Below are 72,089 nucleotides of genomic sequence, written 5' to 3'. Positions count from 1 at the left end.
CAGTGTCTGTGCTGTTGGTGTTATATTTAGGAAGTGGTCTCCAGTGCCAATGCGTTCAAAAGTACATCCTACCTTCTTTTGTATTAAGTTTAGTGTAACTGGATTTATGTTGAGGTCTTTGATCCACTTGGACTTGACTTTTGTGCATGGTGACAGATACGGATCTATTTGTAATCTTTTACATATTGAAATCCAGTTATGCCAGCACTATTTGTTGAAGATACTTTCTTTTTTCCATTGTATAGTTTTGGCTTCTTTGTCAAAAATTGGGTGTTCATATGTGCATGGATTTATGTCCGGGTCTTCAATTCGATTCCATTGGCCCTATGTCGGTTTTTATACCAGTACCAGGTTGTTTTTATTACTATAGCTCTATAATAGAGCTTGAGGTCAGGGATGATGATGCTTCCAGAGGTTGCTTTATTCTACCTGTATTTAAGACTTCCTCCCTCCTTCAATAAACGGCATTTAGCATTTAAAAAAAGTTTAGTAACAGAGAAATGGCACTATTGTTAATGCAATTGAATCCTGGGTGGTGTGGAGTTCACTGGGTTGTCTTTCGGGAGGTGCTCAGGCCTGAGACAAAGGAATCAATACAGTAGAAGTTGGGGCAGCAGAATTTGCTTAATGAAGTGAATTTTTTTCATTCCCTGTGTTTTGTTTCTCTCTTGGGATCTGAACCAGGTGTTCAGTTGACTTCTTCCCTTACTCAGTCCTGGTCCCTGCAGTCTTCTCCGTCTTTGTCTCCATCTCCTCCTCACAACCTCATTCCCCTCATCACAGCCCCTCTTCTCGTGTCCCTTGTTCAGTCTCACTGTGTTTCCATCAGAATGCCATCAGCTGCTCCAGTAGGTTCCTCTTCAGAAGATGTCCCAAACACTGCATTTGATTTAGGCTGGCATGAATCGTCTTATGCATTTTTCCCCATTATCATAACTTGTGTGATGAGAAAACAGCTTTTTCTGGAGATTGAAAAATGCCTGAGTACTCTATTAACTGGTACAGGTAGGACATGTTGTCAAGCCACACTGATTACTGAGGTGTAAGATGTATGGAGATTTAGCATATGTGCTCCTCCATGCCCAAAGAGTGAATTTGATCTTGTGTTTGCAAATCAACGGAACAGCATTAGAGGATGGTGTCCTTGTTTACACTCATCCCCAGTCAGAAGTGAATTATATCCCACTTAAAAACACTGCCACACAATTTCTTCCTAGTTCTGCACTGAAGAACTGTGTATCAGTGTAAGGAATGGCTGCCTCTTCCTGTTTTTCCCTATTCACTTCTAGATGTTTCTCAAAGATGATCTCTTCAATCCTTAATTTTCTCTGCTCAGTGCACAAGAGTTTTTTGTTAAGAGTTTGTTACCCATATTCTCAAGTCTTTTATTTTCCACACATCCCCACTTCCAGTTTTTCAGCAGTTAAAAATGTCTCAGAGTGTCGAAGAGCCTGTTCAACAGTGGGCTAAAATCAGTGGCCACACACAGTTAGTCAATAGATGTTTAGTTTGAGTAAAAAGCTTTGATGGAGTCTGAATTGAATTTTTTTTTTTTGCCTTTCCCACATGCTGATACTTGATTAGTGCAGTCTGAAGTACTTTCAAGGTTTCTATTTAATATGTTCAAAAGATAAACTTGGTATTCAACTAGAAAGACCAAATGATAGGACCCCTTGTTTTTAATTTTCAGATAAAATAGGGTCAGTCCACACAAGTTCATCTCTAACTATAAAAGATATCATAGTATTCTTTTTACTATTGTCCATCAATGGTCTCTAAAAAGAAACCAGCCAGATACTGTTTGTCAAGAGGCAAGTCTGGAGTCTCACAAGTGAAATAGCACAGCTCTCATTTGAACTTCTTATACTGGTGTTCTTAGATGATGAACAGGTATCATGTGTCCTAAGCAGCATCTAGTCTCCTGCACCTGTAGACCCTTAGCTCTCTTGTCTGGTTTGCTGGAATCTCATCTTTTATCTGGTCCAGCACTGGCGGACTGGTGCTCTTTGCATCTTATTCACTTACCCAATTCTTATAAAATACATTCTTTTTTTCAGTGTTTTCCTTTTGTATAATTCATATTAGCAATTATATAATTATAATGGCAAGTTGCCACACTATGTGTCTATAAAATAGATTAATTATGATATCATCCTTTTTTTTTGATGCAGCCAGAAAAATGTTTCCAAGAATGCCAATATACCATTTCCTTTGCTGTCAGTTTGAATGGATTCTCATTGTGTTTAAAGAAGGTAAGAACATCACTGACCTGTGTGGCTATTGTAGTAAGTGCACAAAGATCTGCAAAGTACCCAAAGACATTACAGGAGAAGAAAAAACATGTTAGGGAAAATAGCAGAAATAACATGCTGTCACAAGAAACCATGTGGAAGTCCATGCTCCACGTTCCTACTGACCATAAAGGACAAGAAAGCTACTTTCACAGTAGTATCTATAACTGCAGACTCACAGTAGAGAAAGAGGGACATAGAAGGCTTCTCAGACAACCCCCTTCCTCCACCCCACTCTACTCTATCTCCCAAGACAGGAAACCACCAGAGAGAATTCTTAAAAGTTGTGAAGAGTATGCTGAAGTGTAGCTCTCTACAACCGAGGGGTTCTGGCATGGGTGCAGGTGGGAGAGGACTCAGTTTTCTTTAAGGGGCTGGCCACTGGGAATTTGACCATGCTCCAGTGAGAATATGGGCAGCACAAATTGGACTGTTTTTTTCTGTGTGTGTATTTTTTTTCTTCTCTTTTTGGTGGAGGAAGGTCACAATGTTATGGGTAGGTGGACCTTGAAGACTTGGAAAGTGAGTGTGATCAGGGGTGCGTGTTATGTTAGGGGAAGAAAAAGAAAGAAAATGCATTTTCAATAGTAACAGTCCAAAAGGAAAATGATCTTTTCTGAAAAACACTAAGGAAATTGATACAACCACAGAAAAACAAGAGGAAAAAGCTGAGCAGAAACAAATTAGGTGTGAGTTGCCCACAGACCACTCCTAGAAATTTTAAAACAGGCAACTCAGGTCTGTAAGGAGGCTCAGTGTGTAAATGTAATTACCACCAAACCTATATAGGACCCTCTCTGCCTCTCCCAACTGTTAGCAGAACTTGGTGTTGAGGTCAGCAGAGCCTGGTTTTGAAGTTGGCAGAGCCTTGTGGTGAGGTTGGGTGGCTTTGGGATAATAGGGTATTCTTCCATTCACAGGGATGTCTTTCCACCTGAGTGTCCACATGGCCACTTACTCTGTGTATATCCACATCTCAGTTTCCTCAGAAGGACACCAGTGATGCTGAATGGAGATCTACCCAGTGAAGCCTCTATTTCCAAATGAGGCCATGTTCATAGGTCTTGGGGAAGAGGATCTCAACATATGTTGTAGGAGACTCAAGCCAACTTGAAAAAGTAGCCATCTTTGGATTCCGGTTATGTCCTGTGACTCAGCGTCACCCTTCCCCAGCAAAGCAAAATTTTGGAGCAAGTCTGTTGCAGTCCTCAACCTCCTCAGGTACAGGAGGCATCATGTTTGTACCGCCTCAGAGCATTCCTGTGAGATGTGCATTTCAGAGGATGGAAACTATTTAGACATACTCTCAGACATGTAGCATTATTGCTTGCTATTCTTTGAGTTGCTGTCATCGTCACGAACATCATCTACTTCATTGACATAGGAGTGCACCAGGGCAGACCCAAAGCCAGAGGACTCTCTGTATAGGAAGAGAAGGAAAGAGTCATAACTAGGAATTTCATCCATAAAGTGAAATTTCCATCCTAGGAAGGTGTATTTGGCAACCATGCTACATTTCAGGACAGGTTTCTGTTCTCCAATATGAAACTAGACTATAGCATCTTCAGTATTCAGTTTTGTCTTAAAAGCATGTTAGGAGGTCTTTGATTCAGCCAAGCTCTTTGCAGTCCAGTGTCTTTGAAGAGCGTTTTCCAGGCCCAGCACTAAAGCCCTTGCATCCGATTCGACTGTTGTAAGAGCTCCCATGCTCTTGTTGTCTTCTTACATTCACTCTCCTCAGCTCTCTTCCTTTCTAGTGCCCACTTGCCTTAAACTGAAGTAATACAGATGTGAGATATTTTTCATTCCTTAGGGCAGACATACAAATTTCTGTGATGTTTGTGATTTAAATAACAAATGGCTATTTGTTCTTGATTTGGAGGCCAAAAATCTCCAAAGAAGGTGCCAATGAGTTCCCTTCAAAAGCTCTCTGGAGGATAGGGGTATGGCTCGGGGGCAGAGCATTTGGCCTGTCCACCCAAGGCCTTTAAATATCTGGTTCCCACCACACAAAAATAACACAATCAAAACAAACAAAAGCAATCCCCTCTCCCAAAGCAAAACAACCAACTAATCAATGAGAAGTCTCCTATATACACCAACTATAAAATAGAACAAATACATTCCTGGGAGTTTAAAAGGGCTCTTGGGAAGAGAACTTTTTGGCTTCATCAGCCTCGGTAGCACTTGGCATCACTGTTGAAATGGCTGCATGAGAAAAGTTTGTGTGGGTGATTTCTGACTTTTGGGGTACAGGAGAAAGCTACACAGCTCAGTCTGGTTTGATGGATATGTCCTTTATTGAAAGCAGGTGGAATAGGAATAATCAAAGTCTAACACAGAGACTGATACAGGGGCACTTGCATGCAATCCAACCTCCACTGCATACAATCTAACCTCTACTGCATGCAGTCCAACCTCTACTGCATGTAATCTAACCTCTACTGCATGCAATCTAACCTCTGCTGCATGCAGTCCAACCTCTACCACATGTAATACAACCTCTGCTGCATGCACTCTAACTCCCACTTGCTCTATTGAATTGGACAAAGGAACTAAGCATTTGGGGTGCATTGTTTAGTTTTTTTGTAGTTTTTTAAAAAATTTTTCTTCTCATATGTTAAATCCTTTTTCTTAGTTCTTGTTTTTCATTAATCTCAGAATCCTGTGTCAACATATAGGATTACCAAAGAAGCAATAAGGTGACATCAGCTGTGGGCTCCCCAGCGTATTCTTCTCTACAGTTATTGGCATGGGAGCATGGCCAGGTGTTTTTCACATGTAAGATGGTTCTGGTTGACACTAGAACCTACAGGGAGCTGTGTAGAATAGTGGTGGACAACAGTGGGGCACCAGGAGCCAGGAGCACCTTGGAAGCACATTGGCTGGTCTTCAAAGTTGGGCAGGACTGTCCACACATCTACAAATGTACTGCCTACTTTTTGTTATTCAGCGTGGTTGACCACAGGCTGCATCATGCATAAGTTATGAACTTCTAAGAAGGTGGAAGGAGTCCAATAAAAGCCAAACATCACCAGGAATTCTCTGGTCATTTACTGGTGACAAGGATGATGAATACTCTCAATGTTTGGACCAGAGTAAGAATAGACATGGCTGCTGTATGGAATGTGGGAGTGTGAGTCTCTGCTATGGCCATTAACTTATTTACTATGGAGTCCTATAATGCCTTCAAGTGTAACTTAGAAATCTGAAGTTGGTGTCAGTTGCTCATTTAACAGAATAAAAGCCAAAAACCTGATGGCCTTTGTTATGCAACATTATTCCTAGGGAGAGGCGAATGAATGTCTACTAGCCCCAGAGAGGGAATTGATAACAAATCAAAGTAAAGATGCTACCAGTGTCCAACTGGCTAACCAATGAGTTTACTGGGATTATTTTTAGGAGCTTGAATGAGCAGTTCTTGAAGGAGCAGGAATGACTCAAAGCTGCATCATCAAAAGCCAATGGCAACGTGGCTGAAAAAAAAATTCAAGTAACCACACAGGTCACCTGGGTAGTTTGTTTGGTCTCTGCTTCCTCCAAGCAGCTTGACTGATCTGACAGTGTCTCTCAGCTGTACTCACTGCTTATATTAGCTTGGGGGCAGAATCTAGTACATCTGGTCAGTTTCAGGGACTTCTGAGACTGTTATGTTGTTTACTTCCTCAGTCTTTGAGAACCTTCTTTTAGAATCTTCTAAGTTATTTTTGTTTTTATATACAAGTTTTTTTATTATAAGTTTTTTCATATACATTTTGACCACGCTAATTCTTCTCAGATTCTTCTTACCTCTCTACTTACCCAATTTATGTTCTCTTTCTCTTTCAAAATAGCCCCCACTACCACCCGAAAACAACAAAAATCAAAACAAACATTTCCCCCAATAAGACAAAAATCTTTTGAAAAATCATATGGAAACCTACTGCTGTAGGAGCTTCTAGAAACTTCTAAATCTTGAATTTCCTGCATGATGGATGTTTTCTCCTTCCATTAGCACATCCTGAGTCTCAAGGAGCTCCCTAACTTGACAGAATGTGTTTTAAATTTGAGAAAGTCATTCCAAAGCTGCCTCAATCCAACTTTACCTCGAGATTTCCAGGTCTGTGGTTCCTTGCAGGACTCCCTCTGTTTCCCGTGAGGACCACTGGGGGTCCTTCAAGCTCCTCCTCAGCCCACGGTGTTGCCTGACTGTCCTGTTCAGGGATTTGGAGGACAAGGGGAACATGCCACCTTCAGTTCTGCTCCCCAGAAGAGCCCTGTGGTGGGAGGCCCGACTGCCCGACCCAGCCTCTACCGTGCCCCACTTAGCTTCCAGTACAACCCAGTCAGCATCTGCTGGGTTATAAATACACAACCGAGCAGCACTGTGGAGCCAGACTGGCCTTTTCTACAAAAGTAATGACTTAGGCCTGCTGGGAAATATCCCAAAGGTTACTGCCCAAGAATGCAAGGAGAAAATGAACAAAGAATTGCTTCCAGTCAGCTCAAATACATAATGATTTTGTGATGTTTCCTAATTGCATTTTTTTTTTTTATTGAAAAACTGTATCTAGATGTTCACATCTCCAGGGGCACAGGAACAAAGAACCACATGATTTGGAATCTTCTAGACTGAAGATTTTTATATAAAAAAATGAACTTCTTTCTCCAATTCTTTTTAGATAATTACACGATTTGTTAAAACAATGAGACGATCAAGTCATATCTTTTCTTCAATTTGTTGATGAAATAATTCTTATCAATTTACTCTAATCAGCAGGGGTTCACATTAATAAAAGCTACGCTTAGATATTTGCTCACTAATAAAGTGACCATTCGAACACAGATGAATAAACAGAAGCACTATGAAGAGGGCAGTGGGGAGCCTCCTCCTCATGGGCTTAGTGTGGAGAAATAAAGACTGCACAAACTGAGACTTCAGACAATTGCAGTATTACACAACTGTTATTTTTGCTCTTTATGGACAGCAGAGAATTCACTTCCAACAAATTTCTCACTAAGTGGCTAAAATGATTTTTTTTTTAACTGTCTTGACCTAGTTGGGCTTAGATGCTTTTTCCAGAAAAGAAAAAAGAAAAGGAAGGAAAAGAAAAAGAGGAATAAAATCGAAAATAGCCACAGAACCCTTAGGAAAACAATGACATAAAAGCACCGCGCCATGAACTCATCTCTCTCCTGTTGCCTGAGAGTCACAGCCCTTCCACATTAGTACAATTCATGACTACATCAGAAGACCTGTTAATTGAACTCCTGAAATAATAATTATTTTATTAAATTATGGTTATTTAGTTATTATTCAAATTATCTCTATGATTCCTTCCGATTTTGAAAATGGAGATGTGCAAAATTATTTTCTCAAAGAAGGACATACTGCACAATGATGGGGACTGTGTGTTCAAATAGGATGGCGATGCCAGCTGGGCTGATCTGCCTCTGTTTTAACGCTAGTATTGAATATTCAGCAAGAGTCTGCCATGTGGTAGGTGTTCATCAACTGCAGGGTTTTTGTTTGTGGAGAACACAGAGTGAAATAGATGAAACAGGCCCTCATCAATGAGTGGACATTGGTAGTTCTCTCCATTCAGTAAGAGATTCTTGAGGAACAGGCTGGGGTGAACGGAGGACAGTCACATTCTCAGTTCTGAGATAGGTTTCATGGGCAATTATGGATTTGGGTTGAGTCTACTGATTTCCTTGTTAGAGAAAATACCCACCTGACAAACTGTATATCCTCAGGGCCATTGCCATTGCAGCCAATTTTAATGTATTATGTGCTCATGTGTAATTAGAGCAAAGCCTACCAATATACATTGAAACAATGGAGAACAACCAGCCTCCCTCATCCATTAAGTAACAACATGATGTTGCACTTGATAAACAGAGTTTGCCTAGCCAGTTATGTGTTAATAGACATTAGATGACTTTTTTATTATTCATTTCCCATTGTGGACAATTAGAAACACAAGTCCATGCTAAATTTTCTTTAAAAAAAAAATCACAAGTCAAAGTATATGTGCTTGAGGAAGGATTTACTGGAGCTCAAGGTTTCGAGATCCTTGCTCCATTGACTCTGGACCCACAGAAGGAAAGAGCAACCTAGCAAGAAAAGATGGAGGAAGATGATGTTCACCTCATGGTGGACAGGCTGCAGAGTCTCAAAGGGGACAAGAAGCCACTGTAACCTTCAAATCATCCTCCCAGTGACCCAATTCCTTGAGTTAGGAGAGAAGTTTCCAGACTATCTCAAATAGCACTATCAGCTATGGACCAAGCATTCAGCATGTAAGGTACAGGGGAAATTTCACATTTAAACCACAGCGTTGCTTTCCAGAGACACTATAGCAAGGAAGGCTTCCACAGCAACTTAAGCTTGAGGTTCTTAGGCTAGAGGGATGGCTTAGCAGGTAAGAGCATCCATGTCAGGGGCCTTACAACTGTCCATAGCTCCATCCCCAGACAATCTGATGTTCTTTTCTGGCCTCCACTGGTAACCCACAAATATGATATACACACATAAACAAATAAGAATTTTTCATACTTTAAAATTTTTTAATTCTTTGAATATTTCATACAATTTACTTCAAGTATGTTCACACCCCCTCTTCCTTTTGAGTGCATTTACTCCTTCAAGATCTTCCCTTGCTTTCCAACTGATTAAAATTAGTGTCACCATTTTTTAAAAAAAAATCCATAAAATCCCATTGGTGTTGCTCACGGACTCTGGATGTGTGATCATTCACTAGAGCATAGTTGACGACTAGGGAATGCCCCATAAAGAAAACTGACTCCTTCTCTTCCAGCAGCGATGGATTGCCAATAGCTGCTAACGTACGGGTGGGACTTAGTGCCCACTCTCCCCCACCTTGATGGGATTTTGTCTGGCTTGGGTTTGCACAGGCCTTAGGCACAAGGTCAAAACCACCATGAGTTCTTACATAAATCTTCCCTGTTGTGTCTGAAAACACTGTTTTTCTGTAGTCATTGACTACCTCCAGTTCTTATAATTACTCTGCCCTCTCTTCAAGGATGGTCTCTGAGCTTTGGGAGGAGGTAAGCACTGTAGATGTCCCATTTAGGGATGGACATTCCAGCCTTTCATTTGCTGTAATCAGAACAGCTGTGGAGCTTTATCTTAATTGCCATCTACTGCCAAAGAATCTACTCCAATGAGGCTTGAGAGATGCATTGGTGAAGTGTAAATCTAATTAATCTTACCAATAAAAACCAGGAGTCAGATATTGGGGTAAAAACCTGAAAGATCAGAAAAGCAGGGGAGCAGCTACCAGGGACTTCCTACCTCTTCCATTTCCTCTGATCAAAAGGCCACGATCCTTTTTCTGCTCCACCTTATCACTTCCTGTCTCCTCTCTGTGCAGACCTCCAGACCTCTATGATTAACTAGTAGCTAGCTCTGCCTTCTGACTACAGGCAAGCTTTATTCATCAGTACACAGAATATCACATAACACATTGGTCTATGGGTATAACAATAAGTCACCAGGAGTTGGTTTGGTACCAAGTTCATTTATCAGAGTAACACTAGTAGGTACACTTCCTAGAGACTATGATTTATCTAGACACAGGTTTGGGCCCTGGTAATAGTAGTAGGTATGGGTTTTACCTTGTGAAGCAGGCCTTAAATCCAATCTGAAAGTGGTTGGTTATGCCTAAGACATGTCTTACCCGGCTCGTCGTTCTGTAGCTCACAGGGTTCATACTACTTATGAGACCTTAAAAATTTGATGATATTATTCAAAATAGTTTCACTTAGTTTTTATTATTTTTTTGAAATAAGTAATTCTGAGTGTAATTGTATGTATTTATAATGTTTCTTTATATGTTTTGCTGAAATCAATTGCTTTGATTTTACTTATTTAGAGATTCTTCATGTTTTAATGACATTAACCTTTTGCCCATGTTACATTATAGGTATCTTCCAACTTTGTCATTTGTCATTCTGGGCTTGATAGTAGCAATATCTGTGCTTGTTAACACTAGACTCTCACTCAGGCACTGAGACTGGGTGGCAAGCAATGATGCTTCAGTGGGCTCTCTCTCTCTCTCTCTCTCTCTCTCTCTCTCTCTCTCTCTCTCTCATTCTTGACAAAGACAGAAGTGGACAGTAGAATTCTGACAAGGAGCTGGGAGCCCTGAGGGGAACATAAGGGATTTACAGTCACAAGTTTTCTAAAGTAACTCTTTTTAGCACAAGAAGAATAGACATGTGATGTCAGAGCATACAAAGGCCATCTTAGCCCCTGTCCTCCATTTTCTCAGGGAACAATTGGCCTCTCTTTATTGCCTCCACAGCTTCTGCTCACTAGTTATGGACTCAGCTGAGCTGAGGCAAACTCTGCATGCTAGAGTTTCCCAGGCCAAAAGTCACAGGGTCCCAGGTCCTTATTTTTTTTTTCATTAACTTCAATCCCACTATCCGTGCAAATTTCTCTGTCTCTCATATTCCCTATCTCTTTGAAGATTTTTTTAAATCAATGTTCATTAATTACAAGTCAGGCTACCAGGCACCTCTTTATTTTTGTGCCGTTACAAATCAGTATCTGCGTATTGATAAGCATATTTGCTTGAATAATAACTTCCTATTCAACCAAAAAAGGATGAACAAGAGTGACAACCTTTTATTCAAATTAACCAAAATAGAGAGGATACAAATTAATAAAATTGGAGATGAAAGGAACATGTTACAACAGAAGTTAAAGTAGTTCAGAGACTTATGAAACAAAATTAAAATATTATATCCTGACAGGCGTTGTTGGCACACGCCTTTAATCCCAGCACTCAGAAGGCAGAGGCAGGTGGATCTCTGTGCGCTTGAAGTCTAAAGAGTGAGTTCCAGGACAGCCAAGGCTGTTACACAAAGAAATCTTGTCTTGAAAAAGCAAAACACCAACAAAAAATTATCCTACCAAAGTGGAAAACTAAAAGAAATGAATGTATTTCTAGATATCCAGACCACCAACGTTAAATCAAGATGAAGTAGACATAAACCTATAACATCCTAAGATAGAAAGCAGTAATTTAAAATCTTGAAACTAAAACAAGCCCAGGGTGAGAAGTACTCAGTGCAAAATCTTGCCAGACCACCAAGAAAAACCCAACACCAGCACAACTCACATTGTTCTGCAAAATACAAAGGAAGGAGCATATCCAAATTTCTTCCACAAAGCCAGTCTCACCCAAATGCCAAAGCTAGAAAAATATCCAACAAAAAAGAATTTTTTCCCTCACCATTTTCTCCCTATAAAATGTACTCCCCTTACAGTTACAATTTAAAGCCAGTATCCATTCACTTAAAGAATGACCAATACAATAAAAATATGCAAATGTTGTTTCCATTCAATTCTGTAAGTTGTCAGGAATCAAATCCATGCATGTGAGTTGATTATTGGTCATATGATTGAAGGAAGATATATATAAAATTGTGTGTGTATTCATAGCTGTCGGTTAAAATTACTTTACAAAGGCTTGTGAGGACAGAGATTCAGGAAGTTTACTTCAGCAAGGAGAAAGTTAAATCTTTATTACATTTATACAAAGACCATGTTTTCTGGGAGGAATAGTTTTAGATACAAATATTTTTAAGTGAAATAAAAAATAAACATAAAACTGTGGCTTTTACAAGATATTTAAGCAATATAGTTATCCACAAACTAATAGGAATCTCAACAGTGATCGAAGACCTTATGCTCTGTACAAGGCTCCTTCAGTAGGAAAGAGAAAGGGGTAAAAGGGAGTCCCACATACAGCACAACATATGCACACATAAAAACATGGCATAAAACATGCTTGATTTTCTATAAGAAGCTGTTAATATAATTACAGTTGATAGTTGGCCTTTGATGCAAGGAACTAGTGGTGGTGTTTCACAAAGAGAGCTGAAGATGGCATCTCTAAAGAAAGTTTGGTGATGGAAGAAGGAAAGGAAGGGCAGGTCTATGATGGACCAAGCAGGTACCTATGCTTTAGCAGGGTCCATAAGGATATGACCCTTCTTCCCCTCTTCTATGGCCATGAGGCAGCTGCCACTGACCATCACTCTTGTCTCCACCCCTCCTCCCATTGTTTTTGCTCAAAAGGAAAAGCTGGTGTGGAGTCAACTCAACTTAGTAGAGAATTAGATTCTTTCCTAAGATTAGCTACTTAAAAAACTGCAAAGCTTTGGCAGGGTTGATTTTAAAAGGTGAACTCTGGGATGAGGCCCAGAAATTAGCTCACCAAAATTGAGTTCATGTGCTTCCAGCAATGAATGGGGATGTGGGCCAGAAGCCCAAGCTTGAACCTACTAAGAATGCACAGGGCCTGGGATGTACAGCCAGGCATCATTTATAGCAAGGAAATCCTGGCTCAGGCACTGGGTTCTAGGTCTGTTACCCTTGTGGGGTGTGATGTATGCTAACTAACTAGCATGGCCAGCATCACTGGTTATGCTGACTTCAGTGTGTTCTACATTGTGCACGCAGCAAAGCAAGACATAGGGTTGTTCAGTAAGACCAGAGGCTGTGTGTTAAGAGTTGGGACTGCATGTCAAGACTCTATGAACTCAAAGTTTAGAATAAAAACTAGCTCATTCCAGTGTTGAGCCTGTATCTATATATTATTTTGAAGAAAGAATAATTATGATATAAAGTCCTTCCTTGGAGAATCCTTCTTGCTGTCCTGACCAATAATGACCCAAGAAGGAATATATCCTGATGCTTCATTGCTCAAACATCTAAGCCTCATGCAGTTAGCAAGCCCCTTCCATGCCATCCTTTACTCGACACCATCTGCCACCCCACACCATCCTGCACCCCTCACCATCCTCCACAGCACAGCATACCACATCTACCTCATACCACTCAGAGTGACCAAATGAATGAAGGAGAGAGAGTCAAAGGGAGGCTTTCTCTAGATTTCTGAATATTAAAGGGAAAATAGCTTTTAAGTCTATGGTTGAAAGCACTTGTGCAGTGCTGTAAAAAAAACCAGGCAGGCTGCTTTTTTTTTTGTTGTTGTTTGTTTTTGTTTTTTTTTGTTTTGAGACAGAATTTCTTTGTGTAGCTTTGTGCCTTTCCTGGAACTTGCTTTGGAGACCAGGCTGGCCTTGAACTCACAGAGATACACCTGCCTCTGCCTCCCGAGTGCTGGGATTAAAGGCATGCGCCACCATCGCCTGGCAGGCAGGCTGCTTTCTAAGAAACTTCCAATCAATGAGAGATAAACCCACCTGCCATGTTTGTTTCAATAGGCCAGCCATCTGCTCCCTTTCAAATCATTTAAATGGGCACAGAAGCAGAAATGACTTCACAACTGCCACAGAAGTTTGCCTATGAATGTATTTAAAAGATGCATCTATACACAGAAAGTATATGTACTGTCTCTGCCTATATTTGTTTCTGTGTGTATATGCATGTGTGTCTCTCCTCCAGTAGATGTGCTTTTACCCATGGAGCCATTTCCTAGCCCAGCCTTGTGGATTCTTATTGGTTTATCGTTAAGTATTGAACCTGGCAGAGAGGACCCACATGTTTGCCCAGCTAAGGGAAAGGCCTGGGTCTCCTGAATGTTTCCCTTTATAAATCCTCATGTCCTTCCTATCACCATCTCATAAGATAAGAAATGGGCCCAGGGTGCATCCTTAGCCCACCTGTGCTTGACAGTAAGCGTGAAAGGAAGTGGGGCAGAGGACAGCATGGGGTAAGAAAGGGGCCCAAGCTTGGAGTCTGTGGCTGCCTTTCTGAAAGGCTGGCAGAGTGGCTGACTTTCTGTGTCGGCCCACAGCAGTGTCCGATATTTGGCATGTTCTTATGTTAAGAAGATTTTCAACTGCAAGGTCATATTTTTGAGAAGAATGAAATAGATGATTGATGACTGACTACCAAAAAATGAGCAGGAAAACCTGTTGTTACAGAAGAGGTCAATAGTTTCCCTTGAAAGTTGAAGAAATGGTGGATGGTTGTCATGACACAGGCACCATGACTCTGATGTCTACGTCTGTGATTCATGGAAGAGGTCTGGTCATGAAAAGAGTTACAGGAGGAAAGACCATGTGTACTCAGGAGTAAAGTGTCTCCACCTGGATTGCTTGTTCCTCTCACAAGGGGAGAAACGGTCTCTCTTCAGTGGAGAGACACAGTGCAAGTCTCTTGAATTAAGGTGTCTAGGTGAATGTCCCTATCGCCAGCAACCTTTCAGCCTCCTGATGAATACGGAAAACCAGAGACACAGAACATACTCTCTGTTTCCTCACCCCCAAACATCTAAAACTGGTCGTGAAGAAACGAAACCAATTCACATCAAGCCATGTGTTACACTCATGTTTCTGGCAATGTTTTTGATAGAGGCAAAGGATTTGAGCCAAGCCTGTGGTCTTAGGGGCACCAACCTGCTATACAAATATCCTGGTAGCACAGCACTCTTGAGTGATACCTACCCGACCCCCAGGCTCTTCAGCAAGGTATGCAACACCGACGTCCTCTGAAGTCTTCCTGATGCAATGTTGAGAGCACAGACTCTAGGAAGTGCTTATTTCTAGAATATCAATAGCCAGTTCAGTGGCATTGAACAGCTCAAACTAATTGTACTACAGATTTCCCGCCTGTAAAGTGATGATGGTCACTTAGTGGTCATGGTACAGGTTTATCTAAAGTTCATCTTGTATCAAACCTGGGTTATTATAAAACAGATTAAAGATGATAAAACCATAAAAATTGCTCTGCAATAAAAATGAGACAAAGAGAATATGGTTAGTCCTTCAGGAGGCAAGGCCCTCCTGTCTCCCAAGTGAACTGCAAAGGCTTGATTATGAATTTACCTGTCAATAAAATGTATCCAAAAGAACTTTTGCTCTTCTGGGTTTGGATAAAAGTGTTAAAGCTGAAAATAATAGCTGGTAAGTTATCTCACATTCCTAAAAGGGATAAGGGAATGGTCAAAGACAGCCTCTGGTTCTCATGAGTTCAAGCCCCATTCCCCCTTCCCTCTGGATCGCAGAGCAAGCAGTTCTTCCATAGGAGTGGAGAATCGATGCATTGTTTCTTCCTTTTTCTCCCTCCCTTCCTCAAGCTGCTGATGTAGAAGGGGCAGGTTGCTTCCACAGAGGAGGAGCAACGTATCACCTGGCTGGATGCTTGCTCTCTCACAGATTCTCAGCGGCCCACTCCACTCAAATAGTGCCGAAGAAAACCACTGGGAGGGCCTAGCTTGTGCATACTCCTCCATGTTTGGGAGACAAGTGCTTGCCCCTTATCTAGAGAATTATGAAGCTATGAAGCTGGCTAGAGCCGCCTGTAGTGGATAGCCATCCCAGCATTGGCCTGGAAGTTCCAACCCCCATTGAGGCTTCCATAATGGTCACGCCCACAAGGCGGGGTAGAGGAAGGAAGCAGAAGACCCAGGATCAAGAGGAGGTCTCAGTTGGTTCTGGGACCCTGGACGCTGGAGGCAGACCGAGCAGAGTTCTCCAGAGAACACCGCCGGACTGCACCATATCTTTGCCAGTCCCTACAACCTATCCCTTCATTTGTAAGTTACCCCACAAAATAAACCTCCCTTTTAACTACGTGGAGTGGCCTTAATAATTTCACCAACATCTGGCACCCAACGTTCGTGGTACGAATTCATGAAAAAGCCTCTTGCCTGTGGCCTTGTGAGCCCTAGCTCAGGCCCGAGCTACACTCGGCCGGTTGTGGTGGCCCATGCCGGTAGGATCTCCTGAAGAAGGCAGAGGCAGAAGGATCCCAAGTTGAGGCCGGCGGCCTAGGAAGCTTCCTAAAGAGAAGCTTCGACCTGGACTGAGACACAAACAGAGGTGGACTATGGAGGCAGTGACTGCTGCTCCAAGTTGCTGGCTTCTTCTCATCATGTTCGTGACTGTGGTGATGCTGCTACCTGGGACGAAGTGTTTATTGCTGCTTGTTCAGAGAAGAATTGTCAGGACCATCGTGTTACAAGAAAGCATCGGCAAAGGTCAGTTTGGAAACATTTGGCAAGACAAATGGTGGGGAGAAATTGTTGTGAAGATTTTCTCTTCTAGGGAAGAACGTTCATGGTTCTGAGAGACAGACATTTATCAGACGGTGATTGCTCCAAACCACAAAAAAAAAAAAAGTCTTCAGGGAACCATGATCATGCCTAACAGCAACTTTGAAATCTTCAAAAGGATGACGGGACCCAACAAAGATGAATTCATGTGGACTATGGTAAAGCCATTAGCACCACGGAAAGATTGACTTTGGACTACAAACTGCTCAGGACAATTTTGAGATGGCTAGCTGAGATGATCCAGCCTGACAGACTACTCAAACAAGGACTTGAAACAAGCCCTGCACTTTCTCATTATGCAGAGGCTGGACAAATGATACAGGACTTGACAATTAACCCAAAAATAGAGTTGAGGTTTAAAAAAAAAAAGAAAGAAAGAAAGAAAAAGGAGAATATAGATATGAGGTAGATCACTGAATCCACTCTGAGAAAAAAGATAAAGAAATAATAGGATAAATGGGTAGATCATTGAATCTACTCTACAAAGAGAAAGAGAAAGATGACAAAAGGTAGATTATTGAATCTATTATGAAAAGAGAGAATATGGATATGATAAGATAAAAAGGGAGATTATGGAATCTCCTTTTTTAAAAAAAGGAACTATTTGTTTTAAATAGTGTAAGTAATGAAATTTTTTTGTCTGAGTTTATCAAATGTTACTGGACTGGACATTGTTAATATATATAATGGAGTTTTTATCTGACTTTGTCAAATATTAATGGACTAGACATTGTTAATGTAATTCTTGACTGTATATATTGTATATAACTTATTGGATAGTTTTTCTTGTATTAGTTATAACTTTTTTTAATTTTAGACAAAAACAGGGAAAATGTGGTGGGTATTGTGTTCCCTGAAATATTGTGTGTTCCCCGAAATAAACATATCTGGGGTCAGAGAACAGACAGCCACTAGAACAAAGCCAAAAATGGTGGCTAGAAAATGGGAAGAGGAAGCCATAACAGAAGTTGGGCGGTGGTGGTACACACCTTTAATCCCAGCACTTGGGAGGCAGAGCTAGCTAGATCTCTGAGTTCAAGGCCACTTTAGAAACAGCTAAGCATGGTGACTCACGCCTTTAATCCCAGAAACACAACCTTTAATCCCAGGGAGTGGGGGCAGAAAGAGAAAGGTATATAAGGTGTGAGGACCAGGAACTAAAGGAGTAAAGCATGTAGTTAGTTAAGCATTTGGCTGGATAAGTATTCAGGCTTTGGAGCAACACAGTTCAGCTGAGATTTATGTGGAGGAGGACTCAGAAGCTTCCAGCCTGAGGAAACAGGATCACCTGAGGAACTGGCAAGGTGAGATAGCTGTGGCTTATTCTGCTTCTCTGATCTTCCAGCATTCACCCCAATAACTGGCCTCAGGTTTGATTTTATTAACAAGTACCTTTAAGATTCATGCTACAGCCACCATGGTGAGTTTTGTTCTCCACCCCTTCCTTCTCTTATTCTAGACTCTGAAAGCAGAAACAGTTAGGAAAGGCAGGACTCTAGCTCTTGCCTTGCTCTTCTCAGTGCAGGAGTTGGTCAGGAGATAGTCCAGTTTAGATGCTATCCATTTCATGTCTCATGAAGCTCTTCTCATACTTGCAGGAACCACACATCTCAGAGCTCATTATTTTCAAGGGTAGCATGTGGTTGGGCACTGAGTGTATTTGGAGTCCCTCGTTGGAAAAAAATGTGTTTATTCCCAGAATGTGACCTGCAGAGTACAGTCTGCTCCATGGGCAGTGGCCTTGCTTTGCTGGGTCTACCTGGTATACAGTACCCAGTTTGTCAGAGTGGAGTTTCCACTTTTATCCCCAGAGCAATACCCCCACTTCACACCAGTGAGCCCGACTTCATTGCTAAGAAAGTGGTGACTCATGAACATTCTCGAATATTTCTAGTGTGGTATATGTTGAGAACTAGTTATTGGGACTGGGGAGGTGACTCAGGAGTGAAGAGCACTTAGTGTAATTGCAGAGGAACTGAGTTGGTTTTCAACAACTACCTGGCTGCTCACAACCATTTGTGACCTTGGTTCTAAAGAATCCAATGCTCCTGCATTCTCCTGGTGCATATTCATGCCCTTAGACTCACACACATGAGATAAAATAATACATAACTCAAAAGAACTAATTATTATGGTATGCTCTTGAAAAACAAAGTATTTATTAGTTTTCTTTGTTCACACATATACACACACATACAAAAGATATAAATTGCTTTGTTTGTGGAATAAAATTATCTCTATTTTAAGCATTTATGGTTTGATCATGACTTACCACAGATGCATTATATTCTGTCTTATTGTTATGACATGTATTACAGGGAGTGTTAGCAAGGCTGTGTGACCTGTTCCAATCACTCATTGAAAGAAGCAGCTAAATTTGAGCCTAGATTTACATTATTAGTTAACCTGAGGTATTTCCAATTGTATTATCATGAGTACTATTGATTGTCTTTCCCTGGATGTTCATGTACATCTTCTATGTGTAAACTCAGTATCACATTTGCTACTGCGGTAGATTGAAGAGGAAGATAGAAGTGAAGCCTTTGGTTATTGTTCTCAGGTAGTCTCAACTCATGGGTGCAGCTGAAGAGCAGAGTAAGAAATACATTAAAAGAAATTATGGCACACACAAGAATGAAGAAAATACAGTCCACTCACAGTATGAGCCACTTAGGAGTGGAAAGATTTAAGTGAGTGGATAGGCTCTTTCAGCCACTGGCTCTGTGATTCTGCTTCCTTTGTTCCTGAAGGAGACCTGTAGCTGGATGTTTTCCTGTGTCCTGCCTGGTCCCACAGCTGCTTGAACCCAATTATACACACAGAGGCTTATATTACTTACAAACTGTATGGTCCATGGCAGACCTCTTACTAGCTATTTTTATACCTTAAAATTAACCCATTTCTATAAATCTATATTTTGCCACATGGCTTGTGGCTTACCTTTACATCTTGCTTCTCCTGGTGACGGCTCACAGCGTCTGCCTTTCCTTTCCTTTCTCTTCCTGACTATCTGTTTGGATTTCCTGCCTGCCTCTAAGATATCTTGCATAAGCCAAACAGCTTTATTTATCAACCAATCAGAGCAGCACATATTCACAGCATACAAAAAGACATCCACAGCAGAGACCCTACATGATTCAAATAGATTTTGAAAGGATGTAATTTTCTGCTTTACTTACTGTGACATCAGCACAGAGAGGTACCATGGTGTGTATATTTGTGTGTGTGAGAGAGAGAGAGAAAGAAAGAGAGAAAGAGAGAGAGAGAGAGAGAGAGAGAGAGAGAGAGAGAGAGAAGGGGGGGAGAATGTGTGCATACTCAGGCATTTGTGTATAAATCACATGGAGGCCACAGGTCTATATTGTTCATTTTCTTCAGTTGCCTTCTACCTTATTTTTTTGAGTCAGGGCCTCTCATTGAACCTGGAGATCACTCATTTGTTAGGCTGTTTGAGTGAGTTGCAGGGATGTGCCCATGTTGCCAGAGCTGGGATTATAAATGCTTGCCATCACACCTGGCTCTTCGCATGCTGACTGAATGTCCAGATTAAGGTCCTCATGCATACAAGGCAAGCACTTTCCCGACTGAGCACCTCCCCAGCCCTGACATTTGTCTTCATATGTTTGGCTTATTTTACTTAGCGTAATGTATTTCACGTTAATCAATATTGTTGCAAAATAAATTCATTTTTAACTTATTATATTTTAATGGCACATTTTTCTCTCTTATTTGTCTGACATTTCTTACCAAATGAACCATAAATTCCTTGAGGAAGCAAGTATCTGTTTTGCACTTGTGTATCACAAAGCTAACAGCAATGGATATTGAGCTGCAGAGAGGGTGAATAGCTTCAGAAGAGCAATAGATTACCGCAATTTGTCAGATGCAGAGCTAACCTCTGAGAACAGTTTACACAAATCAGACTTACCTTTACATTCTATTAAGCAAATAAAAATGCCTGAAAACACAAGGCCAGAAAGTACTGTCAACATGTTTACATGGCTGAAAATGAATCTTACATACTTACCTTGGGAAGCCAGCTGCCCACAATATACAGACTGTCAGAGAGGACTGTTCATGTGTTCTGAAACGCTACGTTCACCCTGAGCATTTGGTAAGATGCAAGTTTGAGGTAAGAGAGAGGACAGGGATCATCAATAGACCTTTGCTGCCCAGACAAATTTCCTCCTATGTTAAATCTGGTCTATGCTCCTATGTCTGCTGAAATGAGTTTTCTGTTTCAAAGTATAGGCTTGATGTTGGCAGCCATGTTCACTGGAGCTGAACTGTGTCCACAGGTGATCCTGCCTCCAAGTCCCCCGACTCTTTTCTTGTTCCTCATTCCACTGTTATATGAAGCACCAGATTTTTGTTCCAGGGGCTGAATGTCCCTGACACGGTGCTTTTTAGAGACGACCAAGTAAAGAAGATGACTAAGGTGGGCAGAGTCGGGGACCCTCCATCTCGGCTGTCAGCTCACTTCTGTCCCAGCTCCTGCCAGGGCTAAAGACCCCACTCACTTGTGCAGATCATGCAGCACCACCTCCTGTTTGGTGTGTCCAACCTGATGGTGCAGCCTCTTCATGTTACTATAGTCATAGCAGCTCGAGTCCCCCACGGACGTCTTCACTCTTTTCCTCATGCAGCCTCCATGTTCCAGATTCAATCCCTTTTGTTGTTGATAGTGAGAGTGGTTTCAATGTTCATGGCTAACTTTCAGCATCTGACCAATAGCAACAGTGGTTTCTCCAAAGACAAGAGGATGATTAGATGTGTGCACAAGCTCTGCAGAATGCACCTTCAGTAGAGCTCTCACAACCGATCACACTCTCAGGAATGTGGTAGGTCAGCAATACAATAGGGATTGCTGAGTTCTTCAGGACTGAGTCTCAATCACAAGTCAGTGTTTCTGCTTCAGAAGTGGAGAGGTGGTTTATGGTTTGTGTGCAGTAGACCATTGATATACCACCATCAACATAAGATCTGACAGACCACGTCTCAATTCTAAAGGGGTTCAAAGATGTCAGGTGAGTTTCCACAACTCACTCAGTTAATAAGCAACATTGTAAATTATGTCACACAAGGAGTTTTGTTGTTGATTAGCTACTGAATTCATCATTTTGTTAGATGACTCCTTAGTTTCCGATTTTCCACAAGGAGCAGCTACTACAAAGAGTAATTAAATAGATGCTTTTGGCTCTAGCTTTCACCATATGCCTGGTTCTCTTCCCATGACTTCTGTCAATCAACTCACTTATTATCAAGGATCACTTCACATAGACAGAATCATTTTTTTTTTTTTTTACTTTTGGAAACAGTCTAGAGAGACTAAGCTGCCTGTCATGCATGGATGAGCAGTGGGGCAGGAAGCTGAGCATATAACTTGATATCTGCATTCATGATGGAACATTTTTCATGATCCATCCTCTTAAAGAGAGAAATGTTGAAGAAAGTGAAGCAGAATGGATGTGGATACAGTCCATGTGTCTTCTGTCATTTGATGCTCACAGTCTCTGGTGTGGTGGTGGTGGGTGAGCACTATCATATGAACTACAGGGATGGAAACACTGGTTCAGGAAAGTAGTACTTCAGGTGGTTATAAGTGACCAAGAAAAAAAGTGAAAAATCACAAAATCACTTTGATTTTATTCTGGTTTCTGTGGAGTCATGAATATTGCTCTTCAGGCCAATTCATCCCCTGGATTTATGTGAATATTCTAAAGTAAAGACTCAAATACAAGACAAGTTACTAGTAGCAGCTGTCACTTTATTTTAATGTCATTCATGTGGCTTTCTGTGGGATCTTGCTGCAGTATTTCCATTGGCTGAATCCATCCTTGAATGTACATAGAAACATGTAGCTGAAAGTTTTCCTGTGTCCCACCTGGGCACAGTCAGGGCAAATATCTCTCACCCACCAGTTCTGCAGCCACTCAGACCCAAGTAAACACATGGAGACTTATATTATTTAGGAACTGCATGGCCATTAGCTCAAGCTTATTATTGTCTATCACTTATACATAAACTAACCTATAATTCTTATTTATGTTTAGCCATGTGGCTTGGTACCTTTTTCAGTTCTGCCTTCACTTCTTGCTTCCTCTGTGTCTGGCTGGTGACTCCTGACTCAGCTCTTCCTCTTCCCAGCATTCTGCTGGCCCCACCAATCAGCGTTTTATTAAACCAGTGTACAAGGGCGTTATCCCACAGCAGAAATATGTCCAGAATTCACTGGGTCCTGGGACTCAGAAGTGATCAGGGAGAAGACCAAGGACTCTCTGGGTCAAGCAAGCTAAGATTCATGTCAGCACCAACATTGTAATGTCTAACCTAGGGCCCTCAACCAACACTGGACTTACTAGTTGAAACACCATTTAGAAAAGATGCAGCTTCACTAGTTTAATGAATGAAACCCAGAGCTTACTGGAGAGTACACTGAACATAGCAGCCTTTACGGTCCAACTTCATCATGATTGTTAAAATGACTCCAAAACCTCTCCTCCCTCCCCATATCCTCTTACCACATCACCATCATCTGAGCATTATACCATCAGAGATAAAATCATTAGATATTACTCCAACCAAATTGCACAATCCCTCATGCCACATTGTTAAAATAGTTAAAATACAGGCTCTGGGATGAATATCTTGCTAATTCACCAGTGCCTCAGCATGTATTTTTTTTCTAGAGCCTTCTATTTATGGCAAATGTCTAAAGAGCCTGACCACACCGACTATGAGGGAAAGAGAACATGTTCCTAGGAAAGGAAAAGTAAAGACTGATTTAGGCTGGGGGGTCTTTCTAGCTACTTCCCTCCTCAACTAAGTAGAACAAAAGAAATTGAGACCTAGGGAGTCCACCCTCCCCTGGCTCCCATTCTCCGTTCTGCATTCTCTGTGTATTAGCAGACTGTAATTATTTGACTGGGGTTTGGATGGTTTCTTCCAATTTATCTGAATTGCCTTAAGAACAGCACATCATGAGCTAACGTTCATCATGCTTTGGAGATGCATCCTTGAATTCTGAGTGGAGCAGGAATCTCTTTATTCTGTTAATTTTACATCTTTAGTAACATATTGATCTTGTTGTTTGTCATTTATGCTTTTATTATGAACAAATTGAAAAGAAACAATCTTTGAACATCAAATGAGGCAGAAAGCATGGATGGAGCAATGACTGATTTGAGCAATGTGTGAAGGCACATCTTGTGTTTCAAGATCCAATAGATGGGTGAGAACACAGCATTGGAACTATCGATGAGCCATTAAAAAACTCTGTAGGTTACAAAATACAAGCCACTGAACACTGTGACCACAGAAACAGATGCATTTGTATTTATATGTGCTGTGCTAAAGGAAAATGGCTTGCAGGTGGCTAAGAACTATGAGGTCTAAAGGAATGTCCCAGAGAGAGTTTGTCTTTGAAAAGTCAGTACAGTTCTTTGTGACTTAGGATTTCTTTTCTTTTTATGAGATAGGCCATTTCTACACATCTCAAGTTGGCCTTGAACTCACTATGTAGCCCAGGCTTTCCTTGAACTCACAGGAATCCTGTGGCCTCAGCCTTCCATTTGCTGGGATTATAGACATATGCCCCAGGCCTTGCAGGATTTCTAACTTAAATTGGCAAAGGAAGAGAAATAATCTGTATTCCTTGAGATATACACATTCTCCAGATGTACATATGTGAACAATATTCATAAAATTATTCTATGTGTGAAGAAAATATTGTTGGTAATTATCATAGTCATTTATTCTAACATCTATTGCTAACTTACCTGAGATGAAAGATGGAGAATTAGGTCAGCTACACAATTTCCCGAATTAAGGAGCCTAGCTCATTTTTAGGTCATAGGCACAGTAGCTAAAATTGTGCTTCTCGCTGAGCAAGGTGAGTACAGTTAGTTATCTGCCAGTTGTCCATGAGCTAGGTCTTGCTTCTTAACATGGGTTGATAGGGCTGATCCAGCTGGTGATTACAGAATGCTTGCACCAGCATTCAGCCGTCAGGAGCACCCTCACAAAGACTTAGTTCTTTCCACTTCTCGGCAAACAGAGGGCCTCATACCACACGGTCCAGTGGTTTAAGCCGTCATAGGGATATAAGTTATTCCTTTTTCCTAAGGGGCTGGACGTCACTGTCACAAGTTCAAAAACTTTAATCAAACTCATAGGATACCTATACCACAGTTTTTGGAGAAGCTATATAATAAATAAAAACCTCTGCATAATAGTTTACCAGTAAAAATACTAACCAAACTATTTTCAACACAGGCCAGTGCATTATCGCCCAAGATCTTATCTCCACTAGAGAATTAAGTGCACAATGCTTGCTGAGCTGAAAATTGAGGGAAATGGGTAGTGAGATGCTCTTAAAACATCCAGAAATGTGCCCTCTTAACCACAGCTCTTATTTTTAATTTTATTTTATATTTTTTGAAGATAAATTATTTTCATGCAGTTTATTATGATCACTGTTTCACCTCACCCAGTTCTTCCCAGATCCTCTTGATCTCCCCACCCATCCAATTCCACAACTTATTCTCTCCCTCTATGGAAGACAAACAGGCAAATTAAAAAAAAAAACTAAACAAATAAGAATAAAAATCCAGCAAAAAGCACAAGAAACAAACATGCACACACATACACAATAAAACCCATAAAAACCTGAAATAGGAAACCATAATATAGCATCAAAAGTCTGGTAAGTCTTATATTTTTGGTTGTGAGCCTAGCCATTAATGGCTGAGCCATCTCTCCAGCCACTCTGATTCCCAAACCAAACAAAGATGCAACAAAGAAAGAGAACTACAGACCGATCTCCCTCATGAACATTGATGCAAAAATACTCAATAAAATTCTGGCAAACAGACTCCAAGAACACATCAAAACAATTATCCACCATGATCAAGTAGGCTTCATCCCAGGGATGCAAGGGTGGTTCAACATACAAAAGTCCGTCAATGTAATACACCATATAAACAAACTCAAGGGAAAAAAACCACGTGATCATCTCACTAGATGCAGAAAAGGCATTTGACAAAATCCAACATCCCTTCATGATAAAGGTCTTGGAGCAATCAGGAATACAGGGAACATACCTAAACATAATAAAGGCAATCTACAGCAAGCCAACAGCCAACATCAAATTGAATGGAGAGAAACTCAAAACAATACCACTAAAATCAGGAACAAGGCAAGGCTGTCCCCTCTCCCCCTACTTATTCAATATAGTACTTGAAGTTCTAGTCAGAGCTATAAGACAACATAAAGAGATTAAGGGGATACAAATTGGAAAGGAAGAAGTCAAGCTCTCCCTATTTGCAGATGACATGTTAGTATACATGAGTGACCCCAAAAATTCAACCAAGGAACTGATACAGCTAATAAAAACCTTCAGCAACATAGCAGGATACAAGATCAATTCAAAAAAATCAGAAGCCCTTCTATATACAGTAGACAAACAGGCTGAGAAGGAAATCAGAGATACATCACCCTTTACAATAGCCACAAATGTTATAAAATACCTTGGGGTTACTCTAACTAAGCATGTGAAGGACCTATATGACAAGAACTTTAAGTCCCTGAAAAAAGACATTGAAGAAGATGTCAGTAAATGGAAAGATCTCCCATGCTCATGGATGGGCAGGATTAACATAGTAAAAATGGCGATCTTACCAAAAGCAATCTACAGATTCAACACAATTCCCATCAAATTACCAACACAATTCTTCACAGATCTGGAAAGAATAATACTCAACTTCATATGGAAAAACAAAAAACCCAGGATAGCCAAAAGAATCCTGTACAATAAAACAACCTCTGGAGGCATCACAATCCCCGACCTCAAGCTCTACTATAGAGCTACTGTAATAAAAACAGCTTGTTACTGGCATAAAAACTGACATGTGGACCAATGGAATCGAATTGAAGACTGTGACATTAACGCGCACATCTATGAACATATAATTTTTGACAAAGAAGCCAAAAATGTACAATGGAAAAAAGAAAGCATCTTCAACAAATAGTGCTGGCATAACTGGATGTCAATGTGTAGAAGGCTGCAAATAGATCCATATCTGTCACCATGCACAAAACTTAAATCCAAATGGATCAAAGACCTCAACATAAATCCAGCTACTCTGAACCTGATAGTAGAGAAAGTAGGAAGTACTCTTGAACACATTGGCACAGGAGATCACTTTCTAAATATAACACCAGTAGCACAGACACTGAGAGAAACAATCAATCAATGAGACCTGTTGAAACTGAGAAGCTTTTGTAGAGCAAAGGACATGGTCAACAAGACAAAGCGACAACCTACAGAATGGGAAAAGGTCTTCACCAACCCCACATCTGACAGAGGGCTGATATCCAGAATATATAAAGAACTTAAGAAATTAGACATCAAAATGCCCAACAGTCCAATTAAGAAATGGGCTATAGAACTAAACAGAGAATTCTCAACAGAGGAAGTTCAAATGGCTGAAAGACATTTAAGGAATTGCTCAACATCCCTAATCCTAGAAATGCAAATCAAAACAACTCTGAGATACCACCTTACACCTGTCAGAATGGCTAAGATCAAAAACACAGAAGACAGCTTATGCTGGAGAGGATGTGGAACAAGGGGAACTCTCCTTCACTGCTGGTGGGAATGCAAGCTTGTACAGCCACTTTGGAGATCAATATGGCGCTTCCTTAGAAAATTGGGAATCCATCTCCCCCAAGACCCAGCTATAGCACTCTTGGGCATATACCCAAGGTATGCTCAATCATACCATAAGGGCATTTGCTCAGTTATGTTCATATCAGCTTTGTTTGTAATAGCCAGAACCTGGAAACAACCTAGATGCCCTTCAACTGAAGAATGGATAAAGAAAATATGGTACATATACACAATGGAGTACTACTCAGCAGAGAAAAACAATGACATCATGAGGTTTGCAGGCAAATGGATGGATCTAGAAAAAATCATCCTGAGTGAGGTAACCCAGACTCAGAAGGACAAACACGGTATGTACTCACTCATAGGAGGATACTAGATGTAAAACAAAGATGATTAGACTGCTACACAACTCCAGGGAGGCCACCTAGAAAACAGGATCCTAGGAAAGACCCAAGATCACCCAATGACAGGGAAATGGATGAGATCTTCATGAACAACCTGGATGACAGTTGGAGTAATGAAGGGCAAGATTTGAGGGAAAGAAAGCTTAGGGGAGCAGGAGATCCCAGCTGGATCAAGAACAGAAAGGGAAAACGAGGAATAACAGACCATGATAAATGAAGACTACGTGAGACTAGGAATAGGCAGAGTGCTGGAGAGGTCCCCAGAAATCCACAATGCTATATCCTCTATAGTCTGCTGGCAATGGTCGAGAGAAAGCCTGATCTGACCTAGTCTGGTGATCAGATGGCCAAACACTCTAATAGTCGTCTTGGAACTCTCATCCAATAACTGATGGAAGTGGACACAGAGATCCTCAGCCAGGCCCCAGGTGGAGCTCCAGGTGTCCAACTGTCGAGAAAGAGGAGGGTCTGCAAGAACGTGAATTGTTGAATCCAAGATTGCAAAAAGCACAGGGACAAATAGCCAAACGAATGGAAGCACATGAATTATGAACCAAAGGCTGTGAAGCCCCCAGCTGGATCAGGCCCTCTGGATATGTGAGACCATTGAATACCTTGATCTGTTTGGGAGGCATCCAGTCTGTGGGACCAGGATCTGTCCTTAGTGCATGAGCTGGCTGTTTGAAACCTTGGGCTTACACATGGACACTTTGCTCAGTCTGGAAGGAGGTGACAGGACCTGCCTGTACTGAATCTACCAGGTTTAAATGAATCACCAGGGGTGCCTTGATCCTGGAGGACATGGGAATGGAGGGGATGGGCTGGGGGGAAGGCAGGGGTGGGTGCGGGAGGGGGGAGGACAGGGGAACCCATGGCTGATATATAAAATTTAATACACATAATAATAAAGAAAAAAATTATTTATTTAAAAAAAAAGTCTGGTAAGACAAAACAACATCCAAAGACAGACACAGGACACAAAAGTCTACAAAAACACCATTGGATTCATCTTGTATTGGCCAATTACTTCTGGGCATTGTGCCTACCCTTAAGTGTGGTTTGTATACTCAGTGATACTCCATTGTAGAAAATTAATTTTTCCTTTGCAAGTGGTTGTCAGTTGGAGATAGCTTCTTGATGAGAGATGGGAGCTCATATTCACCTCCCCTTCTCAGAGGTGGGACCCCATCTGCCGTGAGCCTAGCAGATTCTGCATGTTATTACAGTGTAAATTCCTATGCTCATCAGTCCTGTTGTGTCGGGAAGGCACTCAGTGCCACCCTTGGTGCCACCTGTCTGCTCTGGATCTCCCAATCTCTCTGAAGCCATGACTTTTTAAACTGTGGGTCTTGATCCCCTGCGGAGTTCCATAGCTGAATATGGGTGATGATTTTTTCAACACTGAAAGGTTTCTGATCCAGCTGGGATCTCCTGCTCCCCTAAGCTTTCTTTCCCTCAAACTTTGCCCTTCATTACTCCCACTGTCGTCCAGGTTGTTCATGTACATCTCATCCATTTCTCTGTCATTGGGTGGTCCCTGTGTCTTTCCTAGGGTCCTGTTTTCTAGGTAGCCTCTCTGGAGTTGTGTAGCAGTCTAGTCATCTTTGTTTTACATTTAATATCCTCCTATGAGTGAGTACATACAATGTTTGTCCTTCTGAGTCTGGGTTACCTCACTCAGGATGATTTTTTTCTAGATCCATCCACTTATCTGCAAACCTCATGATGTCATTGTTTTTCTCTGCTGAGTAGTACTCCATTGTGTATATGTACCATATTTTCTTTATCCATTCTTCAGTTGAAGGGCATCTAGGTTGTTTCCAGGTTCTGGCTATTACAAACAATGCTGATGTGAACATAGCTGAGCAAATGCCTTTGTGCAAGAACAGAAAGGGAGAACAATGAAGACCACATGAGAACAGGAATAGGCAGAGTGCTGGAGAGGTCCCCTTAAATCCACAATGATACATCCTCTGTAGACTGCTGGCAATGGTCGAGAGAAAGCCTGATCTGACCTAGTCTGGTGATCAGATGGCCAAACACCCTACCAGTTGAGCTGGAACTCTCATCCAATAACTGATGGAAGTGGATGCAGAGATCCTCAGCCAGGCCCCAGGTGGAGCTCCAGGTGTCCAATTGTAGAGAAAGAGGAGGGATTGTAAGAGCGTGAATTGTTGAGCCCAAGATTGGAAAAAGCACAGGGACAAATAGCCAAATGAATGGAAGCACATGAATTATGAACCAAAGGCTGTGAAGCCCCCAGCTGGATCAGGCCCTTTGGATAAGTGAGACAATTGAATAGTTTTTAACTGTTTGGGAGGCATCCAGGCTGTGGGACTGGGACATGTCCTTAGTGCATGAGCTGGCTGTTTGGAACCTTGGGCATACACAGGGACACTTTGCTCAGCCTGGAAGAAGGGGACTGGATCTGCCTGTACTGAATCCACCAGGTTTAAATGAATCCCCAGGTGAGTCTTGGCCCTGGAGGAGATGGGAATAGAGGGGAAGGGGCTGGGAAAAGGTGGGGGTGGGTGCGGGAGGGGCAAGGACAGAGGAACCCATGGCTGATGTGTAAAATTAAAACACAAATATAATAATAATAAAAAAGAAAGGTTTCTGAGCTTGCAATAATAATAAAAAATTAAGAATAAAAAGTGCAATGAATTCAAGGTATTTCTGGCAGGGGACATCCATGTGGTGTTGCACCGCTTCACTGCAGCCTTGGTTCTGAATATATAACTTATACATGTTTGTTGAAATACACATTGTCTGAAACACCTGGGCAGGGTTTAAGACTAATCTGTATTAGTAACTACAGTGTATGTGGAAGTCATCCTGCTTCTATAGAAAGTTAAGGTTTAATTACAGAAAAAATATTTCACTACCATGTTGTCTCAGCATGTAAACAGCAAATTTGTCTATCTTTGGATTGCATCGGTTAAAAGATTAAGAGTTATTTACCCAGAATATTTTGTTTTAATACTTTCCATTTGAGTGACTGCCTCAAGTTTCATTTTAAAAAAAAGTTAGCGAGGGGGCTGGAGAGATGGCTCAGTGGTTAAGAGCACCAACTGCTTTCCAGGAGGACCTGGGTTCAATTCTCAGTACCCACATGACATCTCACAACTATCTGTAACTCTAATTCCAGAGGATCTGACACCTTCACATAGACATACATGCAGGCAAAAACACTAACACACATAAAAATTTTAAAAAAGTTAGCGAGTTTTGTATTGAGCTTGGGACAAAATTTCTAGCTTCTGAAGTAACCTAAAGTGTACTTCTGCCACTTTGCACCAAGTATTAATGCAAAGTGGTGCTCTCATCTGTGATGGTTTTAAAATCAAAACAGCAATTGACTGTGAGCAATGTTAAAGATGTTCTATGTCCTGGAATGTCAAATATTCAGGTGAGATTTAATTCTTTATGTAAAAGTAAACAAACACACCCATCTCATTATTAAGACAAATTTGCTTTCATCTTTAATGACTGATAAAATTATATGTATGCCAAAGACTGGTTTTAAAATATTTCTTTACAACTTCTTAGTAAGTGTTTGGTTTCTCTTGCTATCTACAGGTATATTGTATAGACCTATATACTCAGAGTTACACAAAATTTTTCTCAGATGAAAAGAAGTCACAATTGGGAAATATTTAAGAAGCCTTGGTCTAAGCCAGTGGTTCTTGACCTTCCTAACGCTGCAACCTTTAAATACAGTTCCTCATGTTGTGGTAACCCCCAACCATAAAATTATTTCATTGCTACTTCATAACTATAATTTTGCTGCTGTTATGAATCATCATGTAAATATCTGATATACAGGATATCTGGTATGCAACCTCCATGGGGGTCGAGACACACAGGTTGAGAACCACTGGTATGACAAGCCAATAGTACCTGCTGTTTGAGGCAGATGTCAAAACCTTTTCAAAATACCAATCTCCATGGAGATGGCACAGGGAAGCTAGGAAACCCCTGCACCCTGTGAATAATCAACTCTTAGGCACACATCAACCAATGCACCTCCTGCTGCACAGGTCCTTGCATTTGAACAGAGTACCTTCCTATGCAGACTCACACACTCCTCTTGACATCAATGGTGACATAACATCAATTGAAAACTGGTTGACAATACTGTAAGATGAATCACACTGTCACACACCAGCAGTATTTCCTGAGAGGAATCCCCTGGGCTCCTGATGGAGTTTTAATAAACATGAATGATCCATCAGTTCTGTATGGAAATGATCTCTTAGAACAGGCTGTCCTCTGACAACTTGGCTCCCACATCAAATATCATAGATTGAGGTTAGTGTTCAGAGGCTCCTAAACTCACTGCATCTGAAAAGATTGTGTACACATTGTAGGACATGCACGTACAGAATATGCACAAAGAGAATTCCTTAATAAAAAGAAAATTCCCCCAGGTGGAAGGATGGGCGTGGCATATTTTCTACAACTCAGGTGTATCTTACATTAGGACTTTCCAGAACCAAGAAATTAGTAGTCTTTTCTAGCAACACAAGGGGCAGGCTTTGCATTTTTACATGCTGGTGTGTTTATATGTGGGTATGCATACGCCTTGCCTTACTTACTGGGAAAACTCTGTGCTTCATTGCTCCTTCAAGGTGGTTGAGATGGGAGTGACATAAAGGATTTGACTTTTCAGCTCTCTTAGGCTTTGGAAAAAATGTACAACCTAGGGAAGCAAGGTTGACACAAGTCTAGCCGTAAGCAAGACTCACAGTTAAGGCTTCAAGATTTCTTTGCTTTTTGGTAGTCAGTCACGTTCAAATAAATGAGTAGTTTCTAATTAGAATATTTAATGAAAATGTCCAAATCTCAGAAACAGAAAATAATAAAATATTGCTGCTGCAGAGAGAAAGAACACCGAGATGGTTGAAGACACAATCTGTGCTCTATTCCCGGGCTGATATACTGCCTGCTGCCATGATTAGAGGACACACTCTGTGCATGTTTCCCAGGCTGATACAGTGCCTGCCGCCATGATTAGAGGACACACTCTGTGCATGTTTCCCAGGCTGATACACTGCCTGCCGCCATGATTAGAGGACACATGTTTCCCGGGCAGATACACTGGCTGATGCCATCATTAGGTAAATTCATGTCTCCCTGTCTGTCTATTTCCTCACTCACGGCTAGGGATCATAAGAAGGTTGTAGGTATTAAATAAATATTTTCAAAGAGCAAAAAGAAAGGCCCAGTCTATAGGAAGTAACATATAATGTTATTCAATGATTATATTTATGTGCAAAATAAACAAAGGATATAAAATTGTTTGTAAATATGGAAATTAGAAAAAGCTTAATTTAAGAATAATCATTCTCTGTGAGCCTTCATGAGCCCAGATTAGTTGATTCTGTGAGTTTTCTTCTGGTGTCCTTGACCTCTCTGGCTCCTACAATCCTTTCTCCCTTTCTGCAGGATTCCCTGAACTCTACCTAATGTTTGGTTGTGGGTCTGCATCTGTTTCCATCAGTGGCTGGATTAAGCCTCTTTAATGACAGCTGGGCTAGGAACTAATCTGGTCACAGGAGATGACCAGTTCAGGCTACATATTTGCTAATTCTAAGAGTCTTAGCTGGATTGCTTGTAGATTCCTGGGAGTTTCCTTAGCGCCTGGGTTTTACCTGACCCCCAAACGCCCCCTCCCTTCCAGTAGTCTCTTTCAGCACTTTCCCCATCTGCCCTCACAACCTGATCACTGATGTTTCCATCCTCACCTACCCTCAGTCCACTCAAGAAAACTCTTCCATTCCCCCTTCCCAGGGAGATCTGTGTGTCCCCCAGGAACCCTCCTTGTTACCTAGTCTCTCTGGGTCTGTAGATTGTAGCATAGTTATTCTTTGTTTTACAGCTAATATCCACTTATAAGTGATGGCATACTGTGTTTGTCTTTGTTGGTCTGGGTTGCCTCTCAGGATGACTTTTCTAGTTCCATCCATTTGCCTTCAAATTTCTTGGTGTCCTTGTTTTTAACAGCTGAGTAATACTCCATTGTGTAAATGTACTACATTTTCTTTATCCATTCCTCAGTTGAAGGACATCTAGGTTGTTTCCAGGTACTGGCTATTACAAATAAAGCTGCTATGAACATGGTTGAGCTAATGTCCTTGTGGTACAATTGAGCATCCTTTGGGTATGTGCTCAAGAGTGGTACAGCTGGGTCTTGTCATAGATTGATTCCCAGTTTTCTGAGAAACTGCCACACTGACTTCCAAAGTGGCTGCACCAGGGAGCCTATATGGGACTGACCTAGGCACTTTGCATGTATGTTATAATTATGTAGCTTGGTCCCCTTGTGAGGCTCCTAACAGTGGGAGCAGGGGCTGTCTCTGACTCTTTTACTGGCTTATGGGACCCTACTCTTTATACTGGTTCACCTTGTCCAGCCTTAATACATGGGAGGTGCTTAGTCTTACTGCAACTTAATATGCCATGTTCTGTTGATACTCAGGGGATACCTGCCCTTTCCTGAACAGAAACGGAGGAGGAGGAGTGGTTTTGGGGTTGGGAATAGAGGTGGGGGACCGGGAGGAGAGGAGGGAGGGGAGACTGCAGCTAGGGTGTAAAATAAATAAATAATTTATAAAAAAATCATACAAAGCCAAAATTATGAATGTTACTTAGACCAGATGCCTTAACCTGAAGAACAATATGTGTAAAATACATTGCTAATGGAAAGAAGCAGCTTTCAGGACACTATCAATAGAATGATTCTGTCTAAACTAACAACATGCTCTATGTTCCTGCAATTATTGAGAATAAGCTGTGAAATGACATACACCATGGAGTGTAGAGGGTGTCTCGCAAGAGGATATCAACTTTTTATCTTGTACATCTATGCTGTATAGGTCTTTAAACATAAGTATATACTCACTCCTATACAAATGTACTAACATGGAGGGTGAAACAGGTAGGACCCTTTTGCCTTACAGAAGAATTGTTTGTGATGTGAGCCAAGAGCCTTCACATGTAAAGAGCCACATATCATCCAATAAACCCACAGGGCCACACACAGAGTGTGTTCCTCAGGTGATGCTGTTTTGATGTCTATTGAGACAAACTACGTTTTGGGGGGTCTTTTTAGGGGTCCCGTCAGGAAAGGAGAACTCTTGTCTCACAGGTCAATTTCAAAGCTGTAAAGGATATCAACCAAGGATACAAAAATAAAAGGAACTTTTGGTGACACAATATTTTTTTTGTGAAAACCTCCCATTTCCTGGATTCTGAAGAAGCACTTTTTTGAAGTATGTTGTAAGAAGAACTGTTTACAAATCAAAAAGAAAAAAGCCCAGATAAGACCAGAACAGCATCACTGTCAACAATCTTCACATGTCACTCAGCATCAAGAGAACTGTTTTGCTCAGCATCTCCTGATCTAGCTGAAGAAGACCAAAGGGAAATTCAGATATGAACAGAACCTCAGCTTCTGTTTTATGGCTTAGGCGTAATTTGAAATGCTGCGACTGGGGGACCTGGTAGCCATCCTCTCAGGGGCCATTCTATTCATCAAATACTTCCTATTGTGAGGAAAAACTTCCTGACATCGAATCTAAAACTTTATCTTTTGTATAGTATTATAACCTTTAGTTAATAGAATATTAGCAGATCTGAAATAGTAATTCATCTTTCCCATGATCCTGTCGTCTGACCATGGTTATGTGGATGTAAAGCAACCAGGAAAACTAGCTGGTCATCATTGTCTTGCATTTCTTCTTCTGTCACATAGATACAGGAAGTGAGACCCACAGGATGCGAGGTTGAGTGTGATCACGTGCCACTGCATGGTGGACACTGTCAGCATCTGTGCTGGGCAGGGAGAACATTTGCCTGCTTAGGTTGACTTTCATTTCCACAGGCACAATACTTGGTTATCCATATTGGACGCCTGACTTTCCCTTGCCACTGATAATTGCTCTATGGTAAGGACAAAGAGCGTCAGCCTTTGAATCCTGGAATTAATGGGGATAGAATCCATTCATTTTGTCTGCACACAGTACTCATCTGCAGCTTGGTAGGATGTGAATACAATGTCAGGCTTGGTGAAAGCAGACCACATATTCATTGAGTGGGAACACAAAGTCCTTGTGGCTGAGTCATTGGGCTGCTTCTGTGGCAGGTGCCAACAGTGATGGTGTTTTGATGGGCACTTGATAAAAACAGGACATGGGAAAATCAATACTCTGTGCTAGCAAGAGTCACACTTCATTAAGAAGGTAGGTTTAGGACAAGCAAAGAAAGTTCAGGTCTTGCCCACAAGTCCTGGGAGCAAGCTTCCTGGACAAGACCTGCTCTCAGGGGACCCTGAGTCCCTGTGGCCTTTGACACCCCAAACAGGAGAATTATTTTCATTTTGGGTGCTTCTGGATACATTCAAGTTAGCAAAGAATAAGCCTCACCAGGAAAACTGACAACTCAGGGTTCCATGCACCCCACTGTGTGTCCTCCTCACTGTTCCACATGAGATATGAGCATCTGGTGAGGAGGACGCATTAATTTAAATCTATCCGTAGTTTGGGATTCCAGGGTCTTAATTCATTTAATAACAACCACACTGAGTGCATTTTAAAAACTACTTGGATATATGGCATATTTTTTTTTTAACTAATTTCATCTTGTCAGCATTCAGAGGATGCAAATAGCATGGATTGTCAGGTGTGATAAATCTCAACTGGATAGAAGAGCATCAGCAGCTGTTTCAAACAGGGCATGTTTATTGTTTCCTTGGAACTGTGTAGTACAAATAGAGCCAAGCAAAATACGGCACACACACCAGATTACAACTGGGAAGGAGTAATGGAGGCTTGGTCCATCATCTTCAAAGCAGCATAAGGGAGCTGGTTTTCTGCGAGAAGTCACAGATGGAAAGCCAGGATATTTTCCATCTGCACTTGTAATTGGTATTTCTGGACTGCCCACCTCCATGTCTTCCCATCTCTATGCATTCCCATCTCTATGCCTTCCCACCTCCATGCCTTCCCACCTCCACGTCTTCCCACCTCCATGCCTTCCCACCTCCATGCCTTCCCACCTCCACGTCTTCCCACCTCCATGCCTTCCCACCTCCATGCCTTCCCACCTCCATGCCTTCCCACCTCCATGCCTTCCCACCTCCACGTCTTCCCACCTCCACGCCTTCCCACCTCCACGCCTTCCCACCTCCACGCCTTCCCACCTCCACGCCTTCCCACCTCCATGCCTTCCCACCTCCATGCCTTCCCACCTCCATGCCTTCCCACCTCCATGCCTTCCCACCTCCATGTCTTCCCACCTCCATGCCTTCCCATCTTCATGCCTTCCCACCTCCCATGTCTTCTCCTAGCATATCCAAAGACAAATAAAACCCTTTCAATTGACTTAGCAGTATTTCCTTCTCTGATAGACACATTTCCTACTGTCCTCCCTTTCCTTTCTCCTCCACTCCCCCATCCCACCCATCAAATGGTGCTAAGAGCCAACCAACATCACTCCTACCTAAAAGAGAAACAAATGTCTCTGTCAGAATCTCTAGTTCTTATGTCCAGGCTACATTTATTAAGATGAGCCCAACAGTGAAAAGTCTAATTTAAAAATATTTGTGCTGAAGAAATATGTATTTATCTACTGAAAACAACTTCAGCTCTTTTCACTGGTGAAAATAAAAGGATTCATGGCAAATCAAATTTCAGTTATTACAGAGATGGCTGTTTGCTTGATGGAGGCTTGGGCTGTCGCTCTTTGCAAGGTTAATTGTCTTCACAGCATCCTGTTTGATATTGGGTTTCCTGTTTGTCTTATTAGGGCAGAAAAACACGCCATGTGTTCTCCTTGGGGGGTATATCTCCTTTCATTTCTAATTGTCAAGATTTGGGGTAAAGTCAACAAGCTTATCTTCTACAAACAAAACACTTTTAAATGATCATCTTCCCAAAAGGATATGTGTTACTGTGTTCACTAATTATATAACATTTTGGTCCATTTCAGGAATCCATACCTCATCAGTCATCTGAGTATGTTTCTGACATTTCTAGCAATGTTTTACAGATAGGACATTTATTTACAATATGAATATATATTGTATGTGATCCTATTTATTCTTAAAATGGTAGTATGTGAAATAAGATTATTTTTCTATTATAGATACCAAATATATTTAGTCCATGTATTTAACTGGCTTACAGTTGATGTAGAAAGCCAAGGTTTGCACAGTACAAGATTACCTCTCCCAGGTTCTGAGAATGAGTTACCTCATGGACTCGGCCTTAGAGAGACACAGTGAGGGAGGTGGGCTCTGACCTGCATCTATAATCTAAACTCTCCTTTCCTGTCCTCAGAACAAACTTATACCATATGCTACCCATCATGAGACACATGTGCAAAGTCAAAATGCTGGTCACATGCTTCCTGGACACATGGCCAAGGAAGACCTCAGCAAAGGCACTAGTGAACCTCTTTGCCTTGCTGTCTTTTCGTTTACTGTCATACTGGTGAGCAGTGTGTGTGTGTGTGTGTGTGTGTGTCTGTGTGTGTGTGTGTTCTGTGTGTGTGTGTGTGTGTGTGTGTTTGTGTCTGTGTGTGTGTGTGGGTGTGTAGTGTTATTATTCTACTAATAAAATTGTACATAGCAGGACATGTTGATTTCTTCTGGAATTGTCAAGTCAGAGCACACAACATCCTTTTCTTAATACAGAAAATTTCCATTTTTAAAAAGGTGAGCTTGTTGTCCCAGCTCTGACTGAAATTTTGCCTAATCCAAAGGTTATAATAATCGATCATCACAGTTCAGGACCTAGAAAGACAAAATTTGGTTTTATAGGTTTGTGTTACTTCCAATAATGTTCAGTAAACCAAAGATCTGAATACACACTATTTGGAAGGAGAACTCTGTGTGTGTGTGTGTGTGTGTGTGTGTGTGTGTGTGTGTGTGTTTGTGTGTGTGTGCATGCATTCATGTGTGTGTGCATGCACGTATAAGTGTGCTTATGTGTGATCATGTGCATGTGTGTGTGTTTGTTTATGTGCATAAAGAGCTTTTTTGAAGTTCTGGGGATCAAACCTATGCCTTGAATATGATAAGCAGTTACTCTGCTGTGATAAACCCTTAACCCCATGAGCACCTTAGTCTTAAAGGGTGTGCCATGGCAGGCAGCATAGGATCATTCCTTCAGAATACATCCTACTCAGTACTCTATAATAAAGCCCTTAGTTACTAGCTGGATGCACAATTATTTAGATGCGTATACTCCATTTTTCAGTCTCCCTACAGTTAGGGCTGGCCATGTGGCTATGTTGTGCATAGCTGGAAAGGGAGAATTGTTAAGATTCATGATTCATGTCCAATTTAATGATCTAATTTTTCTTTATGATCAATTAATATTCCATTCTGTATATTTACCATATTTAAAAAAATCCATTCCTAAGTTAATATTCATCTGAGCTGATTCCATTGCCTAGTTATTGCGAACAGCAGCAATGAACTGGGATAAGCAACTGTGTCTGTAGTGGGTATGAAGTCCTTTGGGTGTATAGTCAGCAGTAGTACAGCTGGGTCATGTGATTCTGCTTGTGCTGTTCTGAGAAACCTCCAGACTTATTTCTAAAGTGGCTTGCTTCATGACACTCCCATTGACAATTTGTTGGGGTTCCCCCTTGGCCACATCCATGCCATTCTCACTGGGGTGCAATGGGATCTTAAAGTAGTGTTAGTCAGCTTTCCCCGAAAGCTGAGGGAACCTGATAGTTGAACATGTTCCCATGTTTACTACCCATTTTTATTTATTGTTTGGAGAATTTTTGTTTAGTTTCATAATCTATTTTATTTATTGAGTAGAACTCATTTCCTGAAGTTTTTATCAGGAGTCCTTAAGTGTGTTTATCAGGCATTCAAGTGGAGCAGCTAGTCAGCATATATAACTCTGACATCGATATGACCAAATATTTAACCATAAATAATTTAAGGGAGCAAGATGTTTTCACTCACAGATCAGAGGAATGCAATCCTTCTTGGTGGGAGCAGGTATGGGAACAGGAGTAACTTCCTCACGGTTCCAGCCAGGGATAGAGAAAGGGGAATGCCAATAGTCACCTGGCTGTCTCCCTTCTTTTTATTTAGTTTAGGATCCCATCCCATGTGATACACTGCCAACAGTCAGAGTGGATTTACTTCTTCAGGTAGTCCACATGGACACACTTAAAATGCCATAGGTGCTTTTCAATTCCATTAAGTTGACAAATTAATCATGGCATTCCTCCATTGTGTAAAATAAAAGGGGTGTAGATGATCAACTCATCTCTCAGCTCCCAATCTAAGGACCTATCTACTAGCCAGCACTTCGTCCTTTCTACCAGCCTTGCTTCCACACCTCTACCTTTCTGAGCTGCAAGTTGTTGTTCATGGAAGTTAGGGGCTTAGGCTTTATGTTTGGGTGTGTTTCCCCCCCATGTTTACTTATCTTCCTGGAGATACTCCAGGATACTTCCTGGACCCCCAAAGCTGGGCAAGGCTCAAATCTTAGAATGCAGAATCATTCAGATCAAATCATGAACATTTTCATGGCTGAGAGCATCTTTTGTATTTATAGTCAATACCAAGCACACAACTTCACATCTAGGTAGTTGTTAAAGGTTAGTTGCTTAAATGGTATATATAAAAATCCACTTGAACCATCAGTACCCCTCAGGGATGAGGCATGGGTTATCAGAATATGTACATTTCTTTCCATTTTCTACCCCAACTACAAAACAGCAAGTAAATAGATGAACCCATGTTTTCAAATCTGTTCTTCTTTTAAACATATAGAAACCTCAAATTCTACCAGTTTTGTTTTTGTTTGTTTGTTTGTTTGGTTTGGTTTTTCAAGACAAGGTTTCTCTGTGTAACAGCTCTGGTTGTCCTGGAACTTGCTTTGTAGATCAGGCTGGCCTTGAACTCTCAGAGATACACTTGCCTCTGCCTCTTGAGTACTGGGATTGCAGGCATGTGCCACCATTAGAGGCAGTTTTATTATTATTTATCATTGATGTTATTTCCCTTGAGGACTGAAAACTGATCCCTGCATCTCTTTTCAAAGGTCAACTCAAATTGGACACAAGATCTTAATATATGGCCTTGCTGTAGTTTGACTGAGAAATGTCATCTATAATCTCATGCATTTGAACAGTTGGTCCCCATTGGTGGCCTTCTAGAACCTAGAGGAGGTAGGTCTTTCTGGGAGAGTTCATCACAGGGGCTGGGCTTTGAGATTTTACAACCTAGCTCCACTTCCTGTCCTCTCTTTCTGTTTCCTGTGTGTTGATGAACTATGATCTCTCTGTTTCCTGACAGTTAAGCTGGCTTTACACCCATGATTCCATGACTTGCCACCATGATGGACTGTACGTCCTCTGGAACTGGAAGTCAAAATAATGACTTTTCCCTCTAAGTTTGAGGTCAGAGGATTCTATCATAGCAACATCAACTCTTCTAGCTTGCTCTCAGGTCCTGTGACAAACACCAGAGCAAGGCATCTTAGGGGAGGAAAGGGTTCATGTCAGCTTATACTTCCAAGTCACAGCCCATCATTGAGGGACTTCCAGGCAGAAAGTCAAGCAGATGCCATGAAGGAATGCTATTTGGCAGTTCACTCACTGGCTTATGCTGAGCTAATTTTCTTATGCAGACCTGGGCCATCTCCCACAAAGGGCTGGACCCTCCCACAGTTATTATCAATCATGACAATGCCTCCATGACATTCCCAAAGGCCAATCTGATCAAGACAATTCTTCAATTGTTGTTTCCTCTTCAGAGGTAATGCTGGATTGCATGTGTCAAGTTAAATAAAAACGAATCCTGACACTAATGCAGGTCTGAATCTTTAAACCCTCCTATATATCTTATCTCCAAAGCACAGAACAAAAACAGCATCTGAACTAGTTTCTTTGATATCTTTTACTGTATTTGATGTTAGGCATGTGCAGATAGTTACAGATTATCACAAATAAATGAAGAGTAAACATTTAAGGGGTCATTGTCTATATGGGAATCTGGGCTTAGTGTGGTCAAAACTATTCACAATGTTGATAAAATCCATATGCTCAAAGGAAGAGAGAAAATCATCTCTACAGGAATGGTAAGGTGCCCAGCTCTCTGTGTCAGACTCTGTATTTATACACCGAAGTTCACAGGGTTAAATGAAATCTCAGATAATATCTGAAGTATTCATTATTCTTATAGCTTCAAAACCCTGTGTGGTGAGACCCAGAGGACAAGACCACATGTGTGGAAACAAAGATACGTTCTTCCCTAGATCACATATGCTGTCATTGCAACCTGTGGGGTTCTCCATGGTTAGAAATGCTGGTGAATGTGTTTTGTTTTGTGGGATTCTGCTGTCATATCCACCTGTCAGAGTGGTTACAGACTATTTTTAGAAACAAAAACGTTTGGTTCAAAATAGCTTTAAAACTACAGAAAATTTCTTAAAAATATACTTTCTTAGATCTACTATGCTCATTTTATTATGGATACTGTGTTTTGCATGTGCAATAACTAACAGAAGACTGGAAAATTACTCATAACTCTTGCATGGCCACATTATGGTCTTTAGAATTCCTACCTTGTGTATTCTTCCTGTTCTGGGACTCTCCAGCATGCCACCTGACGTGTGTCAACATAGCTCCTGAGGTTCCTCTCAGCCATGACAGATGTTCTAGTTTCATTTTTGTTGCTGGGATAAAAATATCCTGACCAAAAAACCACACAGGAACAAAGTATTTATTCTGCTTACAATTCCAAGTTATAGTCCATCGTATCAGGGAAGCCGATGGAGGAACTCGGGCAGCTAACCATAAATCCGCTGTGAAGGGCCGAGAGAAACAAACAGTGATGCACTGATGATGCCTGTTTGCTTATTTTCTTCAGTCTTACACAGTCAGGAATCCCATCTATGGAATGTTCCCACCCACAGTGGTCTGGGTCTTCTCACTTCCGTTAACAACCAAGACAATTTCCTTGAGGCGGACCCCCAGAACAACCTGCTCTATATATTCTCTCAATGGTGATTCTCACTCCAGAAAGTTCTAGGTTGTGGCAAGTTAACTTTAAAGACTTCCCTTGTTTCTGTGACCTTGATAATAATGGCCAGGTAGTTTGAAGCATGGCCCTGGGTTCACATTTATCTAAAGTCTAATAATGTGTAGCTTTTCCACCAATGTGACGTAGGGTTAAACTGAGTAATGGAATGCACATCTCTGATTTCCCCAATACTCACACTGCGACCCACCAAAGTGATGGCATGATGCTCTCAGGAATCCACTGGAAATACAGGAGACTAACTGTGGGCTGCCTCAGCTCAGCGGAGACACATTTCAAAAAAAAAAAAAAAAAAAAAAGAGCATGTTCAGCAGCCACAGTCTCTCTCAGGATAAATTAGCACAATGATATATACAGGGGAACAAACATCAATAACTCCTTCTCAGCTATTCATTCTAATACACTCCTGTGGCTTTTAACACCCCTATATCCTGCCCCCTTCTCATAATATACTTTTAATATTTTTTTCATGAGTAGTTAACAAGCAAGAAGACTCTGTTCATGCCAAGTTGCTCTTGGTCACAAGCTCCATGTAATTGTGTAAGTGCTAATGATGCAGTTTAGATTTTAAATCTTCAGAGAAGAATATGGATAAGGATACAGTAGAAATAAATGCCTAGAGAAGGTGCTAACTTGCTTTATGTCCTCAACATTTCATCTTCAAGAGAATCCACACCTTAGATGCAAGATGTCCTGACATTGTCACATGTGAGCTGAGATCCTTAATCCTTTTATAGCTACAAATATATTTACCTGCATGTCCCTTTGCACACTCACCCATATGCTGGACTCAACTAAAGCATAATGATAAAAAAAATCTGAAATTCATGTTGAATTTGGCACTGAAGGCTTGGTAGGACTGTATCGATGAGAGGAGAAAAGAATTAAATGAACAGGTGTCACATACACTCAGGAAATAAAAGCTCACTTAATGTATGATAAAAAAAAAAAGCTGGTTTTCAATGTTTACTAAATGGAATTGGACTAAAATAAGAAAAGGAAGTGCATGACGTAATATTGGTAATATCTAAAACAACAAATGATGAGGCTATTCAAGCACTTAATGTCAATGTATCATGGGTCAGAATCAGCCAAATATTTTCCAAGTGAAGTTTTACTTATTTCTCATGGAAATTCCATGTGGCAGCCACTGTTTTATTCTGCGTTAAGAAGGACACAGAATCAAGAGGGCTGGGGACAGAGCCCAGTGGGAGAGGGTTTGCCTGGCATGCAGATGGTTCAGTCTCCAGTACTACCAAATCAATTTAAATAAAGAAGGAAATGGATCCAGAGAAAGCCATGCCTCAGGTCACATCTATAGTGACCATGGAAACTACTTTGGTGTCATGCACTGCCCCAGAGCTGTGTTATCTGATGAGAAATGATACCTGACTGAAAGCCAAAGCCAAGGGCAGAGGGACAGCTGTGTGGGAAATCTCAAGGGAGAAAGTATAACAAAAAGTTTCTTCCAGTATAGAGTCTAAGGAATGAGCTATTAGGCAAAAGTGACTGGAGACTCGATGCAGCTTCCCACATTGGTATGTGAAGACTTGGACCCACCTTCCACAGAGTGCTGTCCCCTCTCAAGCCCTGACTGACCCACCAAATGCAGAGCTTTGATATTTAGGAAGTTTATACATCTGTGAAGGGAAATCATCAGCTCGCTCAGTGCTTCCTCCCTGGGAGAGGTCCTTCCCTGGCCTGCTTTAGAGTCTGAGTGAGCATACTCTGGCAACACCATGTCAGCCTACAGCTCTGGGCCCCCCACCCCCATCCTTCAGATTGGAGATTATAAATTGAACCAAATTTTGTCTGCTAAACTGAAAACTATATTTGTCATTTCCTGCTTTTTTAGGAAAAAAAAAAAAACATGTTGTTTGGTTTTACATTCCATTACTGTTGATAATGATTATTATGCCAGCCAGGCAGTCAAGTATGAAACACATGTGGTTGTAATTCTTCCAACCAGCATCATAGTAAACTGATAGGCCAGGGATCTGGGTAAGTGATGAGTGCAGCCTTTACCTGTTCTCTTTGGAGAAGCCATCACTTAATAACCAGCCTCCAGATGTGCATGTTTCCATGGTGTCCCCAAAGCACAGCTGGAAATATCACACACGTGATAACAGGCAGTGTACGAGCTTGTACTGAGCTTTGCAGAAAGGTAAGCTGTTTGTTTAACAGTAAAGTGCATCAGAAACCTGGCATCAACACCAGGGGGTTATTCCCTTGATCTTCAGAGGAGATCCACATAATTGTTCCAGAAATTTCCAGACTCCCCCTTTGTAATCACTACCAAGAGTTCCAAGCTCCCCAACCTTCCTACGGAGCCTCATCCAAACAACCACATGGACTGTTTTATATTACCACACATACACAACCAGTTTTCCTTCCTGTGTGACACTGCCATGGTCCCTGGTGTTCTGCAACACACCTAGTTCATAGTTTCTCCAGTTGTTCCCGTTGTTAAGAGGAGAAGATTTTTGCTTACTTTGAGAGTGAAAGTGCGCCTCTTTTCTCAAAACTTATTAACTTAGTTTCCTTCTTAACCTTTGCCAGTCCTCAACATTTCATCTTCAAGAGAATCCACACCTTAGATGCAAGATGTCCTGACATTGTCACATGTGAGCTGAGATCCTTAATCCTTTTATAGCTACAAATATATTTACCTGCATGTCCCTTTGCACTCACCCATATGCTGGACTCAACTAAAACATAACGATAAAAAAAATCTGAAATTCATGTTGAATTTAATTAAACATGGTATTCTTTTGTGCTTCTTAGTATTTTTAGAAGGTAGACAGGAGAATCAATTTAAAAAAAAAACAGTTAAACTTGGTTTAGATTCTCCTCTCTATTGTCAGGCTGTCTTGTAATTCCTATCCCCATTATTTGTCAATGGTGGTCAATCTAAACCTTCAGAATTTCCTCTACCCCGTGGTTTTGTCTCATATTTATCTAGAGCAAACCTCATTACATGAGGATTCCATGGCCACCCCCAAAGGCAGGCTGGATGGCTCAGCAGGAAAAGGCATTTGTCACCAAACCTGATCTGAGTTCAATCCTGAGACCCACATGGTGGGAGGAGTGCGTCGACACCCATAAGGTGTGCTCTGATCTTCACACGACTTAGGCATTGCTGAAAAAAATTCAAGGTCAGACGATGTCCTGAACATGGATTAAGTCCATGACACCATGTCTTTGCTGGGATTTCCAAACAGTCCTAACATGGTGTTTATTAACTATGTTTGCGGAAGAAGGGGGCGGGGGCAGGCAAAGTGGAAACCCAGGTATAGACTGGAAATACAGAGTGCCCTTGACTCTGCACTGTTCCTTTATTTCTGAAGAGAAGAGGCCGCCCGCAGCTATCACCGGCCTCATCTGTTCCTGGCCATGTGTCTGCTGGTGCCAAGATTGAACAGCCGCATTTGTCTGACATCCAATTTCAGAAGACGGATGCCGCAGGGCAACCGGCTATTCATTTAGTGGAAGTAAATGGTAAAATGTAGTTCTGCCTTGAATGTTTGCGCAGCCTCAGACATCATCATCATTCTTCTGTTCCTTAATGAAAGTTCTTTCTGCTCAAATGTTCTAAGATGCACACAGGTGAATCAGTATCCATGGATGCATCTGAGTCATCTGGACCCAACAGGTTTGGGTGGAGTAGACGTTTCTTTCTCATGAAAAACAATCTCCTTTTTAGATTATTAACTACATTAGAACTTCTTAAAAATTTTTTCTTACTACTGTAATATCTGAATAACAAGACATACAAAACAGAACATGTATTTCAAAATGGTATATTTGGGGAGAAAGACATAAAATTACTAGCAGAGCCCTATCTGAATGGAACGGACGGCAGAAGTCACAAAGCCAGCACAGCTGCTTGACAAAGATCCAGCAGAGCTGAGCCACATGATAGCTGCCGTGGCACCTTTGGTTTTCATCTCCACCTGTTACATACTTGGGACACTTTTAGTATTTGTACAATCTGGGGATATTGGATTGATGGAAAATTTCTTATGAATCATTCATGCCTTCTCCCAGGAAGCTGCTTCCAAGCTTCCCCAGGACAGTCCTGACAATACTATTCTCCTCTACTCTTAGGGAGATATCCTTACGTACTTGAAGGTCTTCCTTACACTTTGGAGGTTGTGACACATAAAGAAGCCAGAGGTCTCTTCATGAGGCTATGAGACATTCTTGAAACATCTGTCCTGTACTTACACAGGAACAAAATATTCAAAACAAAGGAAACTCAAAAAGGTCAACAAGATTTGGTGGGCTAGAGTTGTCCACAGTTCAGATTATAATAAGCCTTTTCCCATTGTACACTCAGACAATTTGTGGTATATACCTCCATCCTACACAGAGACATATTAATGAGCAAAGTATAGAATGGAAAGATGATAAAAGAAAGAGATGTTGTTGGGGATTTGGCTCAGTGGTAGAGCGCTCGCCTAGCAAGCGCAAGGCCCTGGGTTCCATCCTCAGCTCAAAAAAAAAAAAAAGAATGAGATTTCAAGACCTCCCTTTCTTAGGAAATCAGGGCCACTGTGGTGTCATATGACCAAGGAACAACAAAATTCCAGGACTAGACATATAGACAAATTCTATTAAGATATAAAGTATAAAAATGGTATGCCAGAATTTGAATAATAACTGCAGCAGCTTTGGCCTGAGGATTTTTCCTGAAAACTCTGACCATTAAGAGTTAATAATACACTGCTTGGGACATGAAAAATGCCTGGGGTGGCTTGAAGACTTTGTTTTGGCCTAGTGTCCTTGAAGCCACCATAGCTACCAGCCTGACTGCCATATGCCTCTAGATTCGAAAAACATTGGGTTATAGGGTTAATGAATAAAAATGATATCTGTTTATTAATGATGTCAAAACTTGAGGAAAAATGATTGGAAATGATAACTCTGTTCTGTCATAGTTTATTAATGATGGCTAAAAGATGAGCAAAAGGAAGTCAAACACATGTCCAAATCCAAAAATGATATGATCTATGTTTTGGAACACCATGAATGTATCCCTGCTTACTAAATTTTGTATAAATAAAGAAGCACTCTGGCTGCTAGTCAGTCAGGCTGCAAGGTTCTCCTAACCACCACAGTCTGGCTCACTTCCTTCCCCTTCTGACTCCTTATATCCTCTGCTGGGACCTGTCCCACTGAGGATGACACCCATATGCTTACTCTCTGTCCATCTCTCCTAGAATGAAACTAAGAAGTGTCCAATGTCTGATTCTTCCCATAGCCACTCTTGCATCCACCCATCTTCAGACCCTCCCCTCATCCGGAGCTGGACTCTGGCAAGTTACAAAGAGAAAATTCTCCTTCTTGCATTATAATGTCTTATTATTCTCCAGATTTTAGCCATGGTCTATCAACACGACATCATTTAAAAAGGAAATGATATGATTATTGGGCAGTGCTAAGAAGAGTTGCCTTCAATTTCGTGATCATAGTCTTTTTCTTAAGACCAGTCAAAATAATTTTTCATAAATGCATATTAAGTTATTTTGGCACAAGATAGGTGGAGAATTGGACTTGATTGGCATGAGAGGTCTTTAAGACAAAGAGAGAAGCAATGAGCAGAGAGGGGTCCTCAAGTCTTGACTGTTGGAACAAGACCTTGAGATGTTGCTTCCAGGAAAGGAAAGACTGAAGCTCCAAGAGAAGCTGGTCTTTGGGGGTTGGGGACAGGTGGGTTTGTCAGATGTATGTGAACATACCAGATGCTTAGGTACATCTCAATTTCAGAGCCACAGTGACTGAACTATCAGTGTGTGTGTGTGTGTGTGTGTGTGTGTGTGTGTGTGTGTGTGTGTGTGCTGCAAGTTACATGTGGAAGGCTTTATCCTAAATGATATTGGAATTGCTTTTCTGGCATTTAAATTTGACTCAGCCTCCTGGATTTCATCTGGTCACTTACTTACTCTGAGTTGTGAGGTTTGGAGGTCCATGCCTTGGAGTGGATGGGTTTGTAGTGAGATGGGGACAGTGCTAGGGCTTGACCATGACCATGAGAGGAATTCAAGAGGATTGGAACAGAAAGTTCAGGGATGTTTATGAACCATTTTGATGCACAATTTTGTGAAGAATGAAAACAAGAATAACAATGGAAAAATTGGACTAATAAGCCACATGCTGAGATCTCCAACAAATGGGGAAAGTGACTGGGCACACTGATCATTACTGCAGCAAGGAGGGGTACCTGGCTGGGGAAGCTGCCTCTGATACAGGCAGATGGCAGATACTTCAGTGGATCCTGGGCATGATAAAGACTAGGACACAGTTGGGTAGACCCAACCATGAATAAGGACAGTACCAAATACTCGTGAGATTAGAAGAGAGAGAAGTGAGTGTTGTTTTGAGAGGAAGTGTCCTTAAGGCCAAGGCCAGCTTCAGGTAATCACAGCACTGAGAAAAGCCCTCCGCAATACAGAAGCATGTGCAGTTAATGTGCCATAAGGTCATAGCAGAGTTGGAAGGGGAAATGAACTGGGAAGGATGAAGGGCTAGGGATGTGGAAAGTCACATAAAGGTTAGTAGTACCCAGGGAGGTGCTGAGGGAGGACCAACTTTCCAAGTGAGGCAAACAAAGTAAAGGTCCTGTGGCTGTTCCCACAAAGCAGTCAGTCATTTTATGGATTGATCACTGTGTTGGTTTATGGCAGTGGTCACAGGAAATTCACCCTCCTACCCCCATGTAGCAGTATTGTCTATCCCACTCACCTCCATGTGGTTAAGTAAGTAGACACAGCTCAACTTTAACTTTTCTGGAAATAGGTAGACACAGTTCACCTCGACATGTCCAGGCATCCAGAGGATCCATCTCACTTCTGCATGTTCTGGAGAGGAGGAGATTCGGGAGAGCAGTGAACTCAGTGCATCTATCCCATTAAGGAGGGGAATGGACCTATCTCACATTGAGGTGTTTGGGTCTCTGGTTTGCTCAGGCTCAAAAAGAACAAGGTGGTCGGACCCTGATCTTTCTGTAGAACCACTGGGCCAGGAGTCCTTGTGTGGGCTCCAACCACCACCCACCCACAATCCATGTGCACTTATCCTGCAAACCTAAAGAGCCACAACCCTGAGAGGAAAGGGTACCCTGAAAGACACATCCTATGCCTTCCTCACCTAGTGTGGCTGACCAGAGCATAGGAAGCTACTACACCTTTAAGGGGAAGCAGAGCCATTATAGGAGTGCCTATCTGGTTATAGCAGAGACAAGAGAGTGGGAAACCAAGAGACAGAAAGTTGGGCTCTTCTCCAGCACTATATTAGACATGGTTTACTCATTAGAAAGCTTCTGTCCAGGTAGGCATGACTCTGTCTGTTCCCATTCCATTGAGCATCCCATCCAATGCCTTTCCCTTGTCTAACAGAGGCTTACTGACCTCCCTGGGTTCCTGTTCCAGACGAGGTTTCTGGAACTTGGTGTCCTTTCTCTGAAAAACACAGTTATTTGATCCTCATGCATGGCATGGAGCTGCTGTTTCTTAGACAAAATAAATCACTTAAAATTGGCTTTGACCAGTCAGCTGGAACCAAGCAGTGTTTTCTTCTTCCTTTCCCCCACTTAGAGCCTAAATGTACTATAATTAAGGCCATTATTAGCCACTTGAGTTGGGGGGATGCATTTAACAAGCAGTGTGAGGGAACTGCCTGAAATTTCAGAATTGCTCCATCAGAGGACAAAGCCTCAGAAATAATCGTCATTTTCAAGCATGGTTTACTAATGATTTTCTCTTGAACACAGAACAGTTTATTTCTTTAGGGACCTCTATATAGTTTTCATTGATTTTTAGAGTTATAAATACAGGTAGTTTCCAAAATGACCCCTTTACTCTGTTTAGTTTTACAGAGAAACTACATGCAATGGGGTGCCATCTGCCATTTTTAATGGGAGTGATGGTGAAGTCTGGGTGCTACAATTTGGACTTTAATCACCAGGGTATATCCATCTCTGAATGTTTTGCCTTTCCATCAGCCCTGGGTAATGTTTAATGATACTGGGACAGGCACAGCTGATTTACTATGTTCAGTGTTCTGTGTGCCAGGAATTACTGAGGGCAAGACTCCTGATTCTTAGTGTTCAAAGATCACAAAAACCAAAACACAGACAGGAAGAACCACAGAACAAAGGCAACATAGGCCTGAAGGAAGTCTGGGTCTGGAAAGGACTATCTCAGCAGAGGCCCATACAAGGTCTCTTTCCTCTTCCAAACAGTATAAGTTTTTCAACTTCAAAATAAAGTCTTATTTCCATCCCAGAATTCTAATTTGATTAGGCAATCTAGTAAACAATTCGTCAATTAACCAATAAGAGCCTCACTTTTGAATTTCTCAAGTAGATTTCTATTTTATAAAATAATCCCTGTTTAGAAAAGATGACCCAGAGATAATTCATATGTTTTTTGACACAAAAGTGTTGACTCCTAGTAAACCAGAAAACAAATGATTGACACACAGCACTGTTCTTCCTGTATTCAGAGAACACACTGGCACACGGGTATATTGTTTTGCATGATGGGGAAATGGTAATGAATGTATTGTCTATATCTATGTGTGGTTCATAACCCATATTCACTACAGAATGGGAGAGAAATTGCATTCACCTGTAGTGTCAGCTCACAGGAAGGGTGGTAAACTGAAGACACCACACGGGGAACTTGGGCCAGTGTAAGGGGCTCTGCATCATTGCGGACCTTGTTTCTGTGAGATTGCAGAGCTTCGCTGTCTCAAAGTGTAATGTGTTTCGATCAAAGCCATTCCCCTTCTCATTCCAATCAATTTCTCCTCAGTCCCCACCACTATTTCACCTTCCCAACTTCCTGTGCTCTTTAAAAAACCCACTGAGTCCACTTAATGTTTCCTGTCTGAGTGTGTATGTAGAAGCATCTACTGGAGCGTGGACAGCCTCTCAGGGCTGCATCTCTGAAGAAAACAGACTGCCTTCCCCAGCAGCCACCAGTTACTTCTCTGCTAGGGGTGGGACTTTACCGCCATCCTCCTAGATATACAGCTCTTCATTAAAGACCTTTAATATCAAGGTCCTAGAATCTTTAGAGAAAGATCTAGAGATATTTAAGGCAACCCTCTTGATTCGCAGTTAGGAAAACTGGTACTTTTGGCACTGAAATGTGGTGGCTTTTCTGAGGTAATGGATCAGACAGATTTCCAGAAACAGAATGCAGGTGAACAGGGTACCACAAAGGGAGACTGTTACCATGGCAAAGAATGTATGGACCACCAACTACAGATTTGATCTTCTATTTGCTGAGGAAAATTCAGATTTCCTCTAAGATGCATCACTACGTTAAAAACTAAATGATTATGTTCCTTGGGTTCCAGTGTGGATGCCCCAATCTACCTTGTAATGATGTTTAGAGGGACAATGATGGGAACAGTAGGACCCCACTGTAGTTAGAGTTTTCCTGCCTGGCCCAGTCAGGACAAATCTCTCTTACCCGCCAGTCCCACAGTCGCTCAGACCCAACCAAGAAAGCACACAGAAACTTACATTGTTTAGAAACTGTATGGCTGTGGCAGGCTTCTTGTTATCTACTTTTATCTTAAATTAACCCATTTCTGTTAGTCTATACTTTGCCACATGGCTTGTGGCTTACCAGTGTCTTTACACATTGCTTTTCATGGCGGCGGCTGGCGGTGTCTCTCTCCAACCTTCTACTTCCCAGAATTCTCTTCTCTCTTGTCCCGCCTATACTTCCTGCCTGGCCACTGGCCAATCAGAACTTTATTTACACAGAGCAATATCCACAGCACTTCCCCTTTTCTTTTTTTTTTAAAGGAAGGTTTTAACTTTTACTTAGTACAATTACATATAACAAAACAATTATCAAGCAAGAATTACAGTTACAATATTAAAGAAGATATCCTATCTATCTTATATTTGTGAGTCTAAGGTTTTATATCTAACTTATATTTTATTTATTTCCACACTCCAGAACTGTAAAGTACACAAAATGAGCACATGATTTTAAGTCACCCACCCTGTAGTATTTTGTCATCACATCCCATACCAACAAAATGTAAACTGTCCATTAAAATACAGTATACTAACTAGTTCAACAAGGGAAGCAGGAGCATCGACACTGTCACTGTAGATAGGATATCAAGAAAGATTCATTCACAGCAAGCACACTTGGTGTTTCCTTGGAGAAAGCATTGGAGAAGAATGTATACTCCTTAGAAATGTGCAAATACATGCTGATTTATAAAAACAGCAGGCAAGCTGAGTTCTCGAAAGGTTATCTGGCTCACAGCTCATTTAATTTGCTCATTAAAAAAAGCTTTCCTTGGATCTTTCTCTAGTCTAGGGACTAGTAGTCACAATTCACAGACCAATTGTACTGTAAGCCAAAATGGAACTTTTAGTTCTAGGGCACCAAATCAAATACATGATTGACTTCAAAGAATTTATAGTCCAACTCTGAGCCAAAGTAGAAACATCACCACCTAAGCCAATCCACAAATTGATGGAAGTGAGCTGTGCAGGGTGGGAGATATAAGAATGGACACTTGTCTGAGGCTAGGCATAACCAGGGAAGGCAGAATGTCGACACCTTTGCAGGCTGATGTGTCAGGCAACACTTCCATCAAGTTCTCTGGGGCTGATTTGTACACATCAGTCCCAAATCCCAAAGAAGGACATAAGAGTGGGATAAAAATTTGAGATGCAGGAGGCAAAGGAAGTCTTTACCAGATCATCTATGCATCATTTTTCTATTGACACAGAATAAATGACTAGAATAGAGGCATTCTGCTCTAGTATACATTTATTGTATTTTTCTTTTAGTAGTGTTTGGTAGTCAGGTGAGACAATGCCTGATGTCTCGTTAAGGTGTAGGTTACCTCCAAGTCTGTGCCATCCTCAATACATTACTACAGAAAGGATGTAAGACAAGCTGAGTTTGTACCATCATTCTGGAGTTCACTGTGTTGTCTGAAAGTCAGAGTCCTTCCTTGTTTCTGTATACTTTGGGGTGCAAACAAGCACTTCTACTGGGAGATTTACACCTATAGAAACTTGAGAGAGAACAGTAATTGGGAACTGCTGGGTTCTTTTCTCAGCCATTTCAGTCACTTTGATGACTTCTGATGGGACATAAACATTGGCTTTTGTGAGATGTAACCCAAGTATAAAAATAACTTCATAAACTTGGGCAGTAAAGTACTGAGTTCAAATCCCATTTGACTCAGATTGTGAGACTGGAAGTCACCTACTTTATTGAGCAAGTCTGCACAGAACAGCAGCCCTTGCCACCATGTCTTTGAGGGCTGGCAAACAAGACAAGTGTGAGTTGGCAAGATCAGTGCAGGGCCTACTTCAGAAACAAAAGCTTTTTGTATCCAAGCCACCTTCAGCTTCAAAAAACTTACACCCGGGCATCTGGAATCATCACATTGTCTTCTTAGGTTCTTTTCAGGGAAATAAATTAACTTCCCTGTGCATTTGATCATGATCTCAAACTGTTCATCTGGCTGGAAGGGCTGTTCATAGCCATGTCCAGGGAATATTCCTGCATTCCCATTGAAGAGTACTGATATCAGAAGAGACAAAATACCTCCAAAAGAAACCCACAAACATTCAGATATGGACATTGTCTCAAATTTCTCACATGTATGATGTGGGGAAAATCTAATACTTAAATCATGGAGTTATGAGGACCCATGTGGCTTATGATCATAACATTCATATACCCATAAGAGCCCCTGCTTTCCAGGTGTTAGCTGTCCTAATAATCAATGTCATCATCATTGCTGTTATCATATCCTTACTATCACCATTACTATTATCATTATTGTCTTGTAACCACCACCATCAAAATCTTCATCACTGTCTTCATCCTTAACCCCATAATCATAATCATCACTATTACTATCATCATTACAACCACTAACAAGAGTATCACCATCACTATCATTATCATGATAGCTATTACCACCACCACCACCACCATCATCATCATCATCATCACCACCACCACCACCACCACCATCATCATCATCATCATCACCACCACCACCACCACCACCACCATCATCATCATCACCACCACCACCATCATCACCACCATCATCACCACCACCACCACCACCACCATCATCATCATCATCACCACCACCACCACCATCATCACCATCATCACCACCACCATCATCACCACCACCACCACCATCATCATCATCACCACCACCACCACCATCATCACCATCACCACCATCATCACCACCACCACCACCATCATCACCACCACCACCACCATCATCATCATCATCACCACCACCACCACCATCATCACCATCATCACCACCACCACCACCACCACCATCATCACCATCATCACCACCACCACCACCACCATCATCACCATCATCACCACCACCACCACCATCATCATCATCACCACCACCACCACCATCATCATCATCACCATCATCATTCTGTTTTCTCGCCTGTAATTCTTTCTGTAAACCTTCAGTACTAAGGTATCTATGGGATTTTTGTTGAGAGTGTGTGTTTTAAATCTCTACCTGTCAGAAATACAATTACCTTGCATATCCTATTACTTGGCAGAAATACATTTACCTTACATATCTTACATGAAGAAAAACATTCCTATTGAGTTCCTTATTATCTCTCAAAATTAAAACTTTGAACCTAGGTTCTTATTATGAAAAATGGGGCATTGTGGTGATATTGTGTCTCCTAGTATATTGTGCACCCTAATAAACTTATCTGGGGTCAAAGAACAGAACAGTCACAAGATAGACATAAAGACCATAAAATGATGGCACACACACACACCTTTAATCCTAGCACTTAGGAGGCAGAGATCCATCTGGATCTCTGTGAGTTCAAGGCCACACTAGAAACAGCCAGGCATGGTGACACACACCTTTAAACCCAGGAAGTTATGGTAGGAAACAGAAAGGTATATAAGGCATGAGGACAAGGAACTAGAGGATTTTAGGCTTTTAGCAGTAGTTCTGCTGAGATCCATTTGGATGAGGACTCAGAAGCTTCCAGTTTAAGGTAACAGGATTGGCTGAGAAGTTGGCAAGGGGAGGTTAGCTGTGTGCTTGTTCTGTCTCTCTGATCTTTCAGAATTTACCTCAATATCTGGCTCCTGTTTTTTTTTTTTAAATTTTTTTAATTTTTTATTTTTTTTTATTAATTAGACCATTGAGCAATTCATGTTACAGGGCATGATGTAATGGCCAGAATGGTAAGGAGTCAGACAAGTACTGTTGCCTCTCAGGAATATACAGAGCCGTCCCTGAACCTGCAGCTGCTATCTCAGCCCATTGGCAGTGAGTTGAAAGGAGAGCATGGAGCTCAAGGAGAGTGTAAGTCTCCTATGATTCAGGTGGAGGAGGTAACTGAATATTTAAATATGAGGTTAAATCCGCATCTCATTTTCCCTTTACCCTCCAGTTTCTGCTCTGCTTTATTATTCAAGGGACAAGGTAGAGAAAGAGCAGGTGAGTGGCTGTGAAGCAGGCTGCACTCACATCATTTCGTGGCACAGGGACAATGGGGTAGCCTTGCGACAAGTGGCCCTGGTGAGAAGTACACGGTTGGATCGTCTTTGTCGAACAGGACCTTTTTCAGGAGACCATGGGAACCTGACTTGAGAACCATGGGAGGAAACGAGTCAGGTAAATTCTCGCAGGCAGTGAAATATGCAGTGGGTTTCCTGCAGCATCCCCGAAGAGAGCACTACTGTGCAACTCTGGGTTGAACATACAGAAGCTGTCTACAAAGATTGCCTTGAATGCCCAAGATGTCAACCCAAGGTACATGAGACACAAGTTTCCACATCTGCACTTCTCAACCCTTTTGTGTCTCCAGCCTTGGAATGGAGGAAAAGAAAGAGAGATGTCTTGTTTCACTTTTCTACTCCACGTTTTTGCTGTTTGGAATAAAGACTCAAGGTTCAAAGTGAAGCTGCAAGTTCTATGGAGGGACCTCAGTCATATCAGATGATCACCAGGTACCAGGACATGGACTTTCTCATTCTTAAATCCATTTTGTTGCTCAGGTGTCAGGCTTCAAGCTTCCCTTCCTCAAACGTACCCCCAAATGCTTCAGACTTCCTTCTGTCTGTTTCAGCAGAACAGAGACTAGAGGTGTCTTCTGGTTCAATTCAATCAGGGATGAGTCCTGCAGCAGAGAGCAGCCAAGAACAACAAGTGGGAGCGTGGGTGATACAGATGCTGGGACAACGTGGACAGTGGCCATGGTGACTTGATACGCATTTAATCTCCGGTGCCTTGAGGATGGGGTGGTCATGTTTCAGGACATGTTCTATTTTCTTGATTAAATAATCTAGAGTATTGTGGCATTCTCTTTTCAACTAAACAGTTCTTGAATTCACCTACACAGGTCCACTAGCTTACAATTGTGGATTTTACTTTTTTGCATGTACATGGCTGTGTAGTATGTATGCATGTGTACCTGCATGCATGTCTTTTGGGAGGCTGTGCATGTGTTTGATGTGTGTGAGTGTGTGAGTGTGTGTGTGTGTGTGTGTGTGTGTGTGTGTGTGTGTGTCTGTGTGTCTGTGTCTGTGACACAGCACACACATGGAAAACAGTTAGATGTCAGTCTTCTTGTTTGAGACAGGATGGTGGTTGTGTACACCAAACTAGTTGGCCCAGTTTTCTGGAATTCATCTCCCATTACCCTGTGGAACTGAGAGTATAAACATGTTGCAGCTTTACATGGGTTCACTCAGGTCCTCATATAAGTACAATAACTACTTTGCCAACACAAAACTACCTCTCCAGCCTATGGTTTTAAAATTAGCCATTTTTTTTAAAAAAACAAAAGTTTATCTAAAACACCTAGAGAATAAATGATTCCTACTTACAGCATTAATTTTGCTTTCAAGTACACCCCAAGAAGAATGTCTGGGAGAGAATATGATGAGGATTCAGTGTTAGATCTTTCAGTCTAATGCAACACACACATACATACATAAATGCATACATACACATGCACACATGCATGAACACACATTAACACATGCACACACACACAGAAAAGCCTCAAATCTGCAGAATGACAAGGGGGTGTCAGTACTGCATAGCAGATAGCCCCAAGCTCCAGAGGCCATGCACATGTGCAGTGCAGTGTCTCATGCATTCTATTTCACAAGTCTAGAGAGAGGAATATGAGAGTGTGGCATGAGACTGACATGCCCCAAAGGATGGAGAGATAAAAGTTAAAACATATCCACTTTCCCCCTGATTATGAAGTCAGTAGTTCTTCTGGTCTCTGACTGCTGTTCCTCTGCTGGGTGCCATGCTGCCTCTGTTCTCAGCCTCGTTTTGATCACTACTCCAGTGTTCTGAGATAAAGACTGAGTACAGACTCTTCTTGATCACCCCTGAGCCTTGGCACTTAGTCCCCAAAACCTTCTCCCCACTTTTCCTTAGTAGTTGATTCTTCCACAGCCTCAGCCTCCTGGACAAGGCTCTGCAAGTAGCCCACCACACCCTTGCTAACTGAGGTGGAAACCCCACTCGGTATTCTCTCCTGCCTCTAGAAATGCTTTTCCTCAACATCTGACATCTGGAGCAAAGAACTCCTCTTGGACAAGGCAGAATCTCATGTCTGCATCCCTAGCTTCCAGCAGAATAGCAGATATGTGAGCACTCGGTTAGATGAACATATGACTCAGGGTGCATCCTTGAGATACAATGACGGATGGATCTCTAGTCACTCTGGCTTATTGGAGGAGTGGGATATAAGCATGGTTGGCTTCAGATGGACTTCAAGAGGTTGATGGCGAGTCTGTTCCGTGGCACACTGAATCCTTTCAAGAGAAGAACTCATTAGCTCTGTGGAAGCAGAAATCATAGGAGGCAGGTGCTCTTAGGATGCAAGGTCAGACCAGCACCCCCACCCATATGTATGCAAGCAAAAATCCTGGCTAGATCACCAATGGAACCCACCATGAAGTTCAGAAATTATAAGAACAAAATGACCTGGGAAGACACCAATATGAGAAAGGGACTTGTAGGGATGAGCGGGGATTGACAGGGGAAGAAGGGAGGTAAGAGAGGATGAGGTGAGAGCAATCAGAATATGTTAATATACATGCATTGCATCACCAAAGAACACAATTAGTCAATTAATTGACTAATTAATTAATTAATTAAAATTTGCCTGCAAAGAAATTTGCTTCTGTGAACATGCCATGAGTCCTTCTGCTCTACAAATATGCAGAGAGCTAAGACCAAGTATCATTGTTCCTTTGAATTATGGGAGTTTTATGTAAATAACCTCCAGCTTGTAGTTCACTTTGAATTATTATGCTGTCATTTTAAACTTGACTGGAGGAGGCTGGTACTAAACAACAACAACAACAAAAAAAAAAAAAACCAAAAAACAGTTTCCAGTATTTGAGTAGAAATGTAAGCATCAAGTGAATGAGTTCACACTGAAATATTGACAGGTAGTTTTCCTATCTGTACGTAATATTTGTAGAAAAGGGATGAATGAGGTTCATCTGAGCTCTGGGCTCAGAACACTACCTCTGTCATTGTGAGTGATGATGGCTAATTCACCCCCTTCCACTGTTGTTGAAATGTAGTTGGACATTTAACTACATTCAGGTCTGGAAATCCAAGATCACGACCAAGAAAGAGTAAAACTAATCCTGTTTGTGGGCTCTAATAAGGAAGGAAGTGACCATATTCATAGAAGAGGTCAAGGGATTTCATCAAGTGTACATGGACCCTCAGAAGGCAGGTCTGCCGTAAGAACTCCTTCTCTCTCACACACTGTCTTTTTACACAAAACAGAGACAGAACAGAAGCAGGCAACTCTAAGTCTGATAATCAAAGATGGAACTCTTAAAAAAATTAAGTTCAAAATGAAAGCCTTGAAGGATTTGAGTTTTGTGCACAAGAGACAAGATTCATTTCATTTCATGCATGTTGAAACCCAGTTCATTTCCTAGCACCTTTGTTAGAATCGCTATCTTTCATTGCTTATTTTTGGCACCTTTGTCAAAAATCAGGAAACTACAGTTGCATGAGCTTACAACTGTACCCTTAGTTCTATTTTCCTATGATGGTGTCTTAGTATAGGGCTCACAGCAGCCTTCCTGCTCCAGCCTCCTGATGCTGGGATCCCATGTCTGAACTATTTGGTATGGCTGTATTTGTTTCCAGCATGCAGCTTGCTAATGTTTCTGAATTTCATAAGTCTCTGGCTTGGTGTTTGTAAGAGATTTCAGAAAATGTCAATTGTTTTGTAAAATACTTCCCAAGTCCTCCTATCTCTTTACTGACTCTCTAGTGATGTATGCATCTGAATTTTATAACTTTTGTATGATTCGTTTTTTTTGTATTTTCAGTCTTTGAGTTTGTGCTTCAGCAGAGAAATTTTTATTGACATCCAGTCAAGCACACGGGTGTTCTTTTCTTGGCTCTTTGGAATATTCTGAATCTCCTACTCTGTTTTTCATCTTAAGAGTTTTATTTTCATTTGTTCCTGTATTTTCTGTGTCCCCGTGGATAGGATATTATTTTCCTTTACTTGCATTTTTCTTTCCTCTTTCTGTTTGTTTTGTGTGAGGCAGGGTCTCAGGAGTGCCAAACCTGTCCTTGAACAAACTCACAGTGATCCTCATGCCTCAGTCTTCTGAGTTCTAACATTACAGGCTTGGGCCACCATGCCCAGCCACACCTTTTTATTCATGGTGACACATTTTTCTATTATAACTTTCAATGTATTAGTTATCGTTACTTTAAATTCTCCATGAGAGGGTTACATAGGCCAATACTGGAGCCTGGCTTTGTATATAGTTTAGACTCTTGGGCATTTATTGCTTTTGATTTTCTCCTTGTCATTTTTCTTGTTGGTAGCTGCTGTAGCGTTCATTTCATGGTGTCATGCTAACTAGTCTGGTCACAGAATCAGGGAGCATTGGCTTTTGTTTTTTGCGCTGAGTCCGACCTCTTGCATCCAGGGTAGGCATGCTGCCACTGAGCTTCACCCCAGCCCGGAGACAAGCCAGTACAGGACCAAATGGTGACCACACCCATGGTCTTGTGGTCCTCTATCTTCATGGATTCCCCACTATCTCAGGAAAGCAGCCCAGCATGAGATGTGAAGAGGAGTAAATGGTCGTGTCTAATTAAAATAGTTTTCTAAGCAGATGGGATACTAGGCTAGACTGTGAGCCATGGTTTACTGAGCCTTGCTCTCAGAGTTAAGCTTGCTGCTCAGGTTACCTTTAGAGAACCATAGACTCCAAATTGTGCCACCAACACCTTGAGCTTATTATGTAGGCTGTTGTCTAGAGGCTTCTTTCTTGTGTCAACATATGTCTTCTTTGTCCTTGAAATACACTTCCAGCATTATATAGCTCCTAAGGGGCTGCATGCCTAGGTGGCAAGGGTTCTGTGGCTTCCTTAGCCCTGGGTCCTTAGCTGAGCTGTACCTCTGGGTCTTGGGGCCCCTTGTCCTTCCTGAGTTCTGAGTCTTCTCTGTACCCTCCAGTCCTTGCCAGGCTGGATGCCTGTTTTTTCCACTTTCCCTCTCCCATACACAAGTCAGTTTTGCTGCCTACTTACCCTCCCAGAGAATTAAAATTTCATTGTTCTAGGTAAAAGGGTTCATGAAGTTTTCATGCTCTCCAGTAGAAGCCTAGCAAGGAGTTGGTTTCCCTCTAGCATCTGGTGGAATTTGTGATACAAGGTCTGTGACAAACTGCAAAGCACATTCTGCTTCCTGGGGTGCAGACACATGGGACCAGGCAGCAGGTGCTGGGGGCTGGTCACTTCTGAGAACACTGCTCTCTCCCCAGTCCTGGGTTATTTGTTTGCTTGGTGACCCAAGAACCCAGAACAGTAGGGACTTGTGATAAGCCCAGTGCTGATTGTAACAATATGAACAATTATTTTTCCGGTTTTCTCCAGCTGTGAATGGAAACTAGAACTCTAAAGCTTTGAAAGTTTTATATTTCTAATTAGGTCTTTTCTCCACTTAAATTTTTTGTTGTTCTTATGCGCATTTGAGGTCTAATTTTAGCTTTTCTTCTTGTTTGTAAGGTTATTTTTAACTCAGCACAATTCTTTTCTTCTTAAATATAGTTTATGTAACATATTCTTACAGTTTACATAACCTGCATTCATTTTTATAGCCTGAGTCTGTAGCCAAGGCTGGTCTCTTTCTGTGCATCCTAGGCAGGCCATGAACTCAGGAGCCTTCTTCCTCTTACGTCTCAAGCGGTGGGATCTAGGACACAGTGGCAACTTCATCTCTGTCATCCTTTACAGCCTGTTTGCTGTAAGAGATTTTGAAGTTATTATATTGTAATGTGAAGTTCCTGTGGCACCTGAACCCCGCGTGTACTTCCCACAGAATTTTGATAGAGGGTTATTCCATGGGTGACTTCTTTCATTTTGAAGTGGTAATTGTTTTGTGTGTGTCAAGTTCACAGAGCCTCCACGGGTGGAACAGCCTCCATTTAGTTCAGCTTTTCATTTAATTCTTCCAGATGGCTCAGCAGTATCACTGGCCAAGGACCAAATTTAATATTAATTCCTCCAATTACACTTCCCCACACCTCATGTGGAGTACAAATTTGGAATCTTCACTCAGATGAGATTCTAGCCTGGGGTGTTTAATTTCCCTTGGAAGAAATGTTCTCCAAAACAAGACACAGGCAGAGAAAGCTCCACTCCATCCAGTGACAGATGTCTCAAGGTCTCCTCTGGGCTGCCAGTCCTTTGGAGTCCATCTTTTTCCCTAAACCTGCTGGCTCAGGCAGCATCCTTGGGGCACAGCTCAGGACTGACCACATGGCTCCCAGCTATCTGTGCTTCTGGATCTGGGTGTGCAAACTTTTCTTGAAAATTCGGACACATTTTTTAAAAAATCATGCCTTGTTTTAGTAAATTAAAAATATAAAGTAAAATTAAATTTTTCTTTTGCAATTTTCAATGTTATTTTTAGTTAACTTTTTTTTTGACGAAAGTATAGCTCAAAATGTTGGGCACAGCTCGGTGGTGTCTGGGTGATATCAGTGAGCCTGTCCTACCTGGATCTGCCCATTCCCACCTCCTGTTCCATATCCCAGCTCCTGAACCAAATGCTGCGGTCACCAGAGCCTTTGCTGGACCCACATGCCATATACCATATCTGCAGAGCCATGCTCCCTATGGCTCCTGCTTGTTGGGTGTGGGTAAAACACTTCCTCTGAAGTCTGACATCTCATTTTCTGACGTCCCTGGTTCTTAGTCCCCTAATCCCACAAATGCAGAGTTTAAGAAGTCCGGCAGAAGATATCTACACTCACGCTCTCCCAACTAATACATGACAGGACAAGGTTCCTGGAGGCTGCTGTCCTTTCCTCTCACTCTGGACCCTCCTTTCCTCTCACTCTGGACCCTCCCTTCATCCTGGCTTCACTACATCCCTGTCCTTGGGCTGAATAAGGTTGCCTTTGGAGAGCGTGCAAAACATTCTGAAAAAGCACTGTGATCTTTGGGAGTCAGGAGGTGTAGACCCCAACTCTGCCTGCTTAACAGAGCAAAGGAAGGCCTTACATGGCCATTCAAACATTTTAACAGGCAAAGGCGAGCATGAGACAATTACTGTGTCTTCTGAAGAACACAGTAAAGATGATCACAATGGTATCAGGAAAAATAGACAGACAGACAGCTTTCTTATTTATCATTTTGGAAACCCACCCCTTTTCTCAAGAGTGACAACCCATTTTCCACAGTACTGTTGATTTCCACTTGTACTTTTTATAAGAAGATTTGTTTTTTTATGTGTATGCACACTTGGCTGCATGTGTGAGTGTGCACAAAGTATGTGCAGTACACGTAGAGAACAGAAGAAGGTGTCAGGTCTTCCCTGGAAATGGAGTTACAGATGCCTGTGAGCTGCCCTGTGCATGCTGGGAATGAAACTGAGGTTCTCTGAAAGAGCAGCCAGTGTTCTTGACCACTGCATCATCTTCCTGGCTGCCAAGTTCATCCTTAAATCATATCTTACCTAGAAAGAGCTCCTTTCATCCCTACAGCCAGACAGAGCTGTCTGGTTCTGTCTATTTTTCTCCTTTGTGGATTATCCTATGCTCATTATTATACAGTGATGATTTCAGCTGCTAGACAGGCAAAGTGAGAAGCAACACTTTCCCAAACCACCTGGACACTGACACGTCTCTCAGTCATATGAGGCACAGCAGTGGGAAATGCTCTGGCTGTGTAGATCTGGGGCTGCCTGCCCCAGCAGCAGGGGTACCTCTGAGCAATGCTATTGCTCATAATGTAGATTTCCAAATGTGGAAGCTGAGGCTGTTCTACCCTGGAGATGCCCTATCCCCAGGTCTGCACCAGCACCTTCAGCTTATGAGGCATTTCTTCATGCTGCAAACAGCGCTGGGCTCTGCCCCTGGAGAGCACAGGCCTTATCTCAGTCTCAGTAGGCACACACAGTTCTAGGTCAATGTGATCACTCATCATTCAGCTCCCGGCCCTCTGAAGGACCAGGCCCAGTATGTGTAGTACTTAGCAGAAGCAGGTGTCATGGTGAGTGAGTAGTTACTCATGAGATGTATGGAGCCTTCCCATGAAGAAGACACAGTTTTCACAATCGTGTGGCTATCAGAACACAACACACACTCAGTCTGGAGGTCTGAAATGCCTGGCCATGGTTTTGGAGGATGAAGAAGTAGCAAGGCTCTGTTTGACAGACTATGAGAAGGATAGCTGTGACCCCAAGTTTTGCCTGGGTCATTGACTTTCCTTTCATTTTATGTCACATGTTACACTTATAAAAAAGGAGATTTTTATTTGAAAATTCTCAAAATCCCAAATAATAAAATGATAGGAAATTATAGCATTAGTGAGATGTTTTCATGAGTAATACATACTTCAGGAAACCCTATCAACCTTGTTTTGTGAATATTTGTGAAAGGAGATGGTCACTTTACCTTTGTAAAACTGAAAACATCAATTTTTCAAAACATTGCCTAGGCAATGTCAAAACACTGTAAAATATCTGGCAAAATATGATCACACAGAGACCTGCAATGAAGATGGTGTATATATAGAGAGAGACTGTGGAGCACTCAGCCTAAATGAAATCCTTATTTTGCACCCCTCCTCTCAAGTTTGGGGATCTCTGTGGAGGGGGAGGGGAGATTGTAAAATCCAGCAGGAAACTGTAAGAGCCAGTGGTGGTGGGCAGAACAGAATCTTCTGGACACAAGAGGACTGATAGCCATTTGAACTCACAGAGACCATGCCAGCACACACAGGACACACACAGGTTCAAACCAAGAGCATCCTAGCATAAAGAAGAGAAAGTGGACACTAAGTTCTGCCCCTAACCAAGAAACTATTCACAATGGACACTGGAAAAGGAAAAAAAAAATCACTGTTCTCCATTGTAGTATCACACTCCAGGGCAGGTACCATGTTTAGGACTCTATTTTTTTGTTTTTGTTTTTGTTTTTGTTTTTGTTTTTGTTTTTAATAGAAAGAAATAATATGGAACTTGCTGGGTAGAGAGGTATGATAAGATCGAGGAGGGATTGGAGGAGAAAAAGGAATATTACAAAAGTATGAAATTCTCAAAGAACAAATGAAAACATTAAAAATATGATAAGGAATAGCACTGATATTTGAAGGTTACCACTAGATAAATATCCAGGTTCCATTTAGGGGTGAGATAATGTAAAGATTATAAAAGACAACAGAAAAACACAAATGCATTTTCAATACAGGAATACCATGAAAAAAAAAGTGTTTTCCATGGTATTTAACAGAGAAATGCAGCTTAAAATACAATTAAGTGAAAATAGAATTTGTTGGATGTAATTGGTACCTTTCAGAAAATTATTGGGAAACTTTGAACCAGTAGCTTCAACCCTCCAAAATGTACTACATACAGTGATTGAGGGGACAACTATCTTTGCTAAAGGGAGCATACCAGAGTTGCATGAGATTAATTGCTACAAGTAGAACACAGCATAAAACAACACATGAAAATTTACATGGAAATTATAAATACTTATAGTTTCATAATTGATGCTGTAAGAATGCCAAGTGATAAAACCAGAACACACTAAGCTTTAGATATACTAACTTTGAAAATATTCACAAATGGCCATGGTGGTACATATCTATAATCCCAGCACTCAGGAGGATGGGGCAGGAAAATATAGAGTTTGAAGTTAGCCTAGACTACAAGGAGTATTCTGTAAATACACACACACACACACACACACCAAGGAGAGATAGATTAGATAAATAGACATGTAGATGATACATAGATACATAGATGGATAGATGATAGATATATGGACAGATGTACAGACAGATGGATGGACCAATGGATGGATGGACAAATAGATAGATAGATGATAGACAGAGACAGACATCAGATAGATTAGATAGATAGATAGATAGATAGATAGATAGATAGATAGATAGATAGACAGACAGACAGATAGATGTTAGAACATACCAAAGTTCTAGCATTAATTATTTCTAGGCCATGAGTTATTATATGAACTTTAATTTTTATCATGAGATTTTCTTTTTTTTTCCCTTTTTTTTATTATATTTGTGTTGGGCAAAGTGTCCCTGTGTAAGCCCCAGGTTCTAATGTAAGCTTTTCAAGGCAAGCATGCTCCAGTTTTATAATTACAAAGGGGATTTGAAAATTAGGTCTCTGAGTGTTCCCCACAGGGGGGCTTTTATTTTAATTAAAGTTTTACAACTTTCCTGTGTTCTCCAAACTCACTGTGGCACGTGCCTTATTTGATGGCTGTCAAGCAAACACAATAACATCTACACTGTTGGCAATTTCTTCTGATTGGTGTTGGACACTGAGGCCTTGGTCTGCTGCTTCAGGAGAAGGATGAGAGGACAAGCTGCCATCTTATCACCTCCCGACAGGACATGATTTTCAGTGCCAAGACAGTCTCCCCAGAGGAAGACATGAAAATGGAATTTCTTTCTAAACCCACTGGTGAGTGTGGACTATCAGAGCAGAAGCAGGCAGGGAAGCCGGCCTCTTTAAGTATTGCCATGTGGGTGCACAGTGAATGGGAATTCTCCCACCTGTGGGGCAGCAGGCAGTTGGCCACTGTGCTGAGAGCAGCCCATGCTCATTCCCAGTGTTCCTTCCTGTTGGGAGGCCAGGCCTGATTCTCTCTCAGGGAGACACCTGTTTGCTTGTGTTTCCTATCAACAGCATGAATGTATTAATTAAACACTTCCACGTGTTTAGATGCCCCTCCACTTTCTGGTATTTTTTCTGGTATATATTCACTTTCATCTGCTAATGCGTGTTTAGAGAGAGAGAAGATTGGACATCATAGGCACTTGTCTCTCCATGTTACCCTGGGAATGACAGTGCATGCCTCAAATCCATGGATGCTCATGTCTCTAATGTAAAATTAGGTATAGTGTTTACATAAAAAGCTCTGTGCCAGGCAGGGGTGGCACACGTCTTTAATCCCAGCACTTGGGAGGTAGAGGCAGGTGGATCTCTGTGAGTTCAAGGCCCATCTGGGCTACAGAGTGAGTTCCAGGAAAGGCACAAGGCTACACAGAGAAACCCTGTCTCAAAAAAAAAAAAAAAAAAAAAGAAAAGAAAAAAGAAAAACCTCTGCACATCCTTTCATATATTCTAAATTATCATTGATTTACAATACTCAAAGCAATGTAGGTGCTGTGGGAATTGTTATACTGCACTGGTTAAGGGAAAGTTATGAAAAAAGTTATACACACCCAGTACAGATACTTTTTTACTGTATCTTTTTTTTTTCTTTGACTACAAGTAGAATCCATGAATGTGGAGCCCACACAGAGATGGAAGACTGGCTGGATCTGGAAGTAGCTAATCACATATACCAAACATGCTTTGAAGAAAGGATGGAATAAGACGATTCATGGATAGGTTAATAAAGTCCAGGTAGAGAATAGCTCCTTCAATTATATGACACTACAGATACCCGGCCACAGAATGAAGATGGAGGAAGTAGGAAACAGTGAAGCTGGATGGAAAGGCACCTTGAGTTTGGTAATCACAGGAAACCCAAAGTTTTGGATGAAAGACATGCAAACAGACACAAGCTGGAGTCATTTGGGAAGAGGGGCTCTCAGTTGAGGAAATGTAATGTCTCCATAAGCTTTGCCTGTGGCCATGCCTGTGATACCCGCCTCCTCCCTACCTCAAAGTAAAGATGTTTATTTAGCTTATAGCTTTGAAGCCTGAAGATTGGAAAGTCTCATCAGTTTGGTCCATTTTCTTGTGTGGTGATTGAGGTGGTTAGGTGATTGAGCAGGTTTTGAAAACCAGTAAGTAGCACCCTTTCATGGCCTCCGCATTAGCTCCTGCCTTGGGTTACTACCTTGTTTGAGTTCCTGCCCTGGCTTCCCTCAGTGATGGACTGTTGTTACTTGAGAATTGTAAGCTGAAATAAACCCTTTCTTTCCCAAGTTGCTTTTGGTTATGATGTTTATCACAGCAACAGAAACAGAATCCCTAAGAGATATGAACCTTGTTAATATATAAATCTCAATATTATGAGAATGCTGTTGCAATCTGCTCATAGGGGCAAAGCAAAACTAACCATAGTTTTCAGAAACATTTCCCCTTCTATTTTTAAAGTATAGTTTTTAAAACTATATTTATTTGTTTAGTCGTGTGTGTGTGTGTGTGTGTGTGTGTGTAGATACATAACATAACATATATGTGGAGGTCAGAGGAGAAGGAGAGTAATCATAGTTGTTCTCTCCCTCTTCTGTGAAGGTCCTGTATACTGATTTCAGGTCATCAGGCTTGATAGCAAGTGCCTTTACCCACTGAGCCATCTTGCCGGCCTTCAGAATATTTTCTTTGGAAATTGACAGGCTGTATTACAGTTTAAATAGAAATGCAAAAAGCTTAAACTGGCCAACATAATCTCAATAAAGGAAAAATCTTGGAGGATTCACAATTGCAGACTTCAATTTACTCAAAACCTACAGTAATCCGGGGGAATGCTGTTTTGGCACAAGGGAAGATGAAGGAAATGAGATCCATTTATGTGATCAACTGATGTCTCATAGACATGTCAAAGCAACTTAATGGGGAAATTACACACACCAGAATCCACATGAGATCAAACTCTACAAAGGAAGCCACAGGTTTGACATGGTGGCTACTGTTTCTTCAATAGAGTTGGAAGGTCAAAGGACAGTGTCAACGAATGAGGCATCAGTCTCAGCAGGAATGGTCAGGAGAGGTGATGTCAAGTAGGGAAGCAGTCACTCAAACTGCAAGTAGATTGATACCTCGAAGTCTGGGCTTCATCAAAATGAGAGTTCACCAACTGTAAAGCAAAGAGAGAATGCATCTAGAAGAGGAAAGTGGTTGATAGCAGGAAGTAAGCCCCAGCTGGAGAGTCAAAGCCTGGGAAGCTCAAAATTGGAGAAGCTATGAGTTAGCTGAGTCTTTGGTGAGGGGTGGGGGTGAGGGTGGGGAGTGAAGGTGGGGGGTAGGGGTGGGGGAATCAGAACAGGGGACAGCGTTTTCTGGGAGAATTTCTGGCCATTTTCAATTCCTTCAGTGTAGTGGATGTGAGGAATGAGGGACCAGGACAGGAAGCTCTAAGGGTGAGGTGTGCCCCATTGCCCTGTCCAGGTTTGCCTTTGGCACCTGGAGCACAGGTTTTCAAACAGCTCCAGCTGAGAAGTGGAGATGGCATCTTTTACTAAGGAATAGCTTAACGTTAACTGCTTCTAACCTGACAGTCTGTTCTTACTTATCTACCCCAAGATAGATGCAGAAGTCCACTGTTGTACGGTACTGGCTAATCTGATGGTTCCCAGTTATGTAATACCATCCTGTTGGGTGGGTACTTTCATGGAAACTGAAATATATTTGTTTTGAAGAAAACAGCCTTTCTTATGGAATCTACACATGGAGACACAGAAGTTGGAAACAAATCACGTGTAAATAAAACTATTAACGGAGAAAACAGCTTGAGGGGAAATGCTGCCCCTTCCATATACACAGTGAGTGGATGACCATGCAGAGAAACCAATATTTCATGTGATACTTGCAAGAAAGGAGCTGGCAAACTGCAAGTCTGTTGGAAGTAGAAAGTAGGCTCTAAGGAAAACTGAGGGCTGAGCTCTGACAACATAGCCAAGCAATCCCTGAGAACTTTTCAGGCATGGTGTACTGCCTGAGTTTTTAACTCCCACAGTTCACCTGGGTAAATGCCAGTGAAGATCTGAAGGGGAGATATGACTGACATAGAGTATGTCTGTCTTCAAAGTATCACTTGGCTGATATGCAGGAAATGTGCCATGGGAGTGCAGGAGAATTGTCAGCTCTTCTGTGCAGGAGATGAGAGCTTCTAGGGCAGAATCTTATAAAACTCTTGTAGATCTCTTATGTTTTGTCTTACTTGTCAGTTAAAAGTAAAATCTGAAGAATCACCCATTTCTTGGAACACACTAGACTGTACAGAAAGAATATCAGTAAGCATAATCTTATCCTATACATTCTCTCTCTCTCTCTCTCTCTCTCTCTCTCTCTCTCTCTCTCTCTCTCTCTCTGGGTTTTTGAGACAAGGTTTACCTATGCAGCCCTGGCTGTCCCAGAACTTGCTCTGTAGACCAGGTTGGCCTCGAACTCAGAGATCCACCTCCCTCTGTTTCCCAAGGGCTGGCATTAAAGGTGTGTGCCACCACCACCCAGCTCATTTTCTCTCTTTAAAAGGAGGCCTTGAATTTGAAAGAGAGCAAAGAGGGGTGTATGGTTGGTTTAAGGGGTAGGAAAGGGTAGGGAAAACTGATGTAATTATATTATAGTCTTTAAATTAAATAATCACCAAAAATTCTTTTATTTTTGGACAGTTTTACACATCAACATGATGAATTCTGTTCTTCCTCCCATCATTCACATTTCACATCCTCCCTCTCTCTCCTGTTGAAATTCTTTCTTTGCAACAAGTTCCCTGCCTACTTTTAAGTCTTGTGTGTGTGTGACTCACTGAACTTAATAAGGTATGGGTGAGGAACTATTTAATGGAGCATGCATGACTTACCAGTGGCTATACCACTGAAGAAAATGAGTCACTGCTCTGCCAGGTATCATTAACTGTCTGCAGTCACTTAAAGTAGGGTGGGTCCTTGGAGCCCCTCCTTCACCCATGCTGAAACAGTGATGGGCATACTCTTATCTTAGTCTTCTGCAGGAGCTAACGGCAGCTACAGTGAGTTCATGCTCGCAACAACCAGGCCCAGTCCACAACACGTCTTCCAGCTCTTACATTCTTTCTGTGCCCCTTTTCTGCAATGCTGCTTGAGCCTTGAAGGGAGTAATATAGAGGTCTCATTTGGGATTGATCACTGCACTTACTATTCTCTGCACTTTGACCAGTTATGAACCTCTGCATTAGCTGCTGACTACAGTAAAAAGAAAATTCCCAGAGGCAGGCTTGGAAGAGCATTCACCTCTGAGTGAATAAAGATGAGCATTGATGACGTAGTTTGACAGCAGTTTCATTTAGCGAACAACAGTAGTAGGTCTCCCCCAGGGCTTATGACTTCCTGAACTATGGGCTCTTGACCAATACTAGGCCTGAGTTCATGTCTGTGCAGCAGGCCTCACATCACAATCATAAAGTGACTGGTTTCCCCCCTAACGGTCATGCCACAATTGCACTAGCAAGCATACCGTGGTTGGTACTGGAGGATATGGGGTTAACTACTGGGAAAGACTGATGAGAGTAGAGAAAAAAATTCTACAGAGCACCTTCTTCTCAAATTCTTCTACAGAGCACCTTCTAAGACTGTGAAAATTAGCCAAGAAGGGGGAGGATTTCAGCTTTATTTCTTTATACCCTGAAACAAAATTATCTACACATTTTTCTTAAAGATGTAATGTGTACATATATTGTGCTTGTTTTTTTTCAGAAGAACAATAATGAGGTAAGAGGTCATAAATATGAACATTTTAGTAGATGCTTAAGAAATATGAATATAAATTAGGCTTGACAGCACATGGCTGTTCACTTGGGAAACAGAGACAAGAAATCCAGTGTCATCTGTGGCTACATAGTGAGTTTGAGGCCAGTCTGGGCTACCTGACATCATGTTTCAAAAAACAAACAGAAGGAATTAAGAATTAATTACTCACAATTCAATGCAGGATCTTGTCATGTAGATTCATTTTTTTAGTCAGAATAGAAGTATTATACCATGTGTTAATTAGTAACATGTGTGGCAGACCAACATGAGAGAGAAGGTCGGAGGTCTGAGAATCTGTGACTAGGATCTGCTACAGAATAAAAGAATCAAAATGAGTTGAGATTTGTTCTTCCAAAATGGAAGAATTTTCAGGCCCTCCAAACTATGTACTTTTGTTTATTTCAGATAGTCTTTTAAATTTATTTTTTAATGTATGGGTGCTTTGCTTGCATATATGTCTGTGCACCACATGCATGCCTGGTGCCCACAGAGGCCAGACTAGGCACCATATCCCCTGGAACTGGAGTTAATGGTTGTGAGCCACCATATGGATGCTAGGAATTG

The sequence above is a fragment of the Onychomys torridus genome, chromosome 15 (assembly GCF_903995425.1).
Source record: "Onychomys torridus chromosome 15, mOncTor1.1, whole genome shotgun sequence".
In the NCBI taxonomy this organism is placed as follows: Eukaryota; Metazoa; Chordata; class Mammalia; order Rodentia; family Cricetidae; genus Onychomys; species Onychomys torridus.
The sequence above is the reverse complement of the archived record's forward strand: the minus strand, read 5'-3'. Positions refer to the sequence as shown.